The sequence below is a fragment of the Odontesthes bonariensis genome, chromosome 3 (assembly GCF_027942865.1).
Source record: "Odontesthes bonariensis isolate fOdoBon6 chromosome 3, fOdoBon6.hap1, whole genome shotgun sequence".
Taxonomy (NCBI): Eukaryota; Metazoa; Chordata; class Actinopteri; order Atheriniformes; family Atherinopsidae; genus Odontesthes; species Odontesthes bonariensis.
Genome location: NC_134508.1, coordinates 32,055,409 through 32,124,106, shown reverse-complemented (window position 1 = coordinate 32,124,106; position 68,698 = coordinate 32,055,409). Strand labels below are relative to the sequence as shown.

The 68,698-nt window shown below is 39.2% G+C and overlaps 7 protein-coding genes across 10 annotated transcripts; 3 read left to right on the top strand and 4 right to left on the bottom strand.

The window, feature by feature from the left end:
* The first annotated feature begins 87 nt into the window (after window positions 1-87).
* tspan2a (tetraspanin 2a) lies at window positions 88-9,085 on the top strand. The gene is made up of 8 exons (XM_075461577.1): window positions 88-348; window positions 2,713-2,815; window positions 6,635-6,732; window positions 7,236-7,310; window positions 7,417-7,509; window positions 7,610-7,681; window positions 7,829-7,912; window positions 8,074-9,085. The coding sequence occupies exons 1-8, from the start codon at window positions 280-282 to the stop codon at window positions 8,137-8,139; spliced, it is 660 nt and encodes a 219-aa protein (XP_075317692.1). The 5' UTR covers window positions 88-279; the 3' UTR covers window positions 8,140-9,085.
* Window positions 9,086-11,307: 2,222 nt separating this feature from the next.
* Window positions 11,308-16,724, bottom strand: slc25a55a (solute carrier family 25 member 55a). Of its 3 annotated transcripts, XM_075461573.1 has the most exons (10): window positions 16,542-16,724; window positions 15,758-15,860; window positions 15,210-15,335; window positions 14,732-14,787; window positions 13,441-13,531; window positions 13,240-13,358; window positions 12,959-13,154; window positions 12,687-12,841; window positions 12,513-12,588; window positions 11,308-12,422 (listed from the first exon to the last, which is right to left on the bottom strand). In XM_075461573.1, the coding sequence occupies exons 2-10, from the start codon at window positions 15,775-15,777 to the stop codon at window positions 12,263-12,265; spliced, it is 999 nt and encodes a 332-aa protein (XP_075317688.1). In that variant the 5' UTR covers window positions 15,778-15,860; window positions 16,542-16,724; the 3' UTR covers window positions 11,308-12,262. The 3 variants fall into 3 exon arrangements, with proteins under 3 accessions (XP_075317688.1, XP_075317690.1, XP_075317689.1); XM_075461575.1 differs by lacking the exons at window positions 15,758-15,860; window positions 16,542-16,724 and adding an exon at window positions 14,280-14,350 and having other exon boundaries at window positions 15,210-15,243; XM_075461574.1 differs by lacking the exons at window positions 15,758-15,860; window positions 16,542-16,724 and having other exon boundaries at window positions 14,280-14,787; window positions 15,210-15,253.
* A 3,222-nt stretch (window positions 16,725-19,946) lies between these two features.
* Window positions 19,947-21,732, bottom strand: tshba (thyroid stimulating hormone subunit beta a). Its single transcript, XM_075461572.1, has 3 exons — window positions 21,630-21,732; window positions 21,342-21,540; window positions 19,947-20,565 (listed from the first exon to the last, which is right to left on the bottom strand). Exons 1-3 carry the CDS (start codon window positions 21,698-21,700, stop codon window positions 20,287-20,289), a joined length of 549 nt encoding a protein of 182 aa, XP_075317687.1. The 5' UTR covers window positions 21,701-21,732; the 3' UTR covers window positions 19,947-20,286.
* A 9,185-nt stretch (window positions 21,733-30,917) lies between these two features.
* On the top strand, window positions 30,918-38,213 carry slc5a8l (solute carrier family 5 member 8, like). Its single transcript, XM_075462222.1, has 15 exons — window positions 30,918-31,271; window positions 32,259-32,324; window positions 32,525-32,576; window positions 32,779-32,846; window positions 33,001-33,155; window positions 34,771-34,911; window positions 34,995-35,124; window positions 35,233-35,321; window positions 35,556-35,668; window positions 36,554-36,621; window positions 36,737-36,823; window positions 36,956-37,149; window positions 37,312-37,421; window positions 37,509-37,594; window positions 37,696-38,213. Exons 1-15 carry the CDS (start codon window positions 30,918-30,920, stop codon window positions 37,807-37,809), a joined length of 1,827 nt encoding a protein of 608 aa, XP_075318337.1. The 3' UTR covers window positions 37,810-38,213.
* Window positions 38,214-38,652: 439 nt separating this feature from the next.
* On the top strand, window positions 38,653-40,444 carry LOC142377887 (uncharacterized). Its single transcript, XM_075462221.1, has 4 exons — window positions 38,653-38,730; window positions 39,179-39,857; window positions 39,937-40,089; window positions 40,162-40,444. Exons 2-4 carry the CDS (start codon window positions 39,191-39,193, stop codon window positions 40,284-40,286), a joined length of 945 nt encoding a protein of 314 aa, XP_075318336.1. The 5' UTR covers window positions 38,653-38,730; window positions 39,179-39,190; the 3' UTR covers window positions 40,287-40,444.
* A 72-nt stretch (window positions 40,445-40,516) lies between these two features.
* sycp1 (synaptonemal complex protein 1) lies at window positions 40,517-53,650 on the bottom strand. Of its 2 annotated transcripts, XM_075461570.1 has the most exons (33): window positions 52,923-53,650; window positions 52,433-52,517; window positions 52,305-52,348; window positions 52,027-52,191; window positions 51,452-51,519; window positions 51,240-51,313; window positions 51,081-51,139; window positions 50,881-50,947; window positions 50,709-50,782; window positions 50,490-50,598; window positions 47,991-48,085; window positions 47,736-47,920; window positions 47,579-47,646; window positions 47,441-47,502; window positions 47,215-47,331; window positions 47,009-47,113; window positions 45,686-45,789; window positions 45,481-45,598; window positions 45,292-45,362; window positions 45,129-45,210; window positions 44,976-45,038; window positions 44,833-44,895; window positions 44,684-44,746; window positions 44,478-44,594; window positions 44,292-44,402; window positions 44,109-44,201; window positions 43,949-44,023; window positions 43,751-43,837; window positions 43,548-43,667; window positions 42,876-42,947; window positions 42,685-42,792; window positions 41,143-41,208; window positions 40,517-41,044 (listed from the first exon to the last, which is right to left on the bottom strand). In XM_075461570.1, exons 1-33 carry the CDS (start codon window positions 53,049-53,051, stop codon window positions 40,910-40,912), a joined length of 3,054 nt encoding a protein of 1,017 aa, XP_075317685.1. In that variant the 5' UTR covers window positions 53,052-53,650; the 3' UTR covers window positions 40,517-40,909. The 2 variants fall into 2 exon arrangements, with proteins under 2 accessions (XP_075317685.1, XP_075317684.1); XM_075461569.1 differs by having other exon boundaries at window positions 44,976-45,210.
* Window positions 53,651-54,783: 1,133 nt separating this feature from the next.
* On the bottom strand, window positions 54,784-64,893 carry LOC142377457 (monocarboxylate transporter 1-like). Its single transcript, XM_075461571.1, has 6 exons — window positions 64,579-64,893; window positions 63,507-63,563; window positions 59,719-59,955; window positions 56,843-56,986; window positions 55,905-56,678; window positions 54,784-55,789 (listed from the first exon to the last, which is right to left on the bottom strand). Exons 3-6 carry the CDS (start codon window positions 59,933-59,935, stop codon window positions 55,554-55,556), a joined length of 1,371 nt encoding a protein of 456 aa, XP_075317686.1. The 5' UTR covers window positions 59,936-59,955; window positions 63,507-63,563; window positions 64,579-64,893; the 3' UTR covers window positions 54,784-55,553.
* Window positions 64,894-68,698: the final 3,805 nt, after the last annotated feature.

Below are 68,698 nucleotides of genomic sequence, written 5' to 3'. Positions count from 1 at the left end.
TTGACGGACCCCAACTACCCCCCTCAGGGCGCCCTGAGGGGGGTAGTGGTACGCGCGTACCACCCATGAACTCCACCTAACAAACCCTCACATCACAAATGGGCGGTGCAGGAAGGCGATCAGCAGCCAGTTTGTGCAGCTTATATATTCATGTGTGTACGGGTGTAACGGGGGCAGGTCTTCATCACTACATGGGGTTGATGTCCTACTGGAAGTAGCGAGGGTTTTCTAAATATTGAAAGATTTTAGTTCGAACATATCGGCTACTCAGGCGACATAATGAGTAAAGTGCAAGGTCGGATGAAATGCGTGAAATATCTGCTCTTCGCTTTCAACTTCATCTTTTGGGTGAGTCCGCGCCACAAACGGGTTTGCATGGGGGAAAAAAACCGCTTTTGCTTTTTTAGATTTTACTCCAGTGTTTACACACCCTGATCATCTGCATTGATGTTGTTGCCTGAGGCGCTGCTGCAGATTGGATTGATCTATTTTGAGCAAAAGATTGGTGTTTTTGTGCGGAAAACCTGTTCGTGACCGCCTCCGCCTCGTTCTGCGTGTTTACCTACATGCTGTTTACATGTTCAACGTCTTGCAAATAGCAGGCTGGCTGTTGCCGGGGTTTTTTGTCTGCTTTTAGTGATTTATTCAGTGGAGATTTCGGAAAGGAATATTCTTTTGCAGATCTCCGCGCACCTGCTCTGTCTCTGACTCCCACATACACTCCCACATGATCGATCATCTTCTCGTTTAACCTATTAAAAAGCGCTAAAACAGTGTGACAGCGACTTAAATACTTATAAAGTGTTTAAATTATGACTGACTCGATCCCGTCAGGACCTGTACTAACCCTTTAAACATTCACACTGTGATTTATCCTGAGTGTAATGTACTCAGGTCATTCTGCAGCACACATCAGAGCTGTTACTTTTCCAACACAGATCCTCGCTCATGGTTTGGCAAAGTGCTGCGACTTTCCTGCAGCAGGTCTGGGAGGGTGCAAATCATAGGGTTTATTTTTTCTTTGTTTACAGGCAGGTTATATTCTGTTTTTGGATCATCATGCAGGGTTGTTTTGATCTTCTCTGCTGCCCTGATAAGGTTACCTGCAGCTTCAGCTACTGTGGATTCACCTTAAATTTATCTGGTGTTGTCATTGTCAATATGTATGAATGAAAAATGATATGTTTCAAGCATTTTAGGCTTGTAAGTTTATTACACATTGTCTGTGGATTGTGAAGATACAGAATTCAGCCAAATCTTCTAAACGCAGTTTATATAGTTATCATTTCTTTCATTTTAATTGGTCTATAAATGACACAAGATAAATAATTTAGTAAGCTACAAGTAAATACCAGAGAACCAAGCACCCCAGCATTCACTTTGGGAAGCACAGTTTTAAGAAACATCAGTAGCAGCTTCATTATAATCTAATTTAATATAATATAATATAATATAATATAATATAATATAATATAGTTTAATGCTCTTACTTCAGATTACAAGAGAACTACAGACAGTTCTGGATACAGACCTAGGCTACATACATGGTCTGAAGATTAAAGGCAAAACAGTCTGGGCTGAATCTAACAGTTATTTATTTTTCAGACTCTTTGAGCCGTCAGCAGTGGCACGGATGTTTTACTGTTAAATGATAAGTCTGCAATATATATGGCTTTAAGAGGCTGGACTGACTCATCTGCGCTCTGTAAGACGATCTCTTGTGTCACCCAAACTGACAGCGGCCTCTTTGTTTAGCAGTTTTGGGGCTGAAAGTAGAGTTGTTGTGGTCTGAGCCAAAAGAGGCGTACAGTGCGGTGTCATTTTGGGGTGCAGAGCCAACGAGCAGTCAATGCCAGTGTGAGTTACATCACCCTGGCGCTGTGAGGCTGGCACAGCCTGTGGCGGAAACGCAACGTGGGAGATGGACCACCGATAGTTGCCATTCAGACATGATAGTCCTTGTGGACTCAAAAGCTGCTGTTGCAAAGTGGTCTGGTCTTCCTTTTTCAACATTGTTTATGCTCATTGTTGTTCCTGTAGGGTGATACTTCCCCCTCCTTTGGAATAAAGAGCAAGAAAAGAAGTAAGAACAAGAAAAGTTAAAAGATTAATGCTACATTTTAGTCTTGCAAAATGAAGATTAAGAACTTTACCCTACTTTTCAGACTAATTACCCGTACGCAAGCCCAGATACTTGTGGACCTGCACACATTTAGGATCCTTCATCTTGCCTGGCTCTTTAAACCAAATAATGCCATTGTGTGTGCAGGAGGCCAGGAGGATGAATCTTCACAGGGTTCATTTCTGGCCAGACTTCCCTGGTGAGGAATGCTGCTGCACAGAGGAGATACTTTAAATTAAAATGTTCTTTTTTTTTTTTTTTTTACATGGCTGTACTCAAAAGGAAAAGCATTAACATTCCTGGCAAGAGTTTGTTTTGAATAAACTGAAGAAAAGACAAGCAGTGAGAATCAGCAGCCTCTTTACTGAAAAGAGAAAGACGAGAACACCACCTGCAGAATCTTAATTTACCAGTAATGCGAGAAAGAAAAAAGCATAAGGGGCTCCAAAGTGTGACTGTGAATTGATTTCTGGATAAACGTAAAAAGAAAAATTTAAATTCAAACATGTTCTCAAAGTGTGCGTATTTAAATGTCCTTTTTATTGGACAGAAGTTCGAAATAACACAAATATTGATTTTTAAATCCTCAGTTGTCGGGCTTGTTGGTCCTGGCGGTGGGACTCTGGCTCAGGTTTGACCCGGACACAGTGGAGCTTCTGACAGGCGATGACGCCCCTGACACTTTCTACATAGGTATGTTTAATATGTTTAATGGCCTTATACCCCTGCCTTACATCTACAAAACATACAAAAGCATAATGTGCTCTCAAGGTTGAAGTTTAAAGTTAATCCTCATTCATGTACTCCATTCAAAAACCCGATAAAGCTGGAGAGGGCTGTACTTTTTTTGTGTCGTTGAGGGAAAAACTTCATACTCTTTCATGCTTCTATATCATATAGTACACGATTGTTTATCCAGATCTCCACACTGCTAAAGAATGGTCTAACTGCACCTATTATGCTCTCTGGGATAGGAGGGACAATGTTCTGGGATTTCACAAGCCAAATAATGTCAGAGAAAACTTATAGTGTAGGGAATGGTAGGCAAATATTCAAGAATGTCCAATGCAGTCTACTGCATTGGTTTAAGATAGTCTTTGAGCATCTCTACAGTTTTTTCATAAATTCTTATAATTTTCCGAGTGTACGTTGCAGCCAAAGACTGTACATCAAAAATAGATTTAGCCATCTGCTGTCTGAAGTGAAGCCAAAGTGGAAGTGCCATCAATACCATAGCTGGCTGCTGGGAACAGGTTCCAGCAGAGTCATATTTAAAAAGCGTCAACTTTTCTTTTAAACACTCTAGTCAATAAATCTTATTTCAAATTATTACGGTTTATTGGCTAGATTAACTCCTTGTGATCAGTGTGAAAATACTACCATGATTAGATATATCATTGAGCCTCCAAGACATAATTTTGTCCAACTAAGTTTAAAATATCTCTTAAAAGTTCCATGATGTACTGATGTCGCGGTAGCTACGTCTGCTCTATATCCAGTCTAAGGCCACAGGTCGGTGTATGCGGTTTCCTGTGGCAAAGGTGAATTTTGAAAATGTCAAGACGCCGTTACCAGAAGGGAAGGAGAGGTAATAAGAGGGGATCACTTTGTATTTACAAAACTCACACTAAAACACGTAGCAGATTATTAAAACATACAGTACACAAGACAAACAGCCTTCAGTGTCCAACAGTCGATACAATAGACCCTCTCTTTCTTGCTCTGTGTAGGAGCGAATGATTAGAATGAAGCCTATTCTTGTTACTCCCATTTTGACCATGACCTAAAACAGTGACTTCACTTCATAAGCTCCCCGCTGTGCTGTCAGGGAGCTGGTTTCCTCCCTCAGGACATGAGCAGCAGGTTGGGTGTGTGAGGTGGCAGAGGACTATCCTGAAGGCTCATCTACTAACTGTCATGATTTCATGCAGCACAGCCTTAAAAAAAACTCGCACAGGAGCTTGTCAAAACACGAGGAGGAAAAAATCACAAAGCTTTCAAATGGAATGTCTTAGTTTTTTAAGACAGTTAAGACAGTAAAGCTTTGTTCGGATTTAAACCTCCTCGTCACAGACGCAGGGCTGCAGCCTGAAAACAGCCATATTAAAAAAAGCACTGCGCATGGGCAGACTAATCCGTTGTGGAGGTTTTCTGTTTGTGTAAAGTAGCAACAGCAGGTGAAATATTGTTTTTGGTGGTTTAATTTGACATGCAAATATCCTGGAATTGTTTGGGCTATTGTTCCATTTAGAGTAAAACAGACATGCATCAGGGCAGGGCTACACTGTAATTGACAAGAGGCTGCCCTATGGGGGTGTGTTGTTTCCACAGTTCTCAGTCAAATCAACTGCTTGCATGTGACTCCTGGTTTCCATGGCGATGTCCAAAAAGGCTGAACTTAAAGCTTCAAAACTAACAGAATCTCCTACATCGAAAATATATTTGAAAACATATCTATTTTGTTTTTGACTTCATAGTAAAGAACAATATACAAATAATGAAAACTGACACAACTCATTCACTAAGAATTGTTCATAAAGACGACAACTTCAAACATTTCACTTGAATAAAGCCAATGTTTAGGAAACTGTCTGCTCTGATTCTGCTCTGTTTGCAGTGTTGTCTACTTAAAACCAGCCATAAGCAGAAATATGGCTGGTTTCATCCATAGCATTTCTTACCGAATCTTCTTGTTCATATTTGCATCCCCCTCGTGTCTGCTGTGAAGCTACGTTTTGTTACGTTCCAATGCACCAAGGCATCTTTATTTCTAAGTTTAAATCGATCTTTGTGTTGGGAGTGCACCGAATGACAGAGAATCCAAGGACTAAAAAATACAGAGATTTGTGCTAAAATGTAGTGAAAGTAAAAGTAAAAATCAATCAAAAAAACAAGTACTCAATAAAAGTATTGACATGTGAAAATTCTACTTTGTTTACAGTGTAAGTTGACTATATATATATATATTCATATATATATATTTGGATGATCCTGGAGAGGATCTTGGAGACGACCGGTTACAATAAAACTACCACAAACCTCCCGAACTGACGAAAGACGAAACACAGTGATACCATTAAAATTAAAGGTGGCAGCATTCCCTGTGGGTGATTCACTTTCCATTCTGTCATCTCCACCTCTATGCTCTCCGGAGTGTAAACAGCCATTACGTGTGCGTGTATAAGTTAGGAACAAAGTTAAACTATGAGATATTACAGATGTTTACATTCTCTAACTGAAACCTGCTTTGAGAAGCAGGAAGGTTTCTTGGCAGCTTTTTACCCCATGTCACCGGATTCACTAAGATGAGGTGTTGTGGCAACACAGCGAACATTAAAGTCAGTGATTATCTAATGGAAAGAAACAGGCAGGTAATATCTGTCTGTGTTGACACCTTTTATATACAGAGGAAGCTTTCTTGGCTCATTATATTTTCCATTGCGAACTCAGAGAATTTGCTTTGAAACTGTGCATCTCATGCTTCCAGCTATCTTCAGGTCAGTAGTCTATTCACCGCGTCCTTACCCGCCCTTTTGCTCGTCAACAGCAAAACAACAGCTTGCATTGGACCCATGTGGATTAATTAAGTTGCTGCAGTTGTTGCTGTCTATGTCACTGATTAGGTCCTGAGCCTGGACCTCAGGGAGCAGCCCGGTGTATAGTTACAGTGTGGAGGAGCCAGTAGTGAGGGCTGGGAGCAGGGGAGTAGATAGGCGGGGTGGGGGATGACGTCACCCGAGCTTGAGGGGAGCCGAGACAGTTGTGTTCTGCAGAAATCAAACCCTCCTAAATTGGATTGGCCATTTTGTCAGACAGATGGGATCTGCTTTACTCTGCAGGAGAACAAATTAACAAAGTCTGTAACTAGAAACCACACGAATGCATCAAAAGAGTGAACCGCAACCTTGTTTCTCAGTGGGCTCTATCAGTTGAGCTTGACGTGTGACCATGATAAAACACAGACTCTGCCCATGCCTCAGACATCTACTGTAGTCTATATATGGAAAGGACTTCTAGCTATATTTGTGAAAGCCCAGAGGAGGAGAGAGCTCAGTGCTTCCACTTATTGAATTCCCAACAAAACCCCCCACTGAAACCAGTATTTTCTGTGGATTTCAGTAATGTAGACACAGTAACCACTGCAGCGAGGACACAATTCACACACACACGCACACACACACACACACACACTAAAATAATTGTACCAAGAAAAAAAGCCAGGCAACAAAGCCCACCAATCAACCCGCTATAAGAGTAGGCTAATAATCAGATTGTGAGCTTCCACCTACTTGTTCCTGCTGCTGCTCAAAAACAACAGTCTTTTTATCAATTCTGCTCCCAGAGACGTGAAGGCACTTAGATCACACTGCCCCCCTCAGCTGAAGCTCTGAACTGCAGAGACATGATCGTCATGCGTCATTAGATCCTCTGAACTGATAGATCATGAACATGACGGTGGATTCTTCTGATTTTTCTGATGTCTTTGATCTTTCTGCCTGTGTCTCTCCTCAGCTGTGTACATTCTCCTCGGCGCAGGAGGCTTGATGATGGTCGTTGGGTTCTTCGGTTGTTTTGGGGCCGTACGCGAGTCCCAGTGTCTTCTTGCGTCGGTGGGTTCAAGGGCTCAAAAGTGCTTGTGCTGTTGTCTTGCTGTATGTTACTCTGAAACTATTTCAATTTGAATTTTTGAAGGTAAGATCTTTTCATTTTAGAGGTCTATAAATGGTTAATAATTTCCATGAGTACAAGAAAGAACAATGTAATGTGGCACTAATTTGAGGGGACGAGAGTTTGATTGGTCCACTTTCATTGAGTTCCTAATCATTTGCAAGCACATTAGCTGAATGAAGCTGAAGTTTGATAAATGAATAGTGGATACACTTTTTTTTCATGTTATTAGATTAAACTTTAATGTAAATTTATGTGGAATCCTCCCAGAAACTGTTTGTCCAAACACTGTTTTCAAGGGTAAGAATGAAAATATACACTTGATAGCAAAAGGTTCCTGGAAAAGTATGGACCCCAAAAATAATTTTGAGCTCTGATTCCAATTCTTGAACTAAAAACAGCCCTCGCCTGAAAGCAATACTTAACTTTCTTTCCTTTCCGCCAGTTCTTTGCTTGCCTTCTGATAATCTTTGGAGCAGAGATCACTGCTGGTGTTTTTGGATTCATGAACAAGGAGCAGGTAAAGTTACTCATTTATTTAGAGTTTAATAAACCAAAGAGCAAAATGTCATCTCAGATCTTTTTTTTTAATTTTTTGCCCTTTTTTACTCTTCCCTTTATATCAGATTGCAGAGGACATCCACAAATTTTACAAAAGCTCCCTTGCTGACGACAGCGATTTGAATCGCACTGCGATAGCATTAATTTACCACAAAACTGTGAGTAAAGCTTGTGTTGCGATCACTTACATCCCTTGTACTGGCTGGCACTTGTAGCACCAACACAGTTTTATTCTCTTTCTTTTTTTCGCACACACAGCTGAACTGCTGTGGAAGTATCTCACAGGACACGTCGGAGGCTCTGTGCGCAAATACTCCAGAGGACACCCCGGTAAAAGCTCCTGCCTGCTGTGACACTCTGTGCCCACACGGTGGCACTATAACACCACTTTACAATGAGCAGATTAGGTGCAATAATGTATTTTTTTATATATTAAATTTGTGGAGATGTCACTGTGGATGTTTTCTGTGTCTTCAGGATTGTCGGACGGCGATAATAGACTTCTTCGATGAAAAGCTGCATATCATTGGATATATAGGGATTGGTGTTGCTGGAGTTGTGGTGAGAGTTTCCAAAATCTTGAGCTTAAACCTGATTTAAAAAAAGACAGGTTTACATTTTTGACCATTTATCTTCGAGCTGCTGATCATTTTGGCTTCTAGTGCTTATATGAGGCTGCATTAAGTGCTTTAACCAGTAATAATGCATGTGTCTTTTTTCAGATAATTGGAATGATCTTCAGTATGGTCCTTTGTTGTGTCATCAGAAACAGCAGGGAGATTATATAGATGGTGAGCAGATCGCACGCCCTCCCAACAACAACCAGACCACTACACACTCACTCAACCCTTCATAATCAATGTATCTGCATGAGAAGGGGAACACCAAAGTTACATTTCAATGGCATTCCTCATAGTCCAGACTGAAGTGGTGGGGAGGTTCACCACGTGGACCACGTTCAACACGATACGCTGGATCGTTATCTTCACACCTTCCCCCTTGACTCCACCAGCACTGAAACGCTGATTTATGTCTCTGTCCTTTTCCGTAACACATACTCAGCTTTTCCCACAACTCTGTGACATTCCTCGCTTTTTAACATGTTTTTGTCAGACTGCTGGTGCTCCACAGAGGCTGCAGAGCTCCACTGTAGCCACAACACAGGACTACTGTGACTGAGGATTATTTTTGTAAATATGGACAACTACATTACACCCCCGCTGTTAACATAATTAATTCTGTTCCGTCTAATGCCAGTCATTCTTTGTGTGCTTAGTGTTTTGAGGACTAGCCTACCTTTGCAGGTTAAATTTCCATCACGTGCCTACTCTTTGTCGTTCGGTCACACAGTCAAGCTTCCGACTACTGGATTATTTGCCAGTTTCTCGTGATTTGAATTTGTACATAACGGCTGTGTTTGCCCCCTGCCTCCATTCGCAAGTATTTCTACTGTAAAGCACAATAGAGGAAATGTAGACGTGATATCAGCCCAAAGGGGGACGAAGGTCTGATGATTAACTGCCTTTTGTAAAATCTCCAAATGTATCAGCAAGGTCAGAAACATTTTGTTCTGATCTCTTCTCGAGTCCATTTGAACTGTAACAGTGAGCTAGTTTGCATTTTGTGTTAATTCCTGTGGATGTAAATTTTGTTGGCGTGCCAATAAGATGTGAATTATAGAACAGTTTGTGTCATAACTATAACCGTAATAAAAATACTGGGTGCTTTTATTGACACGTTTTCTGTTTTTCGCCTCTGCTGTGCCTGGATTGTCAGCTCGCTTCCTGTTCAGTGTCAGAGAAGGAGAGCGGACGAGTGCATCAATGTAAATTCTGCGGTTGTGGAGTTTCCTGAACACATCGGCTCTCTGTGCGGGTCTGCTGATGAGATGGTGCAGACACACTCAGTTACGACAGAAAAAGAGGAAAACTAATAATAGATTACATTAACAGGAAGGACACTGGATTCACTGCATAATTCGTTTTTTCAGTGGCGATAAAGAACCTTCCAGGCAAAATAATGGACTGACTTCAGTCCCATCAACATATATTTGTCCAACTCTACTTTTTAAGGCAGATTAAGGCCGATCAAAAGTTCAGGCACAATGACCTTAAAAGGCCCACTGGTGTGGGAAACAGATTATAGGCCCTGATCAGAGGATCAAATAATGGGCTCGTCAAATCAGTTATGTAAACAAGTATCAGGCCGTGCGTGGCTCTACATGTCCATCTATGCATTTTCCATTTGTCCCAGACAGGTCGTCGATCACAGGGCCAACACAGAGACAAACAATACAATGCACAGACACACTCATTCCTAGTCAATTTAGAATCCAATTAACGGAACATTTTTGGGGAGGAGGCCATAGTACCTAAAGAGAGTCTTCACATCATGATTCCAACCTGTGAGGCGACAGTGCAGCCAAGCCCGACGACTGCATGGTAAAATGTTGAATTCCGAGTTTTACTAAAGTATAATAAAGATAGAAAAGACTTTGGCTGAAATGGGACCATCAGCTATTTTTGTTAGCAGCCTAAGCTAACAAAAGTCCTCTGAGGAAAAACTACAGGGGGCTCTGTAAAGCAAGTGAACAGGGAGATAGAGATCCAAACGAGGTAAGATCAGGGTATGCAGCAGTTTCCAAGCTGTTGGCTCAAAGCATTACTCCCATAACTGTAATTAGAGGTGGTCTTAATGTTGGCAGAGAGGGAGCCAATTACATGGCAAAACAATCAGGACCGATCACAAGGAAATCTTTAAGACATCTATTTTCTAAAAGAAGCTACTGTCATGAAGGCTGGTGAGGTAAATGACATTACTGGGTATGACAGAAAAAAAGGTGAGCGTCACCTGCATAAGAATATTAAGAGACATCACTCAACATGTCCCAGCATACATGAAGTATGTCCCACATCGATGCTGAGTAATAAAAAAAAATGCTCATAAATCCTGTTTAGGTTACAGAGCACAGTCCATTCAATGACTCACACCTCCATTACATCCCCCCTACCGGACTGCCATGCTTGTCCCAATCAAAACCTTAGTTACATCAATATTCCTAGTAACACAAAGCTTCAGCCCATTAGAGTTTCTCCCTCCCCTCTAAAGTGTCTTATTGCATCAAACTCTGTCGGAGCTGGTGTTGCCAGATCTTGTGATCGGCCTTAAACAAGCAAATTGTTCTTATGAGCAGCTCAAAGTTGCTCATAATACATCCACCTGGCAACTCTGGAGGTAGGATGGTGAAGTAAAGCAACAGTGTGTGGTAAGATGCCTTAAAATCTCCAGGACATTGCACTGTAGTTAAGGTACATACACATCTCCACACCTAATTCTAATTATCATTTACCCCGAATACAACCGTACTCTTTTTAAGGTGATTAAAAGAAATCTCCATTGTTATTAAATCTAAACACTGCTGACACGGCAGTGTTTTATTGAATGAGGTCTTAACTTAAATCAGAGTCCCTCTTTTCATGTAACCAAGGTTAGATCAAAGGTGTCAAATGCACCAAGAAAACGAAGTAAAATGAGGATATTTACCTTCATCTGTTCACGAGGATGTTGTGACCATTAACAGCTTTGAGTAGCGTTTTCATAAAAGCCACTTTAATTACTCTTTTTACGTTTTAAGGGCTTGTTGAGCCTTCTTCAGGGTTTTAGAAATTGATCTTTTACAAGATCAATCAGTGACATCCAGGGACGACAACTTCTGTTACCTTGAAAAAGTCAGATACACACACAGAGGATCAAAACAGAAGGCAGGGAGCTTACTTTTTAGATTAAAACAGGCAGAATGACTGAAGTCCTTTCCTTCTGTTACGTCACACAAAACATGCTCCCGTTAACTTATTGCTTTGTGTAGAAGCATAAATATATCTATAGATATCCATCAACAAGGATTTCTGACCAACTGCTTCAATAGAGCATCAAGTCAAAGCACAAGCATGAACACAGAGGGTGAACTGCAAATTTAATGTATATACAGTGTGTACAAAAAGTCACCACAAAGACAGTATGGTAACAGTCATTTTCTCACAGTTTCAATGAAAGCGCTCGTTTTAGGCCCAGAACATCGTCTCAGACTTAAAATACTAATCTGCTCAGATGAAATCTTGAACCCCCAAAAAGACCTTTTGAGTAAAGGTGAAGGTATTCATCAGTAAATAGTTCAAGTGACGTTTTGTCGACAAACATAAATATTATGTACAGAAGTTAAGTAAAGTTATTTCTGATGAAAAACAAAGACGGCAGTTTGTAGACCACGAACAACAGCAGCACAACTATCAAAGAGAGACGAGGACTCTTTACCGTTTGGTGAATTACGTGGTCCCATGACGGTAGGAAGGCTCAAATATCTATACCGATGTAAAATGTACATAAAATAAAAGTAATAAAAATCTAAATAAAATCTAAAAATAATTAAATAAATCGTGTAAACTGGACCCCATGTACTAATCATAGCAAATGTTAGTTCCAAGTTAAAGGCTTTGAATCGTGAGACCCCAACGGAAATGATGAAATAACTCCAGGCTGTTGCATTCATAAAACTAGAATACATGTAGGAACAAAAAAAAAAAAACAAAAAAAAAACAAAACAAAAAAAAAAAAAAAAAACACAGAAATAGTTCCGTCTCTTTGATGTAGTGAGCTCCCCTCCCTCACAGAGGGAAACCAAACATGAGTGTTTGGGGACAAAAAAAAAATTAACACTGCAAGAGTCCCCAATGCCAAAGGCCGACAGCTTCAAGTACAACCAGTGGCTATGGAAGAAGTCCCAAAAAGTGTATAAGTGCAACACAGATAACAGAGGTCTCTGAAACCTGAAATCTTTTTTTGCTGTAAACTGATTGTATGTAGCTGCCAGTTGTCCTATCAGGTCCTGTGCATAATCAGCCAGCTGTTGCAGTCTCACACCGTCAGGAGGCTTACAGGCGAGTTGTCCAGGATGTATTCACCGACACCAACAAAGTACATGACCTGTGCGATTCCAAACAGAGGAGCGATGACCAGAGCCCGGCAGCCTGCACCTTTAAGGAAGGCGGACGGCCCTTCCTTCCGCATTATTTTACTGTTGGGGAAGGGAAGGGTTTGTTTAAATACAAACATGACACCAGAAGGTACGTAACAATGAATGACTGCCAAGGTCGCACTGTCCTACCTTACACAATCCATAACGCCACTGTAAGTTTCCTCACTGGCCCCTTTGTTCAGGGACTGCAGTCTCGTCTTCACCACTGGAAAGAGAAATTTGAGTAAAGGGTTAAACAATCTAGAGGAGCCATCAATTTACAACACGAGTCATTCTGGAATTAACCGGCTTACAAGAACTTACCATCACAGGGATTAACAGCCACCGCAGCAGTAGACCCTGCAGCACAGCCTGAGAGGAAGGCCCAGTAGAAGGGGGATGACTCCTGAGGACTGGGCTGGCCCAGGCGGTTCAGGTTAGCAAACAAAGGGAAGTAAACAACAGAAAAGGGAACATCCCTGAAAGCAATCAAACAGAAGCTTTTGTCAGACTGACAAATCGGACACCAAATCAGTAAACTGAATAGTTCACATTTAGTTCACAGGAAAATAACTAAATGAATAATAGAGGTCTACCTCATCAGCGTTGCCCCCAGACCTCTGTAGAGGCCCTGGATGCCCTGCGTACGGAGGAGCTCCTTGGCGATCTGTGTGGCCGACACAGCTCTCGGTGCAGACACCACAGGGCCAGAGTTATAGGAGCGACTGAGCACAGCGTTGGTGGCAACAAGCTTTGTGGGCGACATCATGACTGGTTTTTGCTGCTGGGCCGCTTCAGAGGAGAAATAAGAATATGTGTTCATATACAGATAAATGGTGCGTCACAATAAAGTACAGACACTAAAATAACTTCTTACCCAGCCTGCCAGCATCCTGGAGCTGTATCTTGAGCATTTCCATGGGGGTAGTGACGATAACCTGGGACATGCCTGCCCCACAACCTGCCAGCATCTCTTTGAACACCGTCAACCCCTTTCTGTTAAAATTCAGAGTACTAAGTACACCTACTAATGACGTACATAGACTTTCTAATGACCATTTCATATGATTGCACTCACCCATCCTTGGAGAGGTGGTGGCGGAAAAGGTCATTAGCAGCCAACTTGATGGCCTTCTCAGGGGTGACCAAAGTCAGATTTACGGCCGCACCTGAGAAAACAAACAAATACACAGTTAGCACAGAAGCCTCAATCCAATTTCATTCAGATCATAAACAAAAAAAAAAAAAAAAAAACATTCCCTACGACTATTATTACAACATCAGAGAGGAATAGTCAAAGGTTAAGCTAATCTAAACACAGACAAGACAAAATTCTCAATTTTAAGAAGGTTCAGTAATAATGAAGGAGAGGGATTGTGTCAAGAATAATTGTATTAAAAGTAGTTTAAAGGGGAAAACCAGAATGAAGAAGGATGAATGAAGTATCGAGACAAAGATGCAGACGTAGAGACTATGAAATGCAGCCAGTGTCGGATAAGAAGGCCCACTTTGTGGGGAAAAAAAAAAAAAAAAACTCAAAGAAAATCTACTGAAAAGCTACACATCTGTACAGAGGTTAATGAAAACAAACAAGTGGAGTTAAGAGATGTTAGTGAAAGGACAGACCGACTCCTGGACCATGTACTGTGTGAGCAGGCTTGGAAGAGACTTACAAACTCATCTGTGGGACCATTATTATTCAAAACAGACTCAACACACCACAGAGTAATCTGGAAGGTCAACCAAAGTCTGCTACGACACGAGTAACAGTCTGGAAAATGACGATTTACAACAAGTTGACAGGACAGTGAAGTGACAGCCAGGAAGTTACTGACAAGAAGTCATATTACAGAACAAACAGATGGCAAAACAAAAACTTGTGCCTATAGTTTTAAAGTAGAGCAATATTGTAAGAACCATTTAATGATTTGCCTCCAGCGTGGCTGCGCCTTATCGGCTAGCCTTCAATATCCCAGGGGGACCCATGTCTGTAATATGAAAAACACAGATGCAAACAACAGCATTCCTCACAGAAGCAGAGACCCAGCCTAACGGTCTCCATTTTTCTTAGTAGACTTTCACTTTTCTTTCATTAAATAATGAGAACACATTTGGTCTCTATCAAATGGATGTATGCTATTAAATCAAACTATACTTTCAAACTTTAAGTGGCTTTTTTATGCAACTCATGCATTAACAATAAAAATAGACTATGACCAAATGATAGGTTAAGATTAAAAAGGTACCCAGCAGTCATCACAGAACTGTTTAATCTCCACAGAAGGCTTACCCTACAATTAATCCTCTTGTTGAACTTCTAATAATGCTAGCCTAGTGCTTCTTAATATTCGGATTTGTGTAAATCTTACCTCTGTACATTCCAAAGTATCCCTCTGATCGAACTGTCTTGACAAGGCAGTCCATCCTATGGAGCCAGAGAGCAGGAAAAACATAAATATGGAGAAGGCGCTCCATTTAAAACAAACAGTAAAAAGGTTTCATACATACAAAAGGTTAATGATAAGGTGTTTAATGATAAGGTGTTTAATGAAAGCTGCGTCGACCAATTCTGGTCGCCGTGAGGAAAAGAAGATTCTAGAAAAGCCAATTTACACCCCTAAAAAGGCAAGCCGAGGCTCAAGAGCCTTTTCAGAGAGGAATATTAAAGAGGAATAGTTGTCACTGTATATCAAGCGAGGAAAGTCCCCAACTTAACACATTCACCATGATGCTATGCATGCGTCACTGTGGAATCAACAAGAATGGCAGTGGATTATACATGGACGTAGCAGGTGTAATGCCATGAGATTGGGCAAGCAGACTGTTGTCGTAGATATAAATACTCACATGCTCTTATAGACCTGCTGTCCTTTTCTCTGGTTCTGCAACCTGGTCTTTGCCAAGTCAATGGGGAAGACACAAGTAACCCCAACAATGCCGGCAACACCGCCATTAATGAGCTTGGCTGGGAGGCTGAAGGGAAATGACAAAAAGAAATGTTTTAGAAGAAGTTCTGAAAAATGTCATACAAAGCTCAAACCGTCAGACTGATGAATTTGGAAAAACTAGTTAAAGACGCATTTTCATTCTATTTTGATGATCTACATCACTGAGGATTCAATAAGCATGGGTTTTGGACAATGTGACAACTATTTAGCTTCTTTTCCCTGTAAAAATGTTACTGTATGGGGGGGCTATCAATCTTCTAGCTATTTCCAAGTCCAAAGAACAGCCAAAAACGCCAAGATGATCATTTTACTGTCATATCAAATTAGAAAAGTCACAACTGAGAGGTTGAAACCACATAATGTTAAGTGTTTAGCATAAGCAGAATGAAAGCCAGTGACATGACTCTTATTTATACCACAAAGAGAACAAGAATGAACGAGACGTACCTGATCTGCTGCTGAGACATGATTACTAACACAGGCGAGGGTTGTAGATGTAGAAATGAAGTGATGTAGATTCAAGCGTTGCTCAGTCAGGGTAATAAGAGTTCTACAGAGGAGAAACCACACAGTTATCAAGGACAGCTGGTCAGGTTCTGGAGTAGTGACAGTCTCGTGTACACTGAGCTTATCCCTCTCACAACAGAGGCTTCCGACTTATCTTTGTAGCTCAGTGTCACGGGACGGTGATGTGGCCGCTCAGTTTCTTTGAGCAGGACAACCCGTGGGCGTGTGCTAATTCACATACCGGAACGCCATATATGGTCATAACCGCCTTCCATAGAATCGATTACAATTTAAACGTACAGATGCGTGAACGTAGATAAACTTCGATGTAAAACGAGTTTCGCCGAACAACATTATGTAAACCTTTAGGAATTTGATGTGGATGTTACTTCAACCATTCAACGCTTCTCCAATAAAGAATGCATAACCGAAACATCAAGTTTAATTTTTTTTTTTTTTTTGCGGCACAGTTTTAAGTTCGTTAAACTGTACAACTAAAATAGAACTCGGTCCATTTTAGTTGTACACCATCAGGTCCTCTCCAGTTTCACAGATATAATTAACGGTCGACTCGGTTTACAGGCAGCATTACTGCACGAACTGAGATCCCCCATTCATAGCAAACCACAAAAAAAAGAAAAAAAACAAGCTACAAACTATTTAAAAGAATAAATAAAAAATGGTTTCTGAATAATTGTAAACATAAATCAAACTTTTAGCTTACCAGAGAATTGCGATGTATTGCTTTTAAGACCGTTTAACGCAAATTCCTCTTCACCGGGTTACTGGGTCTGCTATTATAACAATGAACAGAGGGACTGGAAATTTCCACTGGTTTTTAAACGGAAAAGGGCTGGCCAACCTAGTGCCCTTGGGTGGACCCGCCCTACTAATAACCATAACCAATCACAGTTCAGTTTACATGGCGGTTCAGTCAATAAGTTTACTTACAGTTAATTTCCATTGGATAGAGACCCATCAATCAAACAGCTCCACCAATCACGCAGTCACACAATTGTCAATGGCGTATAAAGAAAGAAACTTCAAAGAACTCACTTTTCAAATTCCGAAAGAAAGTAGTTTAAAACAAATTAAACGAAAATATTATGGGTAAGATCTTTGTAATAGTTTTTTTTTTTTTTTTTACTAACCCACTGTTGGGAAATGGGTCTAAGTTCCTGTTCATAATAGTATCTTCAGGTTAAGATCATCATAATCCCGATTAAAAACAGCCATGGTTGAAAGATGGTTGATGATTCATAGTACTGGGTCTTTGTTCTATTCAGGCACTTTAATGTCTCAGTGGTGAAAAATAATTTGAAGATTTAAGGGTTTATTTACTTAAAATATAGGCTACTATCTCTTATAAAGAAAAAGAACAACAAACATTAATTTCGAAACAGCATGTTACATATTCTTGTCTTGATTGTTTTAAATATGGATTTTTTTTTACAACCACATGTTTGAATGCATTCTCAACTCTTGTTGGACCTTTTTGTTTGCAACCTGTCAGCATGATAAATGAGAGTGAGATAGTTTTATTCTTCTTTTACCACCTGTTTTTGAGGTGTCTGATTTATGTGAATGTGCTGCGCAAGTTCTCTTCAGTTTGAATTTGCGAGGCTGTGTGAAGATCTTACTGAATAGGTGAACTCATGCTAAATAAATCCACATTGCACAGATAAAGATAACAAGCTATTGTATTTCTCAAAGGGATGTCTCCTGGATTGAGTCAGATAATCTGGTAAATTCTAGAAAGGCTTCAGTTAAAGGTGGCTGCATTGTATGGAAAATTACAGATTGAATGCCAAAGACAGGAGGGTTTACTTAAATGGTTGGTTTAAAAGGTTTAGGCACATTCCACATTCCAGAAGCTGAAAAGTTGTGTAACGACGGGCGGGACACATTATTTGCATGTCAAGTATGTGGCTTTGGAAAGGCAGCAGAGATACTCAGAGAAGTATTCTATGCTCTTTGTTCAGTGCATTTATGTCAAACACCCAGTCATGCATTGATCTTAGAACGGGTGAAGCTGAATCAGGGACCATGTGATTACAAACCATATAACATAACACAAAACAACATGATATGAAACCATATTCTCTTCAATAGAATAGTTTTGAAGATTTTGACACATATACTCCTAAATGCACTTTATTTGCCTTTTATTTAAGATAATCAATGGCATGCTAAACTTGTGTTATGAGTAACAATGCTGGCAACAAACATCCTTAAAATATAATCTATTTACGTTGTGTATGCAGTCTTGCAATTCTACCGAACTGAATATGGGAGCAGGAGTTCAATCTTATATCTTAGTTTAATCTTAGTTTACCTCTAAGCCTGCTAATAGTGGCTGATTCACAGTGAACCCAAACTATAGCTGATGGAAATGGATCTGAATATGATATTGGCACTATCAAAAAGGTTTAAGCATAATAAATGTTTTTTTTTTTTCAATTCACCCAAGGAGGCAACCCGAATGCACGAGTCAGATTTCATGACAATCCGGAGCTGTCAAAATCCCAAATGGGAACCTCTCAGTGTTTAAGATGAGTGAATCCATCAGATAGATTTTATGGTAATTCACTGACTTAGGGAAAACTTTCATTGAATGGGGGCACAGCAGCAAAGGTAAATGGATCATACGAGTTATTAGGAAACATCATATACTTCAGGCTCCATAAGAGGTTAAAAAAAAACTAAATATGTCAACCTGCTGGTGCAAAAGAGGAAGATCTTACATTTCAGTCAAGGTATTTGTGGTAGACAGATACAACAACATTACCATCCCTCGAGCCAGGCTGCTACAGAAGCAAACACCATGAAACAAAACACAACATAAAACCCTCACATTTTTTTCAAGTTGAATAAACACAACACAAACAAAACTGTATAGTTTGTCTGAATGAAAGAGTGATCGGTATGTGCAGCTCATTGCTGGTTCACATGGAATGCTGATGGAGGCAAATTCCACTTCATCCTCTGCTTCATCCATTTGGCTATTACAGTTTTTAAAACACCACTTCATCCGAGCAATTCAAACCATTGTGTCTGGTCAGGCTCACGATTTATCAGGCCAAATGTTTAAATAAAATATGTAGCATAATTAACTCTTCTGCTAATGCAAAGTAAGTAACCAAAAAAGTCAGTTTAAATCAAATATCTGCTGGAGCAGTTTACCTTTTGAAGGCATTTAGGACAAAAGAAAATACAATGCAATACTTTGTATACTGTGATAGACACACAGAAAGGACTTGGTTGTATTCAGTGTTATCAGCTGACTGCAGCGCTGAGCAGAGTATCAGGTTGCCACAGATTGAAGAAGGTCATGAGAATAGTGGCTCAGAAAGAGGTTTATCAATGACAGCAGTTTCCAAACCAGTTTTTACTCCCATATTTTCCCTCCATGTAGTTAACTGGACCACATCCATCTCTGTCCCCAAAACACGGCTTGACTAAAGGTTGCTTGAAAGTTTGAATTTTGACAGCGAACAAATGCAAGAGAGAGAACCACCATGATGACCTTTAAGTCAGATCTTCTGCTCACCCACAGATTGTTAATTCTATTTTTTATGTCATATTGACTCAATTCTGATTAAACCATTTTGAAATGTTGGAATCTATCAGAGCTACCAAACCAACAAATGAGACTAGAATAGACAAAACTTGTATAATATGTAGAGAATGATTACATTATAAGATGATGAAAGAGCAATGACACAGAGACTCATATGATGAATTTATCAAACATTCTCCCTCCCTGAAGCACTGTGCTATTAATACTCGCCAGCTGTCTTCTAAAACTCCTTGTGTGAGCAGGAACTATTCACATAATCACTGTTCAGGATGACAGAGACACAGTTAACAAACTGACTCATTAAACTGACACATGTTTGGTCAGTCGGTTGCATACTGTGCACCAAATCTTTCCGGTTAAACACTATCCCTCATAATCCAGTTTAAAAGAAGAGTTGTGTCAACAATCACGAGTTTAACAGTTTGACTTTCGAGGTAAATATAGCATCAGGTGACGTTGTGAAGTAATACGGCCTTGAGTTTGTTTAGTAAACAGACAGCTACGGTCAGACACAGGATGTGATTAAGTCAAGCACAGCTCAGTCAGAAAGCTATTTAGAGGCTTCAACTTTAATTGGGTTGTATTCAGAGAATTCCATTCAGAGTACACATAAAAAGTCTGGGAGTCACGCTCACATGAGTGAACAAAAGGATATATATCGGTGCTGACAAAAACATGCACTGGGATCACATCCATTGTAAAGTGAGAAGCAGGGCAGCGGCACAGACATGTTGGGTAACAAAGGCACATTAAAATAAGCTAGCGCAAAGGTAACAGCGCACACAGTGCAAATATCACTGTGTCTCAGCTAAAGTACGACACTAGGCTTTTCTCAAAACACTTAAAGCTTCTGCAAAAATAAGAACGAGGTTTTGGGAACAGAAAAAAATCAAAAGGGTATCATATAGTTGCTCTGACCAGTGTAAGGGTAGACACCTCTGACTGGTTTGGTGCACGTAGCTCCGCGGGTGCTGGCTCTGTGCGTGCACTCATCACTGTCAGTCCTGCAGGCTCCACAGCGGCAGCTGAGAGCCAGAGGGTAAGTAAAGACAGGGTCGGAGTCAAAGGGACAGCCGGGCAAAATGGCTGTGTGGTATTCCACCTTATCATAGGTGCAGCCTCTCTGGATGAGGAAGCGTGGGCCGAGAATACCCCTCATGTTGCTGTCCTGCATGACACACAAACACAAGAGGGTTTTGATGAATCAAATGTATCATCTTATTCAAACTTGTTTCATACTTCAGCTTGTACGGACACATACTCAACAAGCTGTAAGTTTCAGAATAGCAGAAGGTGATTAGTGTGACATGTGTGTGTGTAAAAATGAAACTGAATGACTTGTCTGTTAACTGTGATTCAGAAGTAAAAGTTTAATTCTATTCCAATTGTTTTCAACACAACCTCGATTCAAAATTTTAGTTAGATAGATGGAACTTTATTGATCCCCCGGGAGGTTCCCTCTGGGAAATTAAGGCTCCAGCAGCTGTGCAACACCATAAAAAACACTATATGAACACTATAAAAAAAAGAGACAGTAGAGGAGAACAGTAGATATAAGCATATTATGGTATTGTTGTAGCAGTATGTCACTATGTAACAGTATACATGGCATTTTGAACAATCCAAAAGAGTTGCTGTTATTACACAGTTATGTTCTTATTGCACAGATTGTCCGGTTAGTCAGGCTAACTGACTGATTTATGTCAGATTTATTGGCTCTTACAAGGAGGTCGTGCGATAGATGTATTTTGTTTTTAAAATATTAACTGTTAGCAGAGTTGCTCAAAAAGTGAACAATGATTTGAGTAAATGCTGCTGAGAACCTTTTTTTGATTATCTTTATCTGCCTTTACTGTTCACTTTGAAAGGCTACACAGAGTTGGGATGTTAATTAGACACGGAGCCTTAACGACTTTTATCTTTCTTTACCAAAGACATACGCACCCTTGAGTAGCAAAATCCCATGCAGATAGTGGTGTTGATTGCCACACAGTAGTCACATTCTGGCTTTTCCACATACAGGGTGAAGTCGGTGGGCAGACACATGGGAACAGCAGGACAAAACAGCAGAAAAAGAAGCCAGCAGGAGAATACTGCTGTGTCCATGTTAAGAAATGTGTAATTTACCCAATCAATTTCGGTCCTGGAAGCGAAGGAGAAACAGGCAAACACGTTAGCGAGGGTGAGATGTTTGTTCTACATAAGAATTTTCTTGCTAAACGACAGACTCACCTGCTGGAGAGATGGAGGCACTTGGAGAACTGACGATGCTCTGAGGTCCCAGCTGGACAGTATTTATGCATACATTATATAATTCATCTTAATCCGAGTCAACCGTTATCTTCTATCTGTGCCAAAAGGGGTCAGCTTTGTGCCATTATGTGGATGACATGAATAAATGATTCGCTTGATGACGAAGTTCATCCAATAAACAAAGTAGTGTTAGCCCGATTCTTTTATTGGAAGCTTTGTGGCATGGTGTGGGAACAATCATCTCATCTTGAATGTTAACAAAACAAAGGAGATGATTGTAGATTTCAGGAGAAACAGGGTCAGATCAAACCCTGTTTCCATCATGGGAGAAGAAGTGGAGGTGGTTGAGGAATATAAATACCTTGGTGTTCATGTGGACAACAGACTGGACTGGAGACAACAGTGAAGCCATCTACAAGAAAGGACAGAGCAGACTGTACTTCTTGAGGAAGCTAAGGTCCTTCAAGGTTTGCAACAAGATGTTGCAGATCTTCTACAAGTCTGTTGTTGAGAGCGTCATTTCCTCTTGCGTCATCTGTTGGGGCAGCAGCATCAGAACCAGGGACCTAAAAAGACTCAACAACCTGATAAGGAAGGCTGGTTCTGTTCTGGGGACGACTGTGGAACCTCTGGAGACAATAATGCAAAGAAGGATTTTGCATAAAATCAAGAGAATTATGGACAACCCTGAACATCCTCTCCATGAGACTGTTATCGGAAAACAGAGTCTCTTCAGTCAAAGGCTTCTTCAGTTTGGATGCAAAACGGACCGCTACAGGAAATCTTTCCTGCCCACAGCCATCAGCATCTATAATAACTCTTTGATTTAATTGAGCTACATCAACATTTAATTTCCCTCTGGGATAAATAAAGTATTTTTGAATTGAATTGAATTGAATTTGAAGTTTAGCCGTGCTGAACTCGGAGTGACAGAGCCCTCGCAGGGCCTCCATCAGAGAGAGCCCCAATATCCGGACACATTTCATATTTATGTCCACCTTTATCTCAGAGGCTGTACTTACACTCGACAAAGTATAATTGGACATTTGCTAGTGATATGAGCAGGCCATCCACCGTCTTTGTCGTGTTCTTTGGATGTGATAAACAATGTGTGTGTGTGAGTGTTGTTTCAGGCGTGTATCTACTATACCAGACCTATCTGACATACATTTCGTTTGTATGAGCAGAGGGTAAACGTAGAAACTAGGAACATAGATTATTTAGTGAACTACACAATATGAATACATAAAGTCTAAGAATAAAGCCAATTTATAACATTTTCCCCCTTTTGGCATGATTTTATCATGTCAATTAAAATGAGGTCGGAGTGTCATATTCTGTATTGTGTCACCCCTGTTAGCGGCAGCCAACTTAGCAGAGCCCCAAACTGCAAGTCTGCGGCCACTTTAAGGTGCAGCACAACCAGAGAGGAGATTTTTGTCATCATTATGTGAGCGTCAATGTATAAGCTGTTCTTCTTTGCGTTTATCAGCAGCAAGCAAGTCTTCATTGCACAGGCATGTGGAAATAATAAATATAATAAAACCATTCTAATGCGTTAGCAAAAACTTTTCTATCAGGAGTATTCCATCATTTTGCTCGGAACAGAACCTCTTTCCGAGAGGGTGAAGACCTTCATATCTCACTGATTATAACTCTGCAAATGAGCACATTTCTAGTATCAAGTATCACGCCTCTACGTGTATGCAAGGACTACATGTATAAATATTTCTTGATATTATTCTGTGTGTATGTGGCCCCGAACCCATCCTCTTTGTTCATAATGGCCTAAACTATATGTGGTTTGAGCAGTGCCAAGCCCTGCTCACCAATACCTGCTCACAACACATAACAATAATTAACTAATGCTACAAAAAAATTCTAAACTATTGAAACTCAAACAGTGCTTAAGGCAATTAACATTACCAGCTGGCTCGTCCACTGTTCGCAGCGAATAGGAGCGAAAACCCGATGGCTGAACCGGGAAAAAAATTCTCCTATGGCCCCATTTCCACTTGGCGACCGACCACCTCATTACCTTTCAGTGTCTAAGGTCCCACTCCGAACAGCCGAGTCACACCACTGGCAGTGGACATAGTCATGATTGGCAATTTATACACTTAAAATTATTCCGAATTAACCAAATGATTTAACGAAAAGCATTATGGCACAAAACACAAAACAATACAGAACATTTAACCATGACATGTACTGACAATTTCTTTTTAAGTGAATATTTTTATGATGACCATGCGCCGAGTCGTGTAGTGCAGCTCAGTTTCTTCTCGTCCAATCCTGTCACTGCTTGGTGCTCGGTTCTCCTCATGGCTGAACATCAGTTCAGCATTCTGATCCGGAACTAATCTTGGAAGGAGAGGTTCCCAGCACTTCACTTCCATAAAGGGATCTTTACCACCCCTTCTCCTTAACTAATCTGCTTTTAGGACAATTCAGGAGAGAATTCAGATGTATTATGTTGACCGTGGTTGAAGATTGTGTGATTGTTCAACCATCATCTTGGCATGATGGGCACGGCCTTCCAGAATTTCAGATGGACACCTTGTCCGTTGCTTGGCTGTGAGTCCCGTAGTGGTTCTGAATCTGTGGATTAATATTAGTAGGAGAACAAATCGTGCAGCACACCAGAGCAATTTGTCATTTGCACTGTATTTTATACTCAGGATATGTCTTTCTTGACAGGTTCAATCCTAGTGCCCAATTTTTCCTTATGTCCTCCAAACCAAAACAAAAACCACCAAACCAAATAAAATAAAATAAAATAAAATAAAATAAAATAAAATAAAATAAAATAAAATAAAATAAAATAAAATAAAATAAAATAACCCAAAACAAAACAACTGGCCAGTTGATATAACCCCTGTGTGCTCGTATAACTCAATGCTGTGCAGCATTACTGCAGAATTCAGTACCATCAATTTCCTTTTGCTGTGGAAAAAACTTCAAATCATTTAGAGAACACATCACCACAGCGACACAACATAAGACAACACATAACAAAGACAAAAGAAGACAAAAACACACACAGAATTTTGTTGAGAAAACTTGAGAAGTAATTAATTGCCGAACTGCTCCACTGCAGTTTCTGCTCCTGTGTTGCTCTCTGCTGCAGGACAGAAATGTTTGTGGTTAGATTTTATATTGGGAGCAGCACAGCATCAAGAAAGCAGCCATTTCTTCTCAAAGACTAACTGATTTACCTGTTTAGGATAAATATTGTCTGTCCTCTCTTAATTCAGCTCAGAGTGTTAAGATACAATTTCAGCATAATCAGTTTAATTCTCACTTGTTACTTGCTACTAAATTTTCTTAAATTCTTACCAGTGGCTGTGTTTCGTGATGCTGAGCCGTCCACAAACAGTTCAGGATCAGCATCTAGTTTTTCTGCTCCAGTTGAATCAGAAACACTTCATGTGGTACCAACAGTGTGACATCAGAGCTGTTTCCAACATCACGTGATACCATAACATGTTTTCATACAGGTTAGAATTAGCAACATAGGTTTATTTTATTTGTTAGTTGATCTTAATTCATCCTTTATTTTTTATCTTTGAGGTGAGCGTTGTGGCCTTGTGCTGCTGACTTTTTCCTCCCAGTATGTGTGGCGTGTGTGTGTGTGTGGGTGTATGTGTGAGTGTGCGTGTGTCTGTATGTGGCCTTGGGTTTCACTGCTTTGTTTTATCTGCTTCTTGAGTTGATGTAGGTGTTTAACAGGGCGCCGGCTAAGGTCACAAAAACTTTTCTTATAAACGGATTAATCTACCTTTTCCCAATCAGAGCGTCTCAGACCTCTAATTATTTAAAATGTTCTAAAATTCACTCCTTTTCTCAGTTTGTTAATATGGTTGAGTGGCATCTCTTTAACTGTAAACATCATTTTATTTCTATTTCACCCATTCTATCCAATGTTATACTGTTTCATTCACTTATCATTTATCTGCAGGGTTAGAAACTGCTAATCGTGTTGATATATTGTTTCTCTTGTACGGCTCTCTGGTCACTGTGGCTGTTTTTAAATGCGTCATAAAAACAAACCTTATCTTGTCATATAGTCTGACTGTCTGATCTCAGTCCTGCTTCAGGTGGAAATCATAAAGTCTCAATTTGTAGAACGTTTTGTTCTGACAGTTTTCCACAACTGAATGTCTTGTTTTAAACATTGTGTTCTTCCTGGATTCATTTTGGACATTTTATCACTTCTTATCTCTTCACTGTGATTCTTGCATTGAAAAGCTGTTTTCAGTTTATCTAAGTACTTTGGTATCTCTCCTAATCATATTCATGTTAAAATAACTAGATGAGGTAATAATAATTGCTCTAGTATAAAACTAAACATAAACTAAACATCCATTATCATATGTAGTTCTTGTACTCTTAAAGTACCGGCCAATGATCACTCAGAGTCTGTAGATACACGTATTGTTTGGACTGTCCTCGCTCTCAGGCTGAATGAGAGAAGAAGGAAGCAGGGTTGAGATGAGACAATCTTAGGGTGATAGTATTTTATGACAAAGAGAACAACTAATAACATTATGGAGCAGCTTGGAGGCTATCAGTTATCTGAAAAAGTGTTTGGAGCTTTTAATCTGTGTGATTCATTATTTACTGTGATGCTGTACAGCTAATCTTTAGTTAGAAACTTTGCTCTCAGGCCAAGCTTCCAACTCTGTTGATCTTTTTATTTTTCTCTTATGTAGGTCTCTTATTAGTAAAAATTATTAATTTCTGTCAATGAACTTTGGGGGGGGAAAAAATGCTACTTTGATGCTAGGTTAATTTAGCTTGTTGCTCTTGTGATTGTTAGTTTGTAGTTAGATTGATATTAGTTTTATTGCTAATACCATAAATGCTATTTTATTGTTAATTGAGAGCTAGGTTAATGCTCAACCTGTTTTGATGTGACTCAAGCTAAAGGTGTTGCCCTAACCAGATGCTTCCAATCGGATCTATTCACAATGACCTTTCACCATCCAAATGAGACAACAATGCACATCACAGCTCTGTAAATTCTAACCAATGAAGTATTAACACACCTCTAAGCACAAGATTTTATTAAGTCCTGGGACGCCCTATTGTAGCATTTGATGGGAGCCAGGGGCCTGATGCCAAGAATTCTGGTGTGGGTCTGAGTATGGAGGGGCTTGACGAGGATCCTGTTTTGGAGGAGGGTAAGTATTGTAATCATACTGAGGAATCCCCCATACTTGGTGTGAGTACTAGATAAAACAGAGTCTCTTCAGTCAAAGGCTTCTTCAGTTTGGATGCAAAACGGACCGCTACAGGAAATCTTTCCTGCCCACAGCCATCAGCATCTATAATAACTCTTTGATTTAATTGAGCTACATCAACATTTAATTTCCCTCTGGGATAAATAAAGTATTTTTGAATTTTGAATTTGAATTGAATTACTGTTGGGCCTGACCTTGTTTGGCCCCATGGCCGTAGCCCCTGCATTGATAGCATAGATCATTAATTCTTCGGGTGAGTTTGACCCTGTTGTGGTGGCTTCCTCTTCCCCTATTTCTGAATGGAGGTCTTCTCTGTCGAGCAGTGGGTTGGTGAGGGTATGGAGGTGGGTATGGGTATGGCCCATAAGAAGCAGATGGGGGGTGTGATTGCATAGCAGGAGGAGAGGCCTGCTGAGATATTTGTTTAACATAAGCCTTGTTATGATTTACCTTTTCTCTTATTTCTTTCAATTGTGATTTTGCCACTTGTACCTGCAAGGAAATTAATTCCTTTTTCTCTTGTTCCCGTTCTTCGATTTCATTATCAATGTATTGAGTGACTTGGGCTGCCCATAATGCATTTGTCAAGTTTGTTAATCCAACCACTTGTTTTAGCGTAGAATGCACAGAGGGAGACAGTGATGCTTTGACTGCTCCTCTAAATAGCATCTCAATGGTGTCACTTACGGCTGGATCTTCACCAGTTCTATCCTGCCGTAGCTCTCTTACCCGGAGTAAATAGGCTGCCCCTCTCATCTCCATTAGGTGGTAGTAGACACAGTTCAGCTGACCTCATGTGAACAGGGAACTTTTCTCGTATTAGTGGCCATAACAAGTACACAAGCTGATGTAGGGGCGCACTGTCTAGGGCCGTATCAGTTTGGCAGCGTTGCTCAATTTCTTTCAACATACCCAATGACGTGCATGAGGCAAGTACTCGTCTGAAATCACCTAGGGCTGGGACTATTCCAGCACATGCTTCTAGAAATGCCTTAATCCATGGTGGATCCCCTTTATTTATGTCTGGTAACTGGGATTTAATCATTACAGTGTCCTGCAAGGAGAATGGATTATACGTGGTAGTAGTGCGACCATCACCTGTAGTTGCCATTACCAATGGCATCTGATGATGACTGCGACGGATGTCTGTGCGAGAGTCAATATTACCAATATCTGGTTTCTGAGCAGATTATGGTATCGTGACTGTTCAGTACGATTTGTCCACTCACTCGGTCTGTTTTGCTCAAACACAGAAGTCAGGTCATTTACTGAGGGAACACCATTTGCAGCCCCTGATCTATTCATGTAGACAGGTTCAGATGGTGCTGCCCGTGATCGGGTTTCTTGTGACCGTGATTCAAATGTGTCAGTTATGTTGGACGGAGGCGTCTTATCTTCTTGTGTAGTAGGATGTGTCTCTGGAGAAGATAACGTCTTGACTGGCATCTGATGTGGTAGTTGTGCAGAGGACTGTCTCTGAATAGAGAATTTAACTTTTGCCAGAAATATTTCTGCTTTTTTCTGCCATCTAGTCAAGGTGTCAAATAATACCGACCCCAAAGAGCCGGGTTTACATGTTTTCCACTCATCGATCATTTTTTGTGACATATTAAAATTTTTTCAAATGTGTTTATACTTTACGTATCAACATTCAATGTGACCATCAGACATTAAATTTATACTTGGATTTTTAATGAGGACATCTTAATTCAGACAACTTAATTTAGCATGACCAATGTGGAGAAATTTCACATATATTCATATATAAGAGGTTTTCTGCTCACCTTATGTTCGGGCGCCTCAAATTGTCTGAAAAAAGGGTCCCCATCACCTCCAGCAGTCCTCCCTCGGACAGTCTGAGTCAGCCAATCTGGGTCACGGCACCAAACTGTTAGCCCGATTCTTTTATTGGAAGCCCAAGAACAAGCTGGAGAAATCTTAAGTTAAACAAAGTATTTATTCGTGGTCACATGTGAAGTTTAGCCGTGCTGAACTCGGAGTGACAGAGCCCTCGCAGGGCCTCCATCAGAGAGAGCCCCAATATCCGGAGACATTTCATATTTATGTTCACCTTTATCTCAGAGGCTGTACTTACACTCGACAAAGTATAATTGGACATTTGCTAGTGATATGAGCAGGCCATCCACCGTCTTTGTCGTGTTCTTTGGATGTGATAAACAATGTGTGTGTGTGAGTGTTGTTTCAGGCGTGTATCTACTATACCAGACCTATCTGACATACATTTCGTTTGTATGAGCAGAGTGTAAACGTAGAAACTAGGAACATAGATTATTTAGTGAACTACAGAATATGAATACATAAAGTCTAAGAATAAAGCCAATTTATAACAGTGGTCTATACCATTGTCCACTAGATGTCACAAAACTTTAAATAATGCATATTTCTTAGGCAGCTACTTAAATTTTAACTTGCGGTTTCCAAAACAAACCTATTGGTCTCTCATTTGAGTAAAAATTAACTAAAACTTACTTACGATGCAAACATTTCTGTCGATGTTTCAATTGCGGGTTCAAAGGATGCTTCCTAAGTTGTGAGTTTGATATTAATAGATACCAATATCAGCAGCATTGCAGACGAGTCCAAACATTTTGTTCTAAACATTGGACAAACAATATTCAGAGCAGGTTTTTATCTCTCGCTTTCACAGTAGACAAAATTAAAACTGCTGCGGTAGACATCAGGCTAAACCTACTTGTGGTAAACAACTGAATATGAAAAAGGGCGTGTAACCAACAACTCCAGTCTGCAGGGATTCCTTATCAACAATTTTGTTTAATGATTGTCCAGCTTACAGACCCATTAAGGGGTTATAATGAAGCATGTGCTTGTTTGGAATGTTGCTGTTTTGTCTGTGATTCTGTGCTGCTTATTTTTAGTTCGCAAGAGCTAATAAAGGCAAAGACAAATGTTCTCTGTCATAGCCTGGGTCACTGACATGTGTAAAGCGGTACAAGGCCAGACTGATTCTGTGATTCTTATAAATATAATAATAGTTATTTTTCCCCAGTGCACAAGACTTTTCATTCTTTATCAGTAACTTGTAATGTTCTCTTTTTGACCTGTACAAAAATGAATGGTCTGTGGCATTTTTCGTCAACTTTTCAAACTTTACTGTGACTCATTCTCTGATAAAATCTGAAAAAATCTTTAGTCTGCACATACTTAATATTTGGTGTGCTGATGCAGAGGTTCAGGGCCCAGCTTTATACCCACTTATCCTTTTTTCATCTTGCTTTTGTTTTCACTTTTGCCACTTTTGGAGTTTGAAGTGACGTGCTTCTCCATGTCACAATGGAAAGATAATCAAGATAAAGATACTAAGTAATGAAATAGTCACAATAAATGACAATGTGATGTGGCAGCAGAAGTAAAGACCAAGCCCTAAAAACAATGTAACCTGCCCTCCTCCTGAAATTCCTTATTTAACCAAAAGGTACTGAGTAACCTGGAGACGTATAAAGGCCCAGCCTTAATGTTTCACTGTCTCACTATATTTCACGGATAACAAGGTAAATATTCATTCTAAAGAGTCATCTAATTGCCATCAGAACATAATCTTATATAACAACACCGGCTTAACCTCTTTTATTATCACCGAAATTATAACAGCATTAAAGTGCCTTGTGTCCTTGATGGATCATTAACTAAAGCGAACTAACCTTTATTGTCTGCTGAAACATCAGAGACTACTAGACCCCAGCCACTTGAACAAGTGCAAGGCTGGAACCAATGGAGGACTGAAACCTGGAAATCTTTGGATATATTTACCCATTAAACCTGACTTTTGACAGGTGAAGAAAATTCTGATATCTCTGGAAACTTTTCCTCGTCATCTTCAGTGAATATTTTGTTCTTGGTGCATGACTGGACTGGAAGCAGGAATATTAAACTTTACCAAGTTTGCATGACAGAAATCCAGGTGGATCTAAGCATTCGTATTCTTAACTGCAGGTCAGAGATAACTGTTTAAGGAGGCTCTTTTTCTCCTGTTTAACTAACCATGCATGGAACAGGTGGCCCCGTGGCCACTTTCTCTGTCTGGGATTATGTGGTCTTTGTTGGAATCGTTTTGGGGGCAGCTGGTATCGGCCTTTTTCAGGCTATCCGAAGTCGGAAGGAGACCAGCAGTGCAGAGTTTTTGTTAGGTGGACGACAAATGACGGCGGTACCAGTTGCCATGTCACTCACAGCCAGCTTCATGTCTGGCATCACAGTTATAGGCACACCTGCTGAGGCCTACCGGTTTGGTGCTGCCTTCTGGCTCTTTGGCTTCTCTTATGCCATCATGTCTATCATCACAGCAGAAGTCTTTGTCCCGCTTTTCTACCGACTTGGGATCACCAGTGCCTATGAGGTGGGGACATGTCACACACTGTTAATTATTAGACTATATAATGGAAAAAAAACATGACAGGTGCAAATGGAAGTAACTTGTAAAACTGTAAAAATCAAACAAACAGCTATGCTTTATGAGTACTCTGCAGAAATATAATATATATAGTATATATATTATATTAAGTTAATATATTAAAGTGATAGTTCGGAGTAGATTCACCCTAGGGTCATTTGAACCGTGACATCCAGCCAAGTAGCCCACCCGCAGTTTTTTCGATCTTGGCTGAACATCAGCTGAGTTACTGAGTTATCCCGAATAGCTTAGTACAAGCGCTAACGGACCCTGGCAGTATCTCCAAAATTACCACACTAAAATCACATGCCATGACACCAAACTTCTACAGTAGCACAAATATGGTCTGTACTCACAAAACGATGCATTTGGAAGTTTGTACATAGTCCAGGAGTTTATTATTATCAACACAAGCCTAATAGCTTCTCTGCTGCTAAAGCTGCGTCGACGTCACTTCCTTGATCTGGGAGCTTCAAAGTAAGATGAGGGTTGATCTACTACTGTAGACAACAAAGTATATGCTATATTCTACATGAATTTTTATGTTGTAGAGTTGTGAATTTATTTTATCAATGGAGAAATTGAGCAGCCTTGCTTTGTTGTCTACAGTAGTAGATCAACCCTCATCTTACATTGAAGCTCCCCAGATCAAGGAAGTGACCCCCCCCCCCCGTTCTGTGATTGGTTCCCAACTCAGGCAAAAATAAGGGCGGTGGTTTCCAGGCTGACTTTGCAGTGAGAATGAAATCGAGCGCAAAGCAGCATGGGAATTCCCAGGCTAGTGCAGTACCTCAATGTTTTAGAAAGTATTTCCTCCAGAGGATGTCTTAGTTTGCCATAAGAATAGATAGAGGACCATGGATGTGCCTAACATGTGGTTCAAGTTATCAGTTAAATGCCTTGTGACTGTCAAGCTCTCCTTTTCATTTCTAGTACCTGGAGATGCGCTTCTGTCGACCCATTCGGATAATTGGCACAACAATGTACATCGTACAGACGGTAAGTCAACAATAAAAAAAATAAATTTATTCCACGATTAAAATGGTAAATCTTACATGACAAACAGCAGCTGCTCTTTCCTCTTTTTGACTTTATGTAAAATCGATTGTAGATACAAGCTCCGAGACGACATTAATATGAAACACAAGCTTGCATGTTTTGTTTCCATCTAATTAACTAATGGTGACATGTTTTCTCAGGTTCTGTACACCGGTTTAGTCATCTATGCTCCAGCTCTTGCACTAAACCAAAGTAAGTCTTAACTCAAAAGCCAGTTTTTAGTTTTAATCTTTTAACCTTAAACTGGACATACAAGGTTCAGTCTAATCTTCTTGACAGTGATACATTTTCCTTCGTTTATATACTAAATGCTAAACTAAAACACCAGATTTGTGATTTGTGTAAAAAAGGCTCCATTATTATAGATATATGTGCCTTTTTTGTTATTACCTAGTCACTGGATTGGACCTGTGGGGAGTGCTGGTGGCTACAGGAATAGTGTGCATCATCTACTGCAGTTTGGTTGGTAATGTCTCATTTCAAACCCTGCAAAACTGAAAATCAATTTTGAAATTTCAACATTAGTGTAACCCTTATCAAACCTAAAACTGGCCAGATTTTACAATAGTACTGTAAAGTTAAAGGTGGCTGTAACATTTGATTTTTTTCTTGTTAGGGTGGATTGAAAGCAGTCATCTGGACAGATGTGATGCAGATGGTGGTCATGCTGGCAGGTTTTGTAGCTGTTATAGCAAGAGGAGCTGTAATACAAGGAGGCCTGACAAAGATTTGGGAAGATGCACGCCAAGGAGGCCGTCTAAATGCATTTGAGTAAGTACATAAAAGGACTTGTGATGAATAGTGTTAGAAGTTTGATCTGAACAGATTACAATACCAAATAGATGGAGCTTCCTGAACGAAAGTAACTGAATTAGTGTAATCTAAGTTTACAACCATGGGGAAAACAGATCAGATTTCATGGAAGGGTTTCCCTGTGAGTCTTAATCACTACAGTTTCTAAAAAAGGAACTTCTTAAGCCAGATTCACTCTGAGAGCATGGCGTGAGCGTTGCATGGGCTTTGCTGTGTTGTGGCTGCATGTGTGTTTTCACACCACCAACCTTTCTGCAGCATGGTTACTGCCTTCACAATGGTTTTTAACACAGCAGGTGCTCTGGTAATGGCCACCAGTTCTTACACCAGTCTTGTGTAATCCTTGGTTGATGTGACTCAAAAAGTGAGGACATGAAAGCGGCCAAGTTCTAACTCTAGAACAGTCACATGTGATGACTGAAATGACAAATCATCATGATAGCAGGTAAGCTATATTTTCAATGTCTGTGTTATATTGCCGACACACAAAACGCTGCTTAAGTAACGAGATGACCAACACGTGTTTTACCTGCGTACTTTGTTGAGAATCACTTAAATGACGCTCAAAAACACTAATACTCTTGATGGCACGTGGTTGCCGTGCAGCTTAAGCTGTGCCTGAGACCTGCATCTCACATAGCCGGTGTGGATGAGCTGATTGCATGTGAACCGAAAAGAAAATCCCAACGTTCTGCACACACCAAACTTTCTGTGTAAAGCCAGCCATATGGTTTTATGTCTCACAGCTTGGCTCTGAACAGCTGACCACAGCATTCATATGTCTTGCTTGTAACTCTATGTTGGCAGCGAAGACACTGCACTAGAATGTTTCAGGTGAAACTTGTTTGAGAGAAGCTTCTCCATCAGCTTGGGGGACTGTTTCACACTCAGCCGCTCCCTCTGAAGTAGTCCCACAGGGTTCTGAACTTGGGCCAATATGATTCATCCTTTATATGTTTTCCCTAGAATCCAGCCAGAATAATATGGCATCAGATAACACTCAATTTAACTGCCTCAATTCAAATTCTGTCAAACTGCTGTTGAACTGTCTCTATAAACTTGGATGACATTGAACTCAATTTTAATGAGGATGAAATAGTAAGTAAGTCTTTTTTCATGGATCAGGGTGGCCTTAATCCTTAAGTGAGCAATGTTGGATATTATATTAGAAATAGATATAACCTCAGTGTTGAAAAAAGTGACGTAAAGTTACGATTTGTATCCAAAGTGAAATTGTTTTAATTGTTTCATGACTGAATGGATGAAACAAGCTTTTAGCATCAGCTAAAGCTTGGCTACTGTAATGCTCTTCGATGTTGGTGTTAGCCAAGCATCCACATCACAGCAACAGTTGGTCTACAATACTGCAGCTTTTCTTTTAACATGTAATCATGAGCATACCTCCCAGGTATCTGCATCACTCTATTGTGTGTTTCAAGAATATTTTCAAGGTTTTATTGTTGGTTTATAAGGATCCTTAGTATCATTGAAATCCTGCTTATTTTCCATGCCATCAGAAACTGGGCTGCTGATGTTCTCACCTAATCTCATGTTGTTTACCTTTTCACCACAGTTTTGACCCAGATCCCCTGAAGCGACATACTTTCTGGACCATTGTGGTTGGTGGTAGCATAATGTGGGTGTCCATCTACTCAATCAACCAGTCCCAGGTGCAGCGCTACATCTCTTGCAAAACGCTGGGACATGCCAAGATGTGAGCATACCTGTAAGGCAAGCAGTCTATTTCTGGCTGTGTGCACAGTTACGTGTGTTGACAAGTCTTTTCTCATCTCTCAGGTCATTGTATGTGAACATGGTTGGTTTGTGGGTGACAGTGAGTCTGGCTATGTTATCTGGGCTCACCATGTATTCCATTTACAAGAACTGTGACCCATTTTTAAATGGTGATATAAGTACACCCGACCAGGTAAAAATCGGATTCATCTTCATCCATACCTAACGTCACATGCCAACTATGCTTTTAGTTACGTAGCAAATCACTGTTGTTAACGATAAAAAAATGGCGGTTTTTCAGCTGTTGCCCTACCTTGTGATGGATATTTTGGAATCCTTCCCTGGAATCCCAGGCCTGTTTGTGGCTGCAGCATACAGTGGAACATTGAGGTGAGATTTGACACGGACAAGGATAAAGGGAAAATATTTTAGAGTTAGGAATCTTGCAGTGATTTTTTTCCAGGTAAAGTAAAATTATCAGGAAAGAATCAACAGTGAACACATATGGCCACAAACACTCCCCACAGATCCGGACTTGTGCATGTCATCAGAGAGTAATTATAAATGTATCACTGTCTGTTCTATTCAGTTTTTTTTTTAATCTTATAATTGCACATTTTTCAGCACGGTGTCCTCCAGCATTAACGCTCTAGTTGCTGTCACAGTGGAAGACTTTATATTTCCGATGTGCAAAAACCTCACAGAGAAACAAGTGTCTTGGTTGAACATGGGCCTCAGTAAGTTGTAGAAACATCTTCTTCTTCTTTATTTTTGGTGAAAATGTGCCTTGAGCTGGATTTTTTTTCTTTAAGACTTCTTCAAAACCGCACACTAAGTTAGAGAAAAAGCCCTGAGTTAGAGTGTGATTTCACATCATGTTCTATTTAAAACAAAAGTAATAACACCCACTCCTTGAAATGGATGAGATACTGGCAGATGCCAACGTGACCATTATCTTATCTTGTTATTCTTTACAGGGAGTAACAAGCTGAGTGGTTCCATTTTACAAGTTAAAACATGACCGTAAATGAGTCAGATAATATATAAGACAGCTTCCTGGTGAACAAAGTATAGCTTTTCAATTCAGTTCTAAAATTAAATCACAACAAAGTACATTCAAACAATTTCGACTAACAGGCTTCACAGGACACATGTTATCATCTTATTTTACGCGTTAGATTCACTGAAACATACTTGAGCGAGCAGGAACACCCTGGTTCTCACAACTTCTTCTAAGAGCTTAAGATGGAGGGCGTGGATCTTTCTGTGAGAGGAGTCCTGCAGCAGAAACACTTCACATATTTCTTAATGCAATACACACACTCTACAATAAGGATCTGTGTGCTGTTCGTACCTAAATTCACAGCACTCTTGTTCCCTTTTAAGTGTTACTTAGAACTTTGCATTGAAAGTTAGTACCTTTAATACATTCTATTTAATCTTACTCTATGGACTTGAACCAATAAAGGAAAACTCTTTCACGTCAGTTACATCTAGTGCTACATTTTTATGAGCCTATTTAAGTGTACCAGCTCCATATTAACTTGGTTTTAAAACTGTTGCTAAGGACACTTGGTTCTGGACTTTGAGACTTAAGTTGTTTTCATTTTACCAACTCTCAGGTGTGTTCTTTGGAGGGTTGTGCATTGGTATGGCAGGAGTAGCATCAATGATGGGAAGCGTTCTGCAGGTGAACCTCTTCACGCACAAACACAACTGCAGTCATTTATCACTCTAAAGCACCACCAAGAGCGGTGTGCTAGGTACTACAAGCCTCCTAAATATGTTCTCTTTTTTTTCTTTAGGCAGCTTTGTCCATATTTGGCATGATCAGCGGGCCTCTTCTTGGTCTCTATGTATTGGGCATGTTTTTCCGCACAACCAATTCAGTAGTGAGCATCTCTTATTAATGAAACATTCTCTAAAACAACTGCTCCTTCTGTCAACACAAATGAATGTTGCTAGAAAACTCAAAATGTGGCACACAGAAGAAGGAGTTGACTGTAGTCATATTCGCTTTGCAGGGAGGACTTACAGGAATGATCATCGGTCTAGCTCTGACTCTGTGGGTGGGTATCGGAGCTCAGCTTTACCCACCTACAAATGACAAAACAAATCCTCTCCCACTCAGCACCGCTGCCTGCAACAACACTATAGGCCAAAACTACACAACAGCTACACCCTGGAACAGTCCAGTGACTCCGACCCCACAGCCCGAGTAAGTCCTTTTGCATCAAAAAGCCATTCTGTTGTGCTGTTTATGTCATAGATCAAACAATTAACTGGGACTACAGCTTTCAGATTAATTCACTTCTAAAGGCAGCAGAGACTGTCAGATATTGGCAGGATAATTACTAAATTGATTTCCTTTCTGTGTCAGTGTCAGGCCACCTTTAGCAGACTCCTGGTACTCTCTGTCCTACGTTTACTTCTCTCTCTTTGGCATGCTGGTCACAATGGTGGCCGGCCTGCTAGTGAGCATAATCACAGGTGAGTTACCTTTTCCTAATCACTACAATCGAGGGTACTTTTGATCCAGAGTGAAACAACAAAGGGAATTTGTGTCTTGCTTTTTAGGTGGATGCAAACAAGAGAAACTGAACTCTAATCTGTTTGTGAGGAGGAGGGATTTAATATGCTTCAATGGTTGCCACTTCTCAAAGGTGAGATGCTGACTCTAACTGTTTGCTAGATAATTATTAATGGAGGAAATGTAAACTTTGCAATATTCAAAATCTGATACCATGTTCTTTATTCCCGACAGGGATCAGACGACACTGAAAAGGCTGCAGCAGACCTTCACATGGGAGTTGACAACTCGACATTTACAGACTTTGATGTGAAGAGCAAAGAATTTGAAAAAAACACAAAGCTTTAATGCCACTGTATCTATACACCTGCGTTCTTTGAAAACACAAAAGAAAAGCCAAAGTTATTTTGTAAAAGCAAACAAGTGTGTCTCCATTGTGGGTATTTGTTTATCCATCTTGAATTATGCGTTGAAACTTTCTAAAATGCCACTTTACTCACTCATTTTCCATAAAGAGTATTATAGCTGAAATCACATCTCCATGTCCACATTGATTGAGCAGCTCCCATTTCCTGTTTATTCATGGCGCGGCAACATTGTTTAGCTTTTATTACCCTTTGTTCATTTGTTCTCGCCAATATCAGATTACTGCCTGAACATTGTCCTTCATTTCATGCTGACGCACATTAAATATCGATTATTTTCACAGTATCTACAATGAAATTAGTTTTGAACAATGGTCCTTTGTTTATTATATGGTTGTTTTTGTATGTAAATTGTGCATTGAACTGCTCGCTCAAATTGGAAACAAATTTCATTTGTCAATAAATATTTTATATACTAAGTTCAAATTCAGCACAATGACTGAAACACAAACACACAAACTGCTCTCAGAGAACCTCACTGTGTTAAGAGAGGCTGCAAGAAGTGTGAAGCTGAAAGGAATAATTTACTGTGTAATCTAATAGTACTTTACATAGTGACTTTACCGCCGTTAAGCAGTGTAAAATGTAATCAAACTCAATGAAAAGGAGAAATTGAGCTTTGGACTGATCATAACCATGTCCTTTGTCTCCTTGGCAACAAACAAAAGAGGAAGTTTACAAAAGCCCAGCCCACTTTCACCTGCCTCAATGTTAGATAATCAGCCTTCGAGCAGTTTCAGGATTTGGAGGAAGTCATGAGCCAGCCGTGTCATAGAAGAAGACACAATACCAAGGAAGGGAGCTAAGTTAAGAACAGAAATTTTACTCATCCTGTCGATACAAGGTGAGATGGAGTTTTCCTTCTGAGTCTATAGCATTAAGTTCTGTAAAAGCAAGTAATTTATCCAAAGCTGGGTTTGGACTTTGTCAAACTTTCAAATGAGTGGTAGACCAGACAGATCATTCAACGCAACTACAAAAGGTTAAGAGTTGGTGCACAATAGCATGTTTACTTGGTGTGTCAAATCAAGTTCAATCTTGTTCAAACTCATTTCCTCAAGCACATGCTTAAATTTGAAAATGTACAAAGACGAATATAATGCATTCGGTTCACTGCAAAGCAGAGCCAGGGGCAGAAATCAGCAAAAAACATAAACGGACAAAAAGAACCTCAGTCTTAAGGTTGAAAGAGGGCATTGCTGTGATTAGGGAAAGAAAGGGGATTTAATCTGTCCAGTTTCCAGTGTTTTCTAAGCATGTGTTTTAAGCTGACATTTTGCTTCCTTGTACAGGACTTAGTAGCTATGGCAACAATCTTTCGTCCCCTGGTTTGTTGCCTCCTGTTGCTTTTCATTGCGGAGTCACAAATGGAAACCCCGAACACCGACTTTCAGACCCATTATTCTATGAGATCAACTTCAAATGAATCTGAGCATGTAACTGACTTCAATGAAACACAACATTCCAGCACAGAGACGGTCTCCGAAAAAGTCCCAACGGCAACCGGCCCAACGGAGAGCACAGGTCAGAGTACGGGAACAGAGTCAACAACCATGGACTCCGAAAAAGTCCCAACGGCAACCGGCCCAACGGAGAGCACAGGTCAGAGTACGGGAACAGAGTCAACAACCATGGACTCCGCAAAAGTCCCAACGGCAACCGGCCCAACGGAGAGCACAGGTCAGAGTACGGGAACAGAGTCAACAACCATGGACTCCGAAAAAGTCCCAACGGCAACCGGCCCAACGGAGAGCACAGGTCAGAGTACGGGAACAGAGTCAACAACCAACTCGACTCCATCACTGAAGACCACAACACTGAGCTCTGAAACTCCCACATTTACTACAGTGACAACACATGCAACCAAGACCACAACGAGCTACATCAGTACACCTAAGGCGTCAGTAAATCCAGCTGAAAACTCATCTCACACCGTCAGCGCAGCCACAGATTCAGTGGACAGAACACACGGTGAGCACCAGTTTCTGCTTTAACAGCTTTATCAATCATTTTATCTATAAGTTTATATTTTATCCTTCTGTGTCACCAGGTTCAAGTCTTAACAAATCTGAAAAGAGTATGGTAATTATCTTCAGTGCTGTGCTTGGAGTGTTTGCGGTGGCGATGGCTGGAATTATGTTTCACAAATACAAACATAAATTCCAATACATGCACCAACCTATTTACAATACAGATGATGCAGGTAAGGGTTACTCCACCATCATGATGTAAGTGCACACTATCTTATTTCTAATACCAATTTAATGTCCAACAGATGGATTTGTGGCAGACGGTGACACACTTGTTATTTCTGGAGGACTTTATGATGGCCATCCAATCTACGATAATGTTGCACCAGATCCTGCCGACCAGTCACAATTTCGTCTCGAGTTCCTTTAATAAAGAGACATCTTTGCTACTCCAGGTCAAAGTGCCGTCGTTGGTGTTTGACAGACAGGGACAACATTTTCTTTATACACTAATCAGAAAAATTTCAAGACAAGGTTTCACGCCTGTGCAATTCAAAGTCTTCACAAGAGGCAAATGGTAGTAGTAAGGAAATAATGAAGGGCATGGCATTCAAACAGGAACAATGGTGATTGATTTTAATGTTGATTTTACTTGCATCACTGTCAACAACAGAATACAGAAATATATTTAAACAGAAATATAAATAACACCTTTTCCCATATCGACAATATGAACTTTTGTCATAAAAAATTACATTTCATGTGAACAACAGCAAATTTAAGTTATTCTAATCAACTGAACCACAACAAACTGACATCCTGTGAATGAAAAAGCACCGTCACAGTAAAGTTTACCTCCGAAGATGAAAACAGACCTGAGAAAAAACCTGAGATTGGAACTCTGAATCATCTTTGTACACGAATGGTAACACACACAAAAAAAACAAACTTTTGATAATTCAAGTATATTTCAAATCCCAGCAGTGCTATCTATGCATCTCAAGCCCTTAAGACCAATATTAATACTGTTCCTCTGACCTGTACAAGAACTACTTATGCAAAGATCTTCTCGTTGGTCTTTTTCTTCTTCTTGTCACAGCCGGTAACAGCCGTCCAACCAGCATCTCTCATTCTTTTCATAGCAGCCAGCTTCAAGGAGTTGCCCGGTGATTTAAGAGTGATGGGACTCTGAATATACAAAACAACAAAGCCTCTTCCATAGCTGTTGTAAAATAAAATAAATCAAGTATGATTCAAACTCTGATGAGCCACTCTGGTTTTGTTACCTTTTTGAAGATGTTGACTTTGCACTTTGGAGCAGAGCCACTTGGTGCGGGTTTATTTGTAAAGGTCTAGCAGAACAAGAAACAGAGGATCAAACTATTTCTTTAACTTTTGGAGACGCTGGACAATAACATTTCACAAAATCAACACGGTTTATGCAATATTCTTGACAAACTAGAAAGAGCTGTTCCTGCGAAACAGCTGTGAGAATGCATGAGCTGAATTACCTTGCTAAAAAAATCTTAAGAAGCTAAAAGATTTGAACATTTTAAAATTTGAATGGTGTCTCTAGCTGAAAGTATGCTGAAGTAGTTAAGATTTGAAAGGATTTGAAGGATTTGAAAGGATTTGAAAGGATTTGAAGGATTTGAAAGGATTTGAAGGATTTGAAAGGATTTGAAAGGATTTGAAGGATTTGAAAGGATTTGAAGGATTTGAAAGGATTTGAAGATAAAATTAAGCTAGAAACAGTTGAAATGGCGGAAAGTATGCTTAAATAGTTATAAAAAAAAAAAATTAAAAAATTTGATCTGACATGTTGGGGATTGAACACGGGCCACCTGCACAAAAGGGCGTTAGTGTTAGCATTAGACCACTTCGTTCTGTTGAACTGGAAGTGCATATAACCTACTTAAAGACTACACAGACAGACACAGAGCAAAGCTGCTGCAGCCGCGGGACAAATCTGAGGCGCAGACTGTCTTCTAACACGTCTTATGAGAAAAGTTGAACAGCTAGAAAGATTATTTTAACACCATTAGAAGCAGAAGGCTTAGAGGAAGTTAGCAAAGTAGTTTTACATCTGTGGAGTGAACTATATTTAAATCGAAGCAGTTTGAAACACTTGAAGCTGATTCAAAAATGGCAGATTTCTTCAGAATTTGAGAATTTGTTCAAGCTTAAAGGCTCATAGTTCAAAATCTGTCCATGTGAGCTCTTTAGGAGTTACATTGGCTGAAAGAGGACAAGTTTTCCTACATTTTAAGGTATAATTTGTTTCTCTCAGTTGTATGAAAGTTATAGTAATTTGTTTGAAAAGTTGAAACTTATCAGCACTGCTGAATGTCTCACTCTAAAATCGAAGAAGGAACTTAATTTTCATATTTTTTAAACTGTCATATTTCAAAATTGGCCGAATATTTTTAAAAGATGAAACATTTTGTAATAGCTGAATGTCTTATGAACATTTTAAAATTTGAATGGTGTCTCTAGCTGAAAGTATGCTGAAGCAGTTAAGATTTGAAAGGATTTGAAGGATTTGAAGATTTACCATTACTTTTAATGGGGAAAAAAGTTAAACAAAAAGCTTAATATCTTAAAAAGTTGAAAAGTAAGAAACACCAAAAAATATTTCCCATCAAGAGCTGAAAGAGCTGAACATTTTGATACCAAATTTGTTGAAATAGCTGAAAGTATGCTGAAGTATTTGAATGCCGAAAAACGGCGGAAGAATATGGAATACGGAATAATAATAATAAAGGGAAACAGGAACTTAATAGTGAGAATGCTTAATGCATTCTCACAATAAAACATTTAACACTCACCAAGAGGTCAATATGATCAGAGCTGTCAGACTTGGGGTCAAGCTCAATGACACTGTTCCCCCACCGCGCTGCCTTATCATCAGACGGGGGTGTCCTAATTCTGTAGGACTGCAGGGAAACTCACCAGTGAATGCCAAGAAAAGACATGCATATTTCTTTGGGGAAAATGTCAGAATGATAGTGCATATTACCTTGATCTTCGATGTTCCACCGATCCTGTTAGTATTACCTCCGGGAGTTTTCATGTCTTCATTGAGAAAGTGCTATAATGTAAAGTCACTGTCAGTCTGAATGATCATAAACGCTACAGCAAACAGCAGCATAGTGATTAATAACTCATGTGTAAGTATCTGCAATTATAACTGTAGCCAGTTAATATGTAGTTTATGAATTCACTAAACTATCCTAACATTTGTCTTTTGTGTTGTTCCGACTATTGTTGGGACTGATTCAGTGGCAGAATATTTGCAAACAGAATATATCAAGCGTAATGGCACCACTCATCTTACTGTCTTTTTGTAAATTAATTTATATATGTAAATAAATTTGAATTTAAAGCGATTTTCTGGGCCCCTTCCTTCATTTGCAATCGCCCATTTGTGGTTGTTTAATTCATAATAAAAACAGCATGTACACATTAATTCCAAATGCATATTTTCCTCCACACTCAATCTTTGTGGACAGTTAATAGGAAGTTTGGATAAAAAAAGGCCAATAATGTTGAAGGGTAACAAGTTGGTTTCATTGGATCTTGTGTGAACCTGATAAAATCTGATGGTTTGTATTTCCAAACCATCTCAAGACTGTCTTAAACATAACAAACTGTTCCAGCCATCTAAAATGTTTATATAGAGATAACTTACAGTTTTAAGAACGTCAGCACTTCCATTGGAGGGAGTTTTTCTGGTCTTGGAAAAGTCAAATATACGACTCTTTGAAGAGATGTCTGGCCCTCTCCCTTGTTTATAGTTTGAGGCACCTGACTAGAATGTTACAAATGTTTTCCTGGTTAAGTACAAATGATGATGGACCTGACCACATCTGCTAGCCTATTGGCTGACTTTACCTGCTTGTTCCTTGCTTGTGATGCTTGGTTTATTTTCACAGTAGACATTTCTTGCTTCAAGTCAGTTAGTTCTCTGTGCAGGTTTTCCTAAAAGGTAAAATGTTTCAGAATCAATGAACAATCTTCCAGAAGCAGCAGTCAACCTCTTGAAGAGAAAAGCTAAAAATCAAATCATAACTAATTTAAACTAGGACATACCTTCTCTGCTGCTTCTGTCTTCATCTGTTTCGTCAGCTGGTCATTTTCTGTCCTCTGCTTTAACAGATCCAACTCCTGATGTCAAGAATTTGCAAAGGAAGTGTTATGATATGACTTGATGGTTATTCTTCTTTTTAATTATCATATTTTACCGTCATACCAGTGTCTTTGCATGGGCAACTGCCTCCACCTCTTTCTTCTTATTCTCATCAAGCTCTGCATCCTTCTCTTCAACCATTCGGTCATACTGGCTCTAAAGACGACAAGACAAATTCCTTTGTATGCAACAACCATTTTCAAATAGCCAAAAACGACTTAATATATCCTTGTGGATGTGTCGTACCTTATGTTTTTCCATCAGCGTGACCATATCTGCTATCTTGTGCTGACACTTGAGTTCTGTGTCCTCCTTGTTCTTAATGGCCTCTGCTGCTGTTAATCTGAGCTTCTGTAGCTGTAACACAAAATGTTTTCATTTTGTTTTTGTTGCTGGCAGCTGAAATACATAAGACAAAAAATGAAAATTAACCTCATTTTCAAGCTCTGCTGCAAAGGTTGTCTTTGACTCAAGATCCTTAAGCATTTTCTGCTGATCTTCGTTCTTTAGTCTTTTAAGGCTTTGGGACTCCTCTTGGAGCCTGTCGATCTAAAGGTAAAACTCAGGTTAGCAATCATCAGTTAAAATGTTTTACATCAATACTATAAACTGGACGATTTACACAAAAAACACCCTACCATCATCTCAAGCTGACTGGATTTTGCCGTCTCCTTTTCTATTTGTTTCTTAAGCATTTTATTCTGAAATTAAACAATTGAAGACTGAAAAACGATGGTTCTCGATGTGGGTGTTGAGCAATGTATCTTGTTTCATGGTCATTACAAACCTCTTTCTTGTGCTCCTCCTGGGTTTTAAATTTGATTTCAAATTTTCTTCTGAGACTGCAAAGCTAAAAAGCAAACAATCTCATGTTAGTTCCACGGAATGATTTATATTAACAGCGTTTGTTATTTTCTATTTTTCAGACACCTTTGATTCCACGGCTTTGATGTGTTTCTCTTTTTCTGTAATTTCCTCCTGCAAATGCTCGCACTTCTCACAAACAAGCACAAAGACATCATCATTTACCATACCATAAAGCCTCGTGTTTCTATTGATTACAGCTTTAAATAGCATGCTTACGTTTTCTTCAATTTTCTTTTGCAGAGTTTCGGTTTCTTGACATTTCCCTTGGACTCTGGTTTTAATGTTATTTACTTCATCTCTATTCAATGGAAACATAAAAATTGTATTTGAAAAACTACTCTCTGTCAAATCTCTTGAGGCCGACCAAGAGCAAACTCACCGTAAACACATGTTTTCTCCTTCCAGTCTTTGAATTTTACTTTTAAGTACTTTTGCCTTCTCCTCACTTGCCTGAATCAAAACATTTTTCAGACTTAATCAATCACACTATAATGTAATAAAAGCACAAATACAACTTAAAACTACTCTATCCCTGAAATGTGTTTATGTTTCACTAAATAATTCAAACCTTCCCCTCTGCCGCCATAGCTTTCACACTGGAGAATCCATTTTCAAACTCCTGTTGAATGACCATCTTCTCAGACTGCAGCTTGTTAAAGTTGGACAGCAGTTCTTCATACCTGACCCTGAAAGATAAAATAAAGATTACAGATCAAGATGAAGAGAACGATATGATATTCTCTATGCTAATAAGATAGAATAGCTGGACTCACTCGTGCTGCATGATGTCTTTCTTTAGTTGCTCCATCTGTAAGCTGTACTCTTTATTTTTCTTCATTTCAGCAGACAACTGTCCTTCCATCTCCTGCACTTTGGTCTAAATGTATAACAACACATGAAGAGTTTCTTATCTATAAATATTGTATTTATTAGTTAGGGATGTCCCAATCCAATCATGTGACTGGAAATTTGGGGAGATCACGTGGTTTCTGACTCGATCGGAATCGGACGTTTCATCCCGATCAGCGATCAGGTATATAGCCTATCTATACATGTATATTTATTCTCATTATTTATTTTTTATCAGAACTATAATATTTCAAAACAAATAGGAAAAAATAACAGTTTAGTATTTACTGTTATGTGTTGGTACCGTCAGACCGTCTCAACCATAGACATAATATATGTAGACGTTTCATAGACTGATGCTACCTATTGGAGCTGACGTATCAGCGCGGCTGCCATCTTGGATGGGTTTCCAATGCCTCCACATTGGATTTATTTCGACTGAGGAAGGTGTATATCCCCAACTACAATAATCATAACTCCCCAGATTTTTATGTCCATGGTCTCAACGACACACAGAAACAACGCATGCAGCATGACGTAGAACGTAGAACGTAACGCAGAAGACGGCAGCAGCTTGAAGCTGGGGGCGCGAATGTCTGCGGTGTGGAGGTAAACTGTGAGATATGCAAACTTGGGATTTCAAGAGGTGGCAAAGACATCGCTAACATCCTTGATGAGAACAGGAACAGGCTCACACCTGACAAGGTAGTGATGTTGGTTTTCATCAAGAAAAACGTTTATTTCCTTCTGTGAAGCCAGAGGAGGAGAGTAAGAATTAGGAGTGCAGTTCTGAAAAGCACATTACTGGCCTTACTTTATAACACTGTGGCACCTTTATTTGCTTATTTGTTTACATGCCTGCCAGGTATTTCAAGTTGAGCTGCTGCTCGTTTTTATATTAGACATTGTTGCACTAAACTCCAATGTGAAGAATTTGTTTATTACTTGATTACTTTTTTTGTTCAAGCTACCTCACAGAAGTGCTCTGTTTATAAGTGTTAAATGATAAAATAAGTGAATAAAATAAAAAAAATCCGGGACATCCTGGATCTGTTTCTTCGTCGTTCTTCATTTTTTTTAATGTACAGTAGAAGTATCGGATTGGGACTCGGTATCGGCAGATACTCAAAATAAAATGACTCGGAAGCAAAAAACCTGATCGGGACATCCCTAATATTAGTATCGTAAGTATTGCATATATTAAACTACACTAGTAGATGCATTTTCATAAAAAATTGTGTAAAAACCTCAGTCAAAGTGGACTTCTCCTTCAAATCTTCTTTGGCCTTTTCGGAATCTTTATAAGCCTGCTTCAGTTCCTCACTTTCAGTGCAAGCTGTCTGAACTTCATTCTGCATGAATAGACCCAAAAAAAGGTGTTAAAGCATGTTTAATTTGTTTAGAACATTAAATACACTTTTTCCTTCTTGGATAAAATACAGGTTTGCATCACCTTAAAAATCTGGATTTCTTCAGTTTTCCTTGAAAGCTCTGCCACAAGTTCCTCCACTCTGGCCTCAAAGACACCTATCTGACTTTTGAAGGACTCGATGGTTTTTGATTTTATGTCCTAATAAACAACAACATTTAATGCTCCCAAGTCACCTTCTGTAGTTTTGGGGTTGCGGCAACAAGGAAACAAATTCAACATATTTTAGGAATATTAAAATGTAGCTTACCTGCTCTGCTTCGAGGATTTTAATCAGATCATCTTTCTTTGCAGACTGTTCTATGGTTTCTTCTGTTGAGCAAAACATTTTGTTGGCTTTGAAAACATCTTATAAGAATATAAAAACCAACCACCCAGTAAAGCTTACCTAAAAATGTAGTTCTGCATTGAAGCTCAGTGTTGTTTGCAACAAGTTTATCTTCCACTTCTTTGGCCCTTCAAAATGAATAAAAAAAAATCAATGTAATGGTACAAGGACATCTTCCATTTGTTCTGGATGCTGTGCTGTAAATTTTAAAGCCTACCTCTCAATCTGTAGGGCGATAGAATTCTTTAGCTCTTCTATGGTTGTCTGATGCTTCTCCAGCTTCTCTGCTTGTTGATTTTTAGCTCTGCTGAGCTCCTGCATGCTGAGGTCTTTGCTTAGAATGATTTGCTCATATTCTTTTCTACTTTGTTCCAGGGCTGCAGCAGTGGTTTCCTCTTTTTCCTTTTTTGGAAGATTTTTTTTCCAATTAAAGCAGCTTAACAATGATTTACAAGAATCTTAACACACTCACCTCAGTTTCTTTACAGCGCTGCTGAGCAGTTTGCAGTTTTTGAATAAGGGATTCCTGTTCGGTTTTTGAACTCTTGAGAAGTTCAAACTGTTGATCTGTAAAGGGAGTAAATATTCAATGTTATCATTAAAATAAGTACAAGTAAGCAAGTAAACCGATACTGATGTTGAACTGGACTTGAACAGAGCACTGGAAAAAGATTAAAAATTACAATAAGTAACAAATTCAGTGGGATTTTTTACATGAACCAACATTCAGACCTCACTTCAGCTATTTGTTAATGCTTCAAAGCTTAAAGTTAAAGCTTTAATTTTAAAGCAAACTTCTGGACCCTCTTTAATTCTCAAATTGTTGGTTTAAATTCTTCATATGTCCGACCAAAGATTTGTGCCCGCACCATTATCTCTCAGTTGTTGTTCAGTTAGGCCACAATGGTGATTAAGCAATAGCGTTGTTTGTAGTACAATGACTGCTTCCTGCTCTTACTTTATAAATGGGAATATATTACGGAAAAAAAATCACTTTTTTTCTGCACTTCAGAGCATATATTTGGTTGTTTAAAGTCACCTTCAACTCAAAAACTCACAAAAAAAAAAAAAAATGGTTTTACAAGTCAAAAGTTGACAATACCAACATCCCACTTATCATTGAATGCACCCTCAGTAGTTTCAGTAAGTTTATGGATCTGATATGTGATGGAGGAATTACGACATGAGCTCTCAGTGGTGTTAACTGGCAAGTGGCCTTTGCACTGTGATGCATGATATATTGAGCCTTGTAAGATTATGCCTAAAAGAGGGACTGATAGCATTACAGCAGTCTATGGTAAGAACTGCAGATGAGGAAAACGTTAGCATTTGTGTATAAAAACAGCCAGTGAAGTATTTTTTTGCAGGGTGATGTGAACTCTAAGACTATTTAATGTATGCAAAGGATTGTTACGCACGGAAATAAAAAGCTGTTTGTAAAGATGTTTATACCAAAGCAACACTCGAGAAAGTTTGTGAACTATGTGCTTTTGACTCATTTTGTAGACCAGCCTCTGTTATGCAGATTCCCCAGCCTGAAACTGCCCTGGAGCGCCTATGGTTACAATACTCCAGTTTATAACTTTGGTTTTCTCCCCGGTTTGACACCAATTTGCTTCAGAATAAGGTTTAAAAACAAAAATTAAGCGAACCAACACAAAAAAAAGACAATGTAGCAGATGCAGGGAAGAGAAAAAACAGGATGACAGATGCAGAATTAGCTTCATAGCTGCTGCTGGTGTTCAGTCACAGCTGATTTTCTTGGCTCTGTCTGTGAAGTCACTGACGTGTGGATTTAAATTAGTAGAAGACATTCATGATCATTTCTTCTGCAGTAACCCAGAAGAGACTGAAGCTGTGCTAATTCTTGTAATAACACCAGTGAAACATCTTCATATTCTCCAGACAGTTGCTTAGTGCTCTTTATCATGACCAACTGGAAATACACAACATTACAACAGCACTGTTAATAAATGTTATGTTATTCATCGGAAGTTGACACACACCTTATTAGATTAGATCAACTTTATTGATCCCACAGTGGAGAAACTCAGTTGTTAAGGCAGCTCACATGAAAGAAAGTATAAAGTGCAAAGATAGTAGTTGAAATAAAAAAAAACTTAAAAGAGTTGGGAGTTATGGCGGTGGGAATGAAAGATTTGCGGAAGCTTTCTTTCCAGCACTTACTGTGCAACCTTATCTTAATCATCTTTGCTTCACAGATGAAGCCTCAGTTTGCCATCACAGTTCTGTTGCAGACCAACATGGAAATAAGTTATTTTGATGTAAAAATGTTTGATCAGTGCTAATTTCACACCAATATTTTAGGCATTCACAGCCTTTCAAAACGTTTCTGTACTGTAACATAAGTAACGTACATTACATTTCTCATGTTTTTTCCCACGACACATTCAGATCCTTCAAAAATATAAATCAGAAAAGCAAACCATAGAAAATAAACTAGAACTTTTTATTTTTTGTTTTGTCTTTATGTTTGATCACCAGATATATCATGGGATATAAAAAAATGCTGTCTTATTCTCGTTAGGTCTAGTAACATTTCTCTGCCTTATCCATTGACGCTTCTAGTGGCCTCTTTTGTCTAAGGCATGACAACAAATCTCCATGTAAAGTTGTTCATGAGCAGAGCTCAGACGGAGGTTTGTTTTCATGGCAGCAGTATTATATCAGTAGGGGGAGCCAAAGAGTACAAAAATGGCCAAATTCTCTCATGAGAGCTTTGATGGAACAAAAAATAGCTGCAGTTTCTTTGTGTTTTTTTGACCAAAGCTCATAACAGACATTTAATTAAAATTACAGAAAATTGTGCTAGCATGTGAAAAAAGGGAATACCGTGTTTCCTTTTATGTATGTATAAACAATGTGGGACAAAATGTTAAATATATCAAAATAACAACATCAATAAAACATAAATAGAGGATATTTTCTTAAAATGTAGCCATATTCTTACTTGTTGACTCTTGAAGTTGTCTGGAGTACTTCTGAGTGTCGTCTAGGTCAAGTAGGACTTTTTGTAGTTTGTTTTCCTTGTCCTTAAGTTTAGTCTGAAGCATCGCAATCTGTGAACACAATGCCAATTATTAGGCTGTTTATTTCAAAACTTGTTTAACGTCTTTTATATTACTAGTTGTCAAAAAGGTTGATATGAAATGAGTTTTTACTCACTAACCTCTTCATCTTTCATGACATTTTCTTGAAGATATTGCTCTTTTAGTTCTTGAAATTGCAGTAAGCTCTCTTTGACTGAAAAAAGATGCACTGATCAGCTCTCTCGCTGGTGGATAAAAGTCTCCCATGTCAATAATACCCATGCTCCATAAAATGTCTTAAAGTTTGGATACCTCTCTGCATTTCTTGCTGGTCGGCTTCTACTCGAATACGAAGGTTCTCAAAAGCTGACATCAATTTCTACAAGAACAAGTAAGTTATAAACCAATAATCAAAACATATTTCAATCTGTTGTACTGATACCTCTCCAACAAATTATGATGAACAAAATTCTAACTCATTATGATATACTTTAGATTTAGCATTACTTTACCTTGATACTGTCACTGTTTTCCATGAAGACTTGATGTGTTTCTTCTCTTTCAGATTCAACTACAAAATATGCAGGAATGAGTATATACTTTTCAAACCCTTGCCAACAAAGCTGGTAGAAAATATACGATATGTGGGCAGAATGAGCCACTCTACTTACATAAATGCATTTTATCAGCTGACCACTGAAAAGTTTCTTTGAGTATATTACACAAGTTCCTTGTTGCATTGTTTCTGTATTTACAGAGAAGAATTTGAACACATTCTGAAAACAGTTCATTGTATTTTAAAATAAGATAGGTCACATTTATTTGGCCTTTACATGAAAGAAATTTGTATCTGAAATTCTGACATTAAAAAAAAAAAGCATACTTGTTCCTTAAATCCTCATTTTCACCGATTTGTTCCTCAAGATTTATGCTGAGACTTTCATTTCCAAACTGAAAATACAAAACATACATAGGAAAAAAGAATCGTATACACATGAAAGGGTTAAGCCCCGTACACACACGTCGCTGCTATTTACTCGCTACTCGCTTACTCGCCACTCGCTCGGGTGCTTTTGCTGACTTGGTTGGGTGGCCACTGTTTGGAGAACACTGGGGGAACGTCACCTGTCAATAATCTGTATTCTGCATTTTAATTGGCTACTCGCTTTTACTTGCGTCGCTCGAAGTTGAAATATGTTCATCTCGGAATCCGCCCACATCGCATCGCTTGTACTCTCCTCGCCTACTCGCCTCTTCGCCTCGCGTGAACACATAGACATTCTATTGACTTCACTCGCTGAGCGAGTAAATAGCAGCAACGTGTGTGTACGGGGCTTTAGTCCTGTCAATATACTTAAAAAAAAAAAATTAAAAAAAATAAAATAAAAAAAAAAACTATTATAGGGTATGTGGGAGTAGAGAACAAGAAAAAGAAAAAGTTGCAGCTGAGGTACACACCTGCAATTCCTGAATGGCTTTACGTTGAGTTTCAATTGTTCTTATGTTATCTTGGAGTCTTCTTTCCTTCTGAACTGTGTCGGAGTCAACTTTGATCTTCCAAAACTTTATTTTCTCAACTTCATCAAAGAGCTTGGAATAAAGCTCACCAGGATTGCCGTTATTCTGTTGACGATTTGCAACGGCACCAAATAAAGTTACACACTTAACGATAAACAATTTGCAAAGACCATGTGTATTCAGTCACACTACATATTTTTACACAATGAAAATATTACCTCATCTTTTTCCATTGGTGACACAATTGTCATCTTGGGAAAGTCTTCAGAGGGGAGACAATAATTCATAAATGACAGTATGCTTTTCTTTTATATTAAATGTAGCCAGTGTTGACAAATAAAAGTACCGTGTCTGGTTGGTTTGGAAGGAGCTACCGCACTTGTATTGAGGGACAGCATGTTCTCCTCCTTGTCACAACATATTTTGAAACCCTAGAGGAAAAAAGCAAGGAAACATAGCTTGTTATCATAGAAATGTATTATTACTGCATTTTAGACTGCACTCAACTCAATTAAAAGCATTCAGTTTTCAATTGTAACTTCTAAGTTATGTAGCTGCCTGAATAGTGTAAGAAATCTTCAAGTTGGAGCTGACTTTACTCAATGAAAACCTTGCAAACTGCTTAATTTCTATACAACTATTACATTTATTTTACTTTTATGATAACATAAGTCAAAGACATGTACTTTAAAATTGCACATATCAAGGAACAGCTAAGGAACAGTTAATACACTTAAGTAGGGGGCTGGTATACCGTAAAAGTGTTTTGCCATGACCTTATTGCTGACTTTTTAGTTACATAAATTATATATTGTCTACTTTATTCAATGATTTACCTGCTGCAGTGTGTTAAGGAAATCACCACTTTCCTCAACTATTTCCTGAGGTCGAACAGCGTTTATCTGGCCGTTTTTTACTCTGGGAGGCACCAACAGTTTGAAGTTGAACCCCCGGTCTCTGTCCATACTAAGATGACAACTAATACAACGTTACACAGTATGTCATCGTCAAAAGTCACTTACCGAGCAGTAATATTTTTTAAACCAAGAAATGTTATTCATATTTTCAGTATGTCGTGTCATTGCTTGAAATAACGGCAAATAAACGTTCAAACTGTCTAGCTAACTTGGCCCATTAGCTTAGCATTTAACGGGTTTTACTTGACATTAACTCACTAAAATAAGGTTACAATAAGCACACTAAGTTAATGATACTTTTCCACAAAACAATTATAAGCAGTTACCAGAAGACAAGTGATTCTTTACAAATATGAAATGTTTTTTTGTTTGTTTTTTTAGCCTTACCTGGTTAAACCGTTGACTATTAACGTGATGAATTTCAGACCCAATGCCAGCGCGTGCACGACTGTTTCACTTACGTCAACGGTTACATTCAACGTTTTTTCAGTCCCATGGATCTATTATCGGACGTTTCTATTAACGCATCTATTAAGGTCGATATTTTTTACTCTTAAGCACATGCAATGAACATATCCGCAATTTAAGTTGCTGTTTTGAAGTTGACAAAACAAACACAGAAAATAACATAAGGTTTTAATTTCTAAAAAAAACCAAAACAATAGTTGGTAAACAATAGTTAGTAAAATACTTTTTTTCTCTCTTTCCAATCAATTTCTTTAATTTGTTTTTAAAGAAAATACATCGCAATACATGTTCCCTCTAATAAGAATTTACATGGTTGAAAGGTGGTAAGTGCTAGGAATCTTCTTAGTTGAGAGCACACAAAAATCTGGATCTTTTAGTTGAGAACTGAAGTGTTACGAGAAAATCATTTATACTGTGTCTTAAAGCTGCAGTCTGCAAGATTTGTTGTTGTCATATGTAAAGTCCTACTTTTTGGCATTTTAAGAGTTTACATGGTCTATCAGAACGCTTGAAGTTGAAAACGGTGACCTCCGTAGTCGCAAAATGCAAGAAATGCTTATTTTTTAACTGAAAAATAAAAAGTTATTCAACTTCCTGTCCCGCCCCTTCAAAACACATGAGAACTCGTGCACGTCTACGTGCACGCCAGATGCGCCTACACGACTCCTCATTCATCAACTCACCTGTCATTTGCGGTCATGGAAGACACAGTAAGTAGACTAGCCCGAAATGAAGTTCAATAGTCCAGATAAATAAGCGTGGGGACGAGCCTACCTTGTATCGCGCGTGCACAATCGGTGATTGACAGGCAGCAGAGCCCAGCTCGTAAACCTGATTGGTTACCTTTTACCGGTCCGGTCTGCAATTTTGTAAACAAACCTGCTGGCTTTGGAGGGACCTAGCGGGACATATAGGGGACCTAGAGAACTCTTTTTTTTTTTATTGGGGTATTTAATGTACTACTTTCAGAATCCCCGGACAGTTCCAGGCATTATGCTTGAAAAAGAGTTGCAGACTGCAGCTTTAACACACAGCACAAGTTTGACAATAATTTTAGATTACAATAAAACTAACCAAACTGATTTTAACCAGTAACTAAATAGATTTATGTATTTATTATTATTTTTTTTTTAAATCAAGGCTACTTTACAAGCTACAAAGAGCTCTTTGTATCTTGCTAAACTGATTAAATGCGGCATTATTAAGGAAAACACATCACAAATGCAGTAAAAGTATGTATTTCTTTCATGTTATCTTAATAACATTAGCTTTTATATTGTCCCTTTTTGGGAGACAAACACCACAGTGAACATTTGTAGAATTTCTAAATGGCAATTTATTTGTCTCTAACAGTTCCGTATATACAGAATTTATAGCAAGTTGCAGTCAGTGGAACATTTTCCTATCGTGTTAACACACAAAGCTGTGCAGAGAGGTTTCAATGATCTCAGAATCCTTTCAAAACTTAACCACAAAAACATGTTAAAAGAGAAAATGTGCATGAACATAGTTAAGGAATAAGCACAGTTATGGTGACCTGGTGGGTGTTTACAAACCTTAAAAAAAAGCAAAGTGCCATACAAACTTGTGCGAATTAAAGAGTTACATTACTGCACTTTGTCAAAGAAAATATCTTTTAAGAAATATAAAGCTTTGCGTTAGCAAAAAAAAAAAACAATAGGAAAATATTTAAAGGTTAAAATACAACATTATATATAATAGACTTTAGGAAGGTAAAATGAGTTTTAGTTGATATTTCCTAACGTAAGTCTAAAGAAATACCACATCAACCTGTAACTTAATAAAGACTAGGCACTGAGCATTTGAATGTCTCAATGCAAATATAAGAGGTATTTCATGTGGATTGGTTTTTAATTTTTTTTTGTAAAGTGTTTTAATAAATGTGAAAAAAAAATTTTAACACTATATTGCAAATGAGTCCAGGAGTTTAAATTACTGTCTTCAAAAACAGCACATCATGAAAAAGAAGATGAATGCTGATGTGAAGTACTTCAAAGAATAATCTATTTATCATGAATATACACTTCACTGAAAACTGTACACCTGACAAGATACTGAGCACTAAACAGAGTCTTCTGTGTTCCTAGCCTCTGCCACCTCTTTGGCAGCATTGTCCTTGTTGGATGTTTGTTCTCTAACTCCCACCCTGCTCCTCCTCTCCTCCTCTTTTTTCTCTTTGGCCAGCAGTCGATAGTTGAGTCCCATTCCTCCAAACAGGAAGACACTGGAGACGAGGAGGATGACCCCACAGCTCTGGTAGGTGTATTTGTAGTCATTGTAGATGTCTTTAAATTTGCCTGGTGGGACAAAAAAAAGCAACATTTCATTGTTGTTTTGCTGGTCAACAATGCAACTTCAGGAAACCGCATGTGAATGAACAAAATGATCCTTTATGATGGGTTGTGTACTCACCAAGCAACGGGGGTCCTAATAATACAGGACCACACTCCACAATAGTGACCAGTCCAACAGCGCTTGAGAAGCGCTGGGCTCCCACTAGATCCATCAAGGTCTCAAACAGCACTGAGCTCAGCCAGCCAAAAGCAAACCCGAAGAAGATGGCATAAATAATAAAGCCTTTGTAGTCGACTGATAATGGAGCTAGAACATGACACAAACCGTTGTACAGCACGGAGGCAGCGAAGAAGTATTGGATTCTGGGCCGGACCCACTTGGTGTTGGCCAGAAGGCCCATCGAGGGCCGGGCAACCATGTCAACAAAAGCGAGCACAGAAAGTAAAAAAGCTGCCTTCTCTTTAGGGATGTCTTTACTCTTGGCATAATTCGAGAGGAACACCAAGGGTGTAAAAAGACCAAAAAACATGATTACATTGCCGAAAAGGTAGAGCAAAAATCCACGGTGCTTAAACAAAGTGAGGTCAATGAAGCTATTAATGGTCTGTAATACAGTTCTTCTCTCAGTGGACTTCTCTACAGGTTTGGGTTTTGGTCCTATTGGCCGCATGAGGGAACCAGCAACACAGCAGTTGAGGAGCAGGCCCCCCAGGATCAAAAAACTTCCTCTCCAGCCAAACTGGTCAAAGAGCCAGGTGTTAAAAGGAGCCAAGGTAGAGAGAAAGACAGGACTCCCAGCCATGGCAAGTCCATTAGCAATAGGTCGCCTCTTGTAGAAGTATTTTCCAATCATAGTGAGAGCAGGGTTAAGGTTGAAGGACAGTCCCAAGCCTTAAACGAAAAAGAAAAAAAAAGTTTTTAGCATAAAATAGTCAGAATTAGAGTTTTTTTTTTTTACCTTTCACAAACACTAGATGGCAACAGTGTATAGTTAAAAAAAAGATAACTGGGTCATGATCAAAACTTGAATATATAGAAATTCTAAAATGACATACCTCCCAGCACACCAATGCAGAAGTACAGTCCTTCAACAGTGTTGCAGAAAGAGGAGGCAATGAGGCCGATTGAAGACAGGCATCCTCCTGCCATCATAACAGGGCGACTCCCATATTTGTTAACCAGGATACTACTGATAGGACCTGAAGCACAGAAAACAATTCCCCTATAGTCACACACACGCAGTGGACCCTGAAAAATAATGTCGACCATCATGTCATATGCACATTTTTACATTTAACCACCAGGGGGCACAAGTGCCACAGCTGTGGCTCTGCAAATTCAAGCAACTTCTGCAATCATTTGTGTCAGTGCTGCACTGCAGTAGATGTGTTCTCGTGCCATTATTAATGTGATCCGTCAGGAAAACCACAAATGCTGCAATGAAATAATCACTCGATTCTGTGATTCATAAATACTGACAGAAATCATTTGCTTTGAAAATCTTCTTAAATGGTCTCCAAATGCATTTCAAAGTACTATTGAAAGTATGTCAGAGCAGGTAAGTGGTGGTATTAGTTTGGGATTTTTTTTTTGGGGGGGGGGGGGTTGGTACCATTTCGTCCTTTTTGGCAGTGGTAAGGTTGGGCTTTGGCACCTTGTGCATGAGTTACAGGGAAAGACTGGCGAATTTCAACCTATGAAGATGCATACATACAGAATTCAACATCACAAAGAAAATTACTACGACAACCGACTAAAATGCACGTAGGTTTCAGGTCGCAAAACACCATCTCCATCTACAACTTAGAACAACCAGTCTAAATGAGTATGAAGATCCACATAGAAGACACTTCTGCCTTCCTGCCAAATCCCCACAGTCCCCAATGAGCCTAAATGGAAACTGACAGTTTTTGTTTAGAGGTTGTCCACACTCATTTGCCAGCACGGTGCAAGACAAAGGGTTTTTAAATTGTAATACAGGCAGCCTCCTCACGAACAATGAGTTCTTTCCTCCTACTTTGCAGGAAGGGTTGCTTAGGATATAAAGGTTGGAGACATACCAATGTAGAATATTATGAATGTAATGAATCAAAAATTGAAGGAGTACAGGAGTACGCAACAGTAGGCTGTTAATGAACTTCTGCTGATGTGCTCAGAATGTTTAACATGCAGATGGGAACAGACCGCCATCTACTCCACAACACTAAAACATTTCCTCAATCTACTCACAGTCACAGCACTATGCAAAACTTGCCTTCATTCGTTTAGGTTTACGTCTAAATATTTGCATCATTTAACACAAACACCTCAACATGCACAGATAGGTGATAAAGAAAAAAAGATGTGTCATAAGCTGCCAGAGCAGATGCTTTGTGATTTAGTATTGCTTCTATGAGTCTCTCAAATTCTACTAAAATGATGGAACAACATTATTTTAAAAGCTGCAGTTCATCTGGTTTGAAGTCCGGAGACTTAAGGCCATGCCATATCATTCTCATCATTCTCATATTCAAACCATTCAGTGACCCTTTATGCCCTGTGGATGGGGGCATTCTCATCATGTCATTCTGCCGGAGGCAACTCCCACCAGGATAGGAATGTTTCATCAGTGGATAAAGACGATCTCTCAGAACAACTTCATATTGATTTGCAGTGACCTTTCTCTCTAAGGGGGACAAGTGGACCCAGAGCTTGCCGGCACAGTAGGAATGAAAGGTTAAGATCATTCCTGTTGTCACCCGTTTGTGCACTGAGACCACTGCAAGTTGTAGTCTGTTGGGACATGTGTAGATCTCTCTTTAAGTGAACACAAACGTGGATCTATTAAATGCTTTTACAGATAAAAAACAGTGTTAAATAACACCCCTAAAGTGAAAAGGCAAATCAAATGGTCTTACATTGTAACTCAATAACCACTTTCTACTGCCTGTGCATCTCTCTACAGTTACTTGTTAGTGGAAGGAATTGCTCAACAATAAGAAGAATTGATTCCTTAAAGGAGAACCTGACACTTGCTGTTATGAGGCTTGGGTGAGATGTTTTACGTGCATTTGGCATGGAATACTGCTAAAAGTAAATGCCAATGTTACAACTTTGTTTTACTGGGTTTATGTAGCAAGTGTGTGTTGATGTAATGTTGATGTTGAAAACCATGGACACATTGCAAAAGATGCTACGCTACCCTAAAATGAAAATATCCAATCTTACTGAACATGAGAATAGAACTTTTTAAAGGTATTTATATTGCGTTATAACTTCCATTTGATCAGTTTGGAACCTTACAGTAACTCTCTCTGCTGATTCTAGATGTCGACTTCTGTTATAGTTTTTCCAGTTTACAACAGGAGAGATCTGCAGTGTTTGGATATCAGAGCAGACATTCATATGGGACAATGGGGCTTCTTTGAACTCTGTTCATGCACATGAGTAGAGATTTATCACCACCTGACTGACCAGAAGTGTATGACATCATCCAGCATCTCATTCATCTCATCAGTGCTGAAACACAACCAAACTCCCTCGTGGTCTTCCTCAAGGGAAAACAATCCATGGGCATACAAAGTTAAAACTCATTCATGTGTTCCTGAGACAGATCATATTGCAACAGCACTCTCATAGAGGAGTTGAATTATTGTTTTCTCTCAGTACGAAATGGTTATCAATTGATCTGTACTTTGAAAGTAAGAATCTGTGACCTCTCTGTGGATAAAATACGAGTGAGAGGCTTGAAAAGCTGTAGTCCAGCAAAAAAAAAAAAAACAACAACAACAACAACAAAAGCATTGACTTTTCCTGAACACCACAGGAATAAATCTTTCACACTCATGCTAAGAGCTAGAAATGGATTGAATCTGTAAATCTTCCTGATGTGCTCAATGTCAAGTATTAACAATCCCTCGTGTGACTGCTTGTGTTTTAGGTGGCTGCTCACCTCCGCCGTACATGCATGCCAACATAATGGAGGAGATCCAGGACACCTGGCTGCTGGACACACTGAAGATCACCTCAATTTCTTTGAAGAAGACTGTGATAGACTTGGGGAACGCATAGGAGAAGCCAATAGAGATGAAGGCCCCAATCACCACCATCCATCCCCAGCCACCCTCAGGAGGTGTGTAGCCTTGAGGACCACCAACGGCAGGCGCCATTCTTCCTAGGTTATGAGAATCTGTTCAGTGGAGACAAAAGCAATAGAAAATTATTTGATTAGCCGTTAATGTTACCTGAATGTTTCTTTCTATTCTAATGAGGATCAATCGTTTAAAAAATAAAATTATAAAAAAAATTGCTTGGTATCAAATTTGGGAATGAAATTACCACAATTGCCAGATACCGTATACCCATTCAGGGAACTTTGAAATCTGCTGAATGTCATTTAATTGATAGACATTTGACTTCACCATAAAAAAAAAAAAAAACATTTAAGAGACTAAAAAAGTAAATTCAGCATAGTTTTAGCCAAAATCACAGAGTTCGCAGTGCTGTGTTCAAGTTGCACTGAACAAACAGGAAAAATTAAAACGAGTGTAAAAGTTGAATTTTCAATTTTCTTAAATTACATGACCAATAGATAATTGTTCTTGGTTTAATTAATCTCTGGTCATATTTGGAGATTAATTTTTCACAAAATAAACATACAGTCCAGATGTTAATTTACACTTGCTGTGTTAATGTTCATTCACCAGCTCTGTTGGTAGAGTTTCAATGGTTCCTGATCTGCATGCCGTTATCAGGCAGCAGGAAGAGCTACAAGCCTTAATGTGCTGTTAAAAGGAAGGACAATCCTTATCCGCTGCAGTTCAGTCTTCATCACCACACCAAAAGGGTTACTATGCATTTTATCTGCAACTGTTACTTCCTTTATAGTTAGTAGTCGCTGAGACAAAAACATAATCAATCTCATAAGAAACAACGTAAAGGAGACCAATTAAAAAAAAAAAAAAAAAAAAAAAAAAAAAATTCATTGGGGAAGTGATTGAACGAAAATAAAAATAAAATCAGATTGGATTGGAATAGTTATAGGTAAAACAAATATTTTATACAGGTTTCAGAAAAGGAACTTAAAATAGAAGGGTGCAGTTCTTCATCTAGGTCAACGTTCTTTATTGCACTTTTAAAGGAAGTGATGGAGATCCAAATTAAACGCATTCTTATTTTGTCTACATCCCACTTCACCACCAAGTTTCTTTCAATTAAGACTGCTAGTTTAGGTGTATTCCTGCTGATAGACAAGCAAGCTGCCCTGAAAACATCCCTCTGGTTTGGCTTCATCTTGGAAGAGTAATATGGATTCTTTTTCCTTTTACCAAATTGCTTTAGTTTTTTTTTTCTCCTACATTTGTGTTCAGTGGAAAACGTTCGACTGTACAGTTAGAGCTGCGTGCATTTGCAGATGTAGTTTGAGCTGTAAATGCCCATCAAGGCACTTCTTTGAATCATGGTAGCTTCTCTAAATCCTTGCTTTCGTTTCCTTTTAGAAACCCATTCTGTAAATGAGACTTAGCAATGTGCCTTTCTTTGTGCGGCTGAGGAATTAGAGGTGTTGATACAGCAAAGTTTTCCTGGTGCAAATTTGATACGGGAATATTCAAAGCTGCTGATGTCACGTCTTACAGTGTTCACCTCAAACAACGACGAACGCAGAGCCCAAAGTTGCTAAAACAGAACAGAGTTGTGAACCTTCTCACTTTGTAATTTCACAGTTTAAACATATCTTTAAGGCATCTGGGGAATTAAACATCTGGCTCAGTCCCATTAATGAAGCCACATTGTTCTGAAAAGCCGGTGTTCTGTCTTTTGGACTTTTTTTCAAATGTATTTAATCATAGTGTGAAAGATTCATGTGAACCTCTGTTTTCCATCTGCTTCAAGCCTTCTGGTCACAGCACTGACAGACTGAACTTTAGTGCCATGCACTAAACAAATTCACCAAGCAGCTAATAAAACATGCTTTGTATACTGATCAATGGGTTCCTCCATGTGCCTCTTGCTCTGCTAATAATGTGTGTGTTACTGAAAAGTAACCAGATTCTTGTAAATGAACTTAATCCATGACTCAATGATAGTGTTTAAGATAAAAGGATGCTTTTTCTGGTCTTGCTTTGTTTTGAATTGCTCTCTTAATGTAATCACTGAGTTTTCAGCCACTGATCTCCCACAACTTCACTTTAGAGTTGATGAATAACAGTCCATCTGCAGAGTCAAATAACCAACTGTATTGTTTACAAAGGGAGGACTCTCCAGAGAGAACATTGATCAGACTGTGAACACAGGTTGAGTTTACACTGCTCGATAGCTCAAGGCTTTGCTGAAAAGTGGGTGATAATATAGTGTTTTTCAGCCAAGCAAGACTTGATCTGGTTGATGAATTTGTTTAGTTCTCTGAAAACGTATTGGATAAGCCTGTTTTGTGCAGCAAGTAGTGAATATTTAATGCATGAAATAACTTTTGTTATTGAGCTGGGATTTTAGCTGCTGCTGCGCAGCTGTAAATGTGCCTCCTGCATTATTCTACAGATTCAATAGGTTGTAGGAATAAAATAAGAACTCAGTATCTCAGTTTTTCATCCATAAAGGGCCTCTTGGAATAATTTAGGAACCACTTGGGCGAAGCTAATGAAATTTGCATATATATTGCATGTAAAGAGAACATACATGAAGTGGTTTTCTGTGCACGTTAATGTTGTTGGAACATTAGACACGGTACTTCCAACATTAGCAGATGTGTCTGCAGTTTATAACGTTTACAAAAAAGTACAAACGACAACTGGTGCTTTTGAGGAAAGTAAAAATTTTAAACTTGTTTGCCATTTCCCCTCGTTTTCTGTCTTAAGCCATGTTAAATCAATTATAACCACAGCGCTGTATTTTGGTTATCCCTCCAGCACATGAGTGTATAAAATGTAAGTAAGTCTGTTAAAATGTCCATTCTTTTAAATGATTTGTCATCTTGGTTTTACTCGTTTTCAGCTCAATGGAAGTTTTGGTGAGGTATAAAAACTGTACATTGGTTAGCTTCATCTCAAAGATATGCATAGCTGCTTAGTCAATAGCATTGTAACTGGAGCCCACACATTTCCCCACAAAGTGTCTGCAACAGAACATCAATGTCTCAGTTTGTGGCAAGTCCAATTTTATTGGACACAAAAGTACATTGGCAGGAATTGTGTTTTAATCCTACAGAACAGAGAAAGGAACATGACTCTTTTCCCTGAGTTTGAGTTTTGTTCTTTAAGCACTCCAACGCCACAAATGGTCCACAGTTGGAGGTCCCTCTTTGATCCATTTAACAGATTTGGAAAATGAAGCACTGTAGCATTTCTTTAATTTTTGCAAAACTGAAAGCAACCCATGATGTCAATTTCTGAACCAGTAGATTTATCAACATACTGGATTTTATGGAACAGTTTTAAAAAAGGAATGAATTGATAACCACCCCCCCCAAGTCAAATTTGGCACAGGCCATCTTCAAACCAAGACTCAACGCTATCAGGAGGATTAATGTTTGCAGCCCTCCTACATTAATCTTGGAATAATTCTGAACGGGTCGGTGCAGGCTTCTTTGACAGAGCTCATATAACACTGATAAAAATAATATTGAGTTTCCCTTCATCTGGACGTTTTAACTGCAAAACCTTAAACATTCAGAGTCACTGTTCAAAGAACATCTTTGCAAAAAATTATACCAGCAGATATGAGTGGTCTCAAAATTGTACTCACCTTCAGTAAATACAGGCTGCGGATGTTCTGGATTTCCCCGCTGACAGTATCAGCTTTCTTTAAACAGCACAATTACAGGAGATATAGGTTAAAAACATTTTCAGTCTTGGAAAGCAGACACCACTAAAATAAGGCAGCGTGCAAGGGAAAAAAGTCTTTCACTCGCAGCAGACACCAGAGTTGTGTGTATTTTTAAAGAACGAGAAATTCTTTTGCCAACATAGGATGATGAATGGAGGAACAAGTTTTGACAGACAGGGTCCCCAGATAAAACCGCGTTACTCCATAAGTGATGAATAAAACACTTTCTTTCCAGCTATGGATTTATCACCAGGCTCTAAAACAAAGAGCAAAGTATCAAAGAATTCAGTGAAAACTAGAGAGTTGATTCATTTTAGCCAAGTAGTAGAATGAGAGAGGACTAAATAGGCGGAGGCATGAATCCTCAAACACTGTACAAGTCTAAATAAAGAAGTCAAAGTGGGCGGCCTTTAAGTGACATTTGACAACACACATACCAGCACAAAGCACGGTATGCTCAACAGAGGACACGAGCTGGAGTATAAACAGAATTTAGTAGCTGTACCCTTTCAAAAATATCAAGCTTCTCCTCCATCAATTCTCTACAGTTAAGTGTTAAGTCGCAATTATTTTATCTGCTGAATTCAGGATGACAGTTTTGATTGAAATTGAAGATAAGTTTGACTAAATCAAGTTGTGAAAACACAAAATAAGTTTGGCAAAAATGACAACTAAAGCAGCCTAAATGATGTATAAAAACAAGAGTTTATTGCTGGGGTAAAACCATTGCTCTTCCAGCAGAAGAATTTTGATTCACCCTCCCTGTTTTCATGTTTTAGGCCTCCACCAACACATTAAACCCAATAAATTGGACCGACGATAGATGAGAGGGGTGTGTTAAATATTTGCTCAGAGAAGTATTCATACAATACTGACAAAGCAAAATGGTATTCATGAATATCCAGTTGAAGATAGATTACTTATCCAAGTAATTATTTTCGTATTTTTAGTAAGGGTTAAATGTGCATATTGTCCGTGTCAAGCATCTTACCTTTACAGGAGCTCTTGAACGTGAATAGATGAGCTCTGCAGACTAGCTCTCAAATGGCACGTTATTGCCGAGGAGACTTTGAATAGGACTCAGTGCCTGTGAAATTTTATAAAAAAAATAAAATAAAATAAAAAGTCACTGCATGTGTTTGACAGAAACTCCAGAAGGGATCTGTGCGTCTCTCCACTATGACAGGCCAAAAGCTGCGAGTGGACCTCAGCCTGTATCTATATTCACCGAGTGAAGTTAAAAAGTTGAGTTCATTCAGTGTCCTGGTCAAACAGCTGGATGATCTAGATCACTATGGTGCTAAATGGTGGGGTCAGTCCAGTTCTTATTGGCTGTGGGAGACTTTAGTGCCATGCCCCTAACAAAGCTTTCTCCACCCCTCTGTCATGTGCTGAGCTCAGACTGAGGTCAGAATAATTCACAGTACAGCACCATAATATGTGTGGTCTAAGAGGATATAGAAAAAAAGTCTGCGCTCTAGAAGATAAGATGCTTTCTGAGATGCTGATTTCCCGTTTTACTCTCACTTATAAGTGATATTCAATAGAGTATTGGAGTTTCAAGCTAAAATAAATATGTTTCTCTAAAACAAGAGACATTGTTAACCTCAAGCACCTGAAGAAAGACTTTTGAACGCCTCAGGGGTCAGTCCTGGTTGAGCCTTCCTCTCAAACTCCCTGTGGAGCTATTAGGGATTCCATATCAGGGCTTGGGAAAGGAAAAGCTCAAGTACAGGAGGTTATTGCAAAAGCAAGCACTTGCAAAGTGCCTTCAAATTCTTGACACCCTTTAACAATATTTCTCTTTGCCAAGTTGTGTTATGCTGTTTGTCTCATTTTGTCAAACTTGCTGCTCAAGAAAACAGTTCAAAGTCAGGATTCCAAATACTCTGAATTTTCTCACCGAGCCTTCATGATGTTGTCACTATTGTTTGCATTCCAAATATTTCACCTCCTCGATGAATGAAATTTCCTCACATTCGTGCCCCCACAAAAATGGAATAAAGTAAGTGTGACAACAACAGAGCAAAATGTGTCCAACACTTTGGTTAAAGACTAAATGTCTGCAGAACAAACGACACACCAAGCTTCAACTGTTCTTAGTGTTAATCAAAATAACATTTGTCATAAAACATATATGTGGTTGACACTGAACATTGTAAGAGTTACTCTTATCAAGGGAGCATGTTATTAGCATTAACATTTAGCTCAAAGCCCTGTCTCTCACGGCTGACTTTTAGTCTTTTTTGTGCATGCACAGTCACTTTTTGCTGCCATTTCTGCTTTCAATCCGAGAAGGACTTGAGTGCTCCTGTCAGGTTGAACCATATCACCACAGCATGTTGTTTCTCTGAATGCATCTTTTGAGTGATAATCTGTACAATCTCTAACTCCTTATGCAGTCCCTCTGAAGAAATAATAGCATTTTCTGTCATGCAGCTGCTCGGTGCAGGTACAGAATCTGCCTGCTCAATCTGCATAATCAGTCTCCGGGAGACAGCTCCCAACAGACTCTGGGACGATGACATCATCCTCTCTCCTAGCACATCCCAGGATATCTGGTCGCCTGTGTCTACGTGTCAGACCTGTCGTTGCCTTGAGAGCTGATTGTTCTAATCCCATTGTATGTGGCGTCAACGACCAGGGAACTTTCTGAATGTGCAGAGGGAGATGGGTAATCAGGCAGTTATGCGCACTAATCATGATCCAGGTTACACTGATTGCCAACAGCGGCCAAAGAAAAATAAAAGAACAATGAAATGCAATGTAACACAATAAGAATGCATCTCAGTACTGGGAACACACAGTGACTTTTCCATCTGTTTATCTAGTTGATACAGGGCTCTGTGATATTCAGAGTGACAGAAATAGTAGGGAACAGAAGAATTCAACTTGAATTCAAAATTCAACTGTATTAAGCTATTGTGATGGAATCATCTAGATAGGAAAGTAACAGTGACAGTCTTTAAGGTGTCAGAGACTATTTAACCACCTGGCAAGCATAGTTTGGGTAGATATTGAAAACAAAGCATGTCGTACGATGACCTATTTGGTGTAAAATAACTCGGGCTTGTGTGACAGGAAGTGATGAGTGAAACAAAGGCCCACACGGTTTGAGCTGTAATTATTCAGTTGGTTAACACGTCCCTCCTCTTTCTGGCAGAAAATGCTCTGAGGTCTAGAACCAGGGCTTTAGGTACCACTGCTGTAAAAGACCTTATTCATTGTCAGAGGGATTAAAATTGATCATCTTAGTCATGTGAAACACAGCTTACTGCTCTTACTGCAGCATTACAAGCTGCAGTAAGAGCAGTGTATGTTTCACATCATACAAGCACATTCTCAGTCAGCATACAACACCAAGATCCTTTTGTTCATTACTGTGACAGAATTTCCAAAAATCCAACATATCTTTTAATGCACTGCTTTGCTGAAGTACACCCCCCGCTTATTAAGTGTACAGCATGTAGCTCAGTAATTACATAAATATGATTTGTCCCATTAAGCGACTGATATGTAACATCAGGTTGTTTATTTTAAAAATAAACTCTCTGACCAAGAACCAAATAAACACTGAAGCAGCTCCGGCTTCAACTTGACCGAATGCAATTTATTGTGGCCCACAGAATTGACACCCACGGGTCAAAAGACAGTGGCAATTACCTTTTAGCCAGGAAAAGAAAGTGGAGCAAATCTTGGTGCAGTGAACTGAGAGAGAGCAGCGTTTTCATACGGGTCAGGGGGTGGGCATAATGTCAAAAAAGCCAATTAGCTCACACATACAAGTTGCAGTAACAGGAAAGCTTGCACCTGGTACAATGTGTAAAAAGGCCTTACTGCAGCACACATCCGCCCCCCACTTCCACCACACCCAACCACGCAGGCTCTGGTTTTCTCCCTTTCCCTCCAGGACAGAAAAAGTGTTCTTGGCAGACATTTTTTTGTGGAACGAGGCCAAGCAATAGAGTCGGTGAGACACTGATCCTGAAATTGACTGAAGGTCTGTCCAGCCCTGGCTCTGACGGCGATGCATCATTTGCTCAGGAAAGCAGTACAGGGGACATTAATCTCTGGAACAGCTTACTAAAGGATATAATGCATTTATTAGGTCCTTGAGACTTGAGGCAACACACCCATCAAACTGGAATAAAATGTGACTTTTTCATCCTAAAAGCGTAGTCTATTTTTATTTTCCAAACTTGAATTATTAACAGAACTATGGATGTGTACCAGACTCAATGTACTAATCAAGTTAGCACTAACTGATTTGCCAGATCAATCTCCCTTTTTTGAAGACAAGCACTCCAATTCTACACTACATGTGATCAACACCGCTGCTGACTACATAGCGTAGAGTGAGTTTATTTGTGCTTTTTTTTTTTGCTGAAAACGGCAGCAAACATCACACTGAATAGCAAAAAATATCAAATTCAAATAGCTTTACATAAGAATGCTCATCTTTAATGCCTGCAGGACACTTTATTAGCTGGGACGGGTGTTGCGTCACATTTTATGCAACAGCCTGTTACACAAAATGTGACGCAACATTTTTTTCATTTTGTAGTGTGTCAAATGTTCTAATAAGAGGCCGCAGGCAGTTAGGCCGGTGTAGCTACGACACACATTAACTGACGAGCTCAACCGCGGAGATATGTTCTGAAGAACATCTGACATCGTCTTGCTAAGATAAGCAAAGTTTCATCTTAAAACAACAGAGGCTAAACGGCCGCTGACCGTTGCTCCAAAACCTGTATTGTTCAGCTTCAATTATACCTTCACCCACACTACATGCACCTCCATAATGTCACAGATGGTTTATTTTGGGTGCAAATAAGACAGATGGTCTCACACCTATCCACAATTCCAAGAATTTATTTGATCTGAACATTTTTTCCAACTTCACCACAGAGAGGGCATCATTTCTGGTTGTTTAGAAATGTTTTTCCCTTTGCATGTTAAAGTTTCAACCTGCATTTGTTAATGAGGCGACCAACTGTGTCCACCAACATTGGTTTTCAGAAGCTCTCATGAGCACATGGAGGGCTTTCAAAAACTGAACAATGATGAATTTTAACACAGTGCAGCCTGAGGGCCTCAAGATCACAGCTTTT

What these genes read in the sequence shown, in the direction of transcription:
- slc25a55a (XM_075461573.1), bottom strand. Translation starts at nt 15,777, where the DNA reads ATGTCTCAGCAGCAGATCAG. An exon ending in CAGCAGGTCTATAAGAGCAT is followed by an intron (nt 14,788 to 15,209) that starts GTGAGTATTTAT and finishes CTGGCTCCATAG; the next exon opens with GATGGACTGCCTTGTCAAGA. An exon ending in ATACTTTGGAATGTACAGAG is followed by an intron (nt 13,532 to 14,731) that starts GTAAGATTTACA and finishes TTGTTTTCTCAG; the next exon opens with GTGCGGCCGTAAATCTGACT.
- slc5a8l (XM_075462222.1), top strand. Translation starts at nt 30,918, where the DNA reads ATGCATGGAACAGGTGGCCCCGTGGCCACTTTCTCTGTCTGGGATTAT. An exon ending in CAATGTACATCGTACAGACG is followed by an intron (nt 32,325 to 32,524) that starts GTAAGTCAACAA and finishes ATGTTTTCTCAG; the next exon opens with GTTCTGTACACCGGTTTAGT. An exon ending in ACGCTGGGACATGCCAAGAT is followed by an intron (nt 34,912 to 34,994) that starts GTGAGCATACCT and finishes CTCATCTCTCAG; the next exon opens with GTCATTGTATGTGAACATGG.
- tspan2a (XM_075461577.1), top strand. Translation starts at nt 280, where the DNA reads ATGAGTAAAGTGCAAGGTCGGATGAAATGCGTGAAATATCTGCTCTTC. An exon ending in CCCAGTGTCTTCTTGCGTCG is followed by an intron (nt 6,733 to 7,235) that starts GTGGGTTCAAGG and finishes CCTTTCCGCCAG; the next exon opens with TTCTTTGCTTGCCTTCTGAT. An exon ending in ATACTCCAGAGGACACCCCG is followed by an intron (nt 7,682 to 7,828) that starts GTAAAAGCTCCT and finishes CTGTGTCTTCAG; the next exon opens with GATTGTCGGACGGCGATAAT.
- LOC142377887 (XM_075462221.1), top strand. Translation starts at nt 39,191, where the DNA reads ATGGCAACAATCTTTCGTCCCCTGGTTTGTTGCCTCCTGTTGCTTTTC. An exon ending in TTCAGTGGACAGAACACACG is followed by an intron (nt 39,858 to 39,936) that starts GTGAGCACCAGT and finishes CTGTGTCACCAG; the next exon opens with GTTCAAGTCTTAACAAATCT. An exon ending in TTACAATACAGATGATGCAG is followed by an intron (nt 40,090 to 40,161) that starts GTAAGGGTTACT and finishes AATGTCCAACAG; the next exon opens with ATGGATTTGTGGCAGACGGT.
- sycp1 (XM_075461569.1), bottom strand. Translation starts at nt 53,051, where the DNA reads ATGGACAGAGACCGGGGGTTCAACTTCAAACTGTTGGTGCCTCCCAGA. An exon ending in AGCTGATAAAATGCATTTAT is followed by an intron (nt 51,140 to 51,239) that starts GTAAGTAGAGTG and finishes CATATTTTGTAG; the next exon opens with TTGAATCTGAAAGAGAAGAA. An exon ending in CTATGGCGGCAGAGGGGAAG is followed by an intron (nt 45,363 to 45,480) that starts GTTTGAATTATT and finishes GTTTTGATTCAG; the next exon opens with GCAAGTGAGGAGAAGGCAAA.
- LOC142377457 (XM_075461571.1), bottom strand. Translation starts at nt 59,935, where the DNA reads ATGGCGCCTGCCGTTGGTGGTCCTCAAGGCTACACACCTCCTGAGGGT. An exon ending in CTGCATTGGTGTGCTGGGAG is followed by an intron (nt 56,679 to 56,842) that starts GTATGTCATTTT and finishes TTTTCGTTTAAG; the next exon opens with GCTTGGGACTGTCCTTCAAC. An exon ending in ATTAGGACCCCCGTTGCTTG is followed by an intron (nt 55,790 to 55,904) that starts GTGAGTACACAA and finishes TTGTCCCACCAG; the next exon opens with GCAAATTTAAAGACATCTAC.
- tshba (XM_075461572.1), bottom strand. Translation starts at nt 21,700, where the DNA reads ATGCATAAATACTGTCCAGCTGGGACCTCAGAGCATCGTCAGTTCTCC. An exon ending in TGCCTCCATCTCTCCAGCAG is followed by an intron (nt 21,541 to 21,629) that starts GTGAGTCTGTCG and finishes CTTCGCTTCCAG; the next exon opens with GACCGAAATTGATTGGGTAA. An exon ending in TGGGATTTTGCTACTCAAGG is followed by an intron (nt 20,566 to 21,341) that starts GTGCGTATGTCT and finishes TGTGTCATGCAG; the next exon opens with GACAGCAACATGAGGGGTAT.